The sequence below is a fragment of the Phyllobates terribilis genome, unplaced genomic scaffold, assembly GCF_046119375.1.
Source record: "Phyllobates terribilis strain yellow unplaced genomic scaffold, ASM4611937v1 Scaffold_7__3_contigs__length_470593459, whole genome shotgun sequence".
In the NCBI taxonomy this organism is placed as follows: Eukaryota; Metazoa; Chordata; class Amphibia; order Anura; family Dendrobatidae; genus Phyllobates; species Phyllobates terribilis.
This window is the reverse complement of record NW_027362767.1, coordinates 357,429,059-357,501,147: the sequence shown is the minus strand read 5'-3', so window position 1 is coordinate 357,501,147 and position 72,089 is coordinate 357,429,059. Positions and strand designations below refer to the sequence as shown.

At 44.1% G+C, this 72,089-nt stretch overlaps 1 protein-coding gene across 2 annotated transcripts; it reads left to right on the top strand.

Moving 5' to 3' along the window:
• The first annotated feature begins 25,633 nt into the window (after nucleotides 1–25,633).
• Nucleotides 25,634–67,055, top strand: LOC141154829 (integrator complex subunit 6-like). Of its 2 annotated transcripts, XR_012247483.1 has the most exons (19): nucleotides 25,634–25,978; nucleotides 26,072–26,149; nucleotides 47,373–47,522; nucleotides 48,180–48,269; nucleotides 49,805–49,988; nucleotides 50,887–51,015; nucleotides 51,420–51,583; nucleotides 52,356–52,508; nucleotides 55,388–55,520; nucleotides 55,711–55,805; nucleotides 56,345–56,455; nucleotides 58,491–58,706; nucleotides 59,869–59,992; nucleotides 60,169–60,311; nucleotides 60,835–61,072; nucleotides 61,193–61,576; nucleotides 65,123–65,216; nucleotides 66,045–66,392; nucleotides 66,743–67,055. XR_012247483.1 is itself a non-coding variant. In XM_073641299.1 (18 exons), exons 1-18 carry the CDS (start codon nucleotides 25,868–25,870, stop codon nucleotides 66,142–66,144), a joined length of 2,697 nt encoding a protein of 898 aa, XP_073497400.1. In that variant the 5' UTR covers nucleotides 25,634–25,867; the 3' UTR covers nucleotides 66,145–67,055. The 2 variants fall into 2 exon arrangements, 1 of the variants encoding a protein (XP_073497400.1); XM_073641299.1 differs by having other exon boundaries at nucleotides 66,045–67,055.
• Nucleotides 67,056–72,089: the final 5,034 nt, after the last annotated feature.

Genomic DNA, 72,089 nt, shown 5'->3' with positions numbered 1-72,089 from the left:
TTCGCAAAAGTTCATCACGTAGAACCGTGAAAAAAAAACAAAAAAACAATTTTTCCACAAAAATTATCTTTTAGCCGCAATTTTTTTTATTTTCACAAGGGTAACAGGAGAAATTGGACCCCAAAAGTTGTTGTGCAATTTCTCCTGAGTACGCTGATACCCCATAAAAGGGGGAAAGCCATTGTTTGGGTGCACGGCAGGGCTCGGAAGGGAAGGAGTGACGTTTTGGAATGCAGACTTTGATGTAATGGTCTGTGGGCGTCATGTTGTGTGTTCAGAGCCCCTGATGTGTCTAAACAGTTGAAATGCCCAACAAATGCCCCCTTTTTGGAACTGATACCTGATTTGTGAACTTTATAATGTAGCATCATACGTCAGTTGTGTAGGACAACCTGACGAACACTACACAACTGACGTATGACAACCTGACGAACACTACGTCAGTTGTGTAGTGTTCGTCAGGTTGTCATACGTCAGAAATTAATTTAGTAATCCATGGAAGTATGGTATCTTCTGAAGCATTATTTCATGCACAGGCCATGTTTGTAGGGGCAGGTGTCGCATTGATAAGTGGTGTCCTTGGGTATTCCCCTTCGGTAACAACACTCGGCACCTCTTTTGTGACTTACCTTTTTTTCTGCTTTGAGGGACCTCCCCTGAGAAATGCTGGCGTGGTACAATTTGAGGTCCTTCAGTTCCGGAAGTACTGGGGCCCGCTCCATCACCACTGCCAAATATCAGTGCCTTGATCACTTCCTCCTGGAAGTGAAGGTACAACGTAGAAGTCTGGCCTGCACATTGTGATAGAAGGAAAGCATTGTGCATTGCCATCTGTACGATGTGCAGAGCCAGCTTCCTGTACCACACTTTTGCCTTTCTCAAAGCACTGTACGGCTGGAGGACTTGATCAGAGAGATCAACTCCCTCCATGTACTTAATAATCCCCTACAACTAGAATGCACAACAGACAATAATGAAAATCAAAAAACTTTATTGAATAAAATTAGACAGACAAATATGAAATAGTACAGGATCCAACAGATGTTTGTTTATAGGGTAAAGTGCCAGAATAAATAAGTATACAAAATCCTGGGAACATGTATAGTATACTATAAATGGCAATTAATGCTGGAGACATGGAAAACCCAAGAAAATGTATTAAATTTTTTTTTTACACATGGTGGGTAAATGCAAACAAGACCACAAAATGCATGGTCTTAAATCCAATAAATAATTGAATTCAAAGGCTCAATGAGTGGAACTATGAGAGAAAAAACTCCTCAAAATTTATAATAATCAAAAAATTGAGGAATAAATAATTGTGATATTTCCCCTAGTGTTAGCAAGATAAAGTGACAATGCAAGTAAAGTGCAGATATGCAGAAATAAATAAGGAGGAAACAATTTGTAAATTAAGGTAAAATACCCACAATTAGAGCAATAAACCCCTCATATGATAAGAAGGGGAACAGATGAAGGATAAGATAAGATAAGCATGCTTACCACCAGTGTGTAGACACTGAACCCCGCGTATCCCGACGCACGTTTCGCCTTGCTGGCTTTAACGAGGGATGATAGGAACATGGGTGTGGGGTCATTAAATAGAATCCGTGGGCCAATGGAATTGAGGCAAGTGGATACGGTCCCCCGCAACAGGTGGTCATGCGGGGCCGTCCACAAGCACTGGCGCCATTTCCGTATCACGTGACGCGACCCAAAGGTCGCGGCCCAGGAGCGGAAATGACGTCAGAGTGCGTTCCACCGTGGGACGCATGTTTAAAAATAAAACGATGGAAGCGGTCAAAAATGGGAAAGCAGAAATATAAACAGGTAGTGTACCACCAGGGAGCATGTTAAAGAATATATCCCAATGAAAAACAATCGGAACTAAGTCCACAGTAATCTCTTAACCAGAAAATAGCATACATGTATAAGAAGTGACAATTATCCAGTGAAAAAAATAAAAAGATCAGGTACAGACATAATGAAAAAAGAGAATGAATGAAGTGAAAGTGAGAAATGGTGAATCAATGATTAATAATAGTAAAAAATAATAATCAATAAAAATTGCATACAATGACTTTGTCAATAAAAAATAAACTATTATTAAAATTCGGCCCAAAGAAAGGGAAAGTGCAATTGATGTGTATACTGTGAAAAGGAGATGACCATCCGTCCAGATGAATGAATTCCGGCCAAAAGAATAACAAAATGTCTCGTTGGCGAAAGAACTACAAAATAAACAAAAAATTAAAACCTAATCAAATAAAAGAGTAAAACAAATGGATAAAAACAAAAGAAAACAGAGACCATATAATAGAGACCCAAAGCTTAGAGAAAAGGTACAAAACTCACCGTTTCATTTAGACCTCTCGGAGTGAGGGTATCCAAAAGAGTAATCCATTTTACTTCCTTTTGTGCAAGAATTTTCTTCCAGTTTCCACCTCTCTGGTCCAAATAAACTCAATCAATGCCCCTGACTGATAACTTAGAACTGTCACAATTATGGTAGTATTTAAAATGCGTGGTAACGTCTTTAATTCCGATGAATCAGAACTTCCTTTAGCCGCCTCGATGTCTAACACATGTTCTCTAACACGTCTTCTGCGTTCACGTGTAGTTAGACCCACGTAATATTTATTGCAGGGACAGTTGGCTAAGTAAATGATGCCAATAGTTTTACAAGAAATAACATGAGTAATTTTGTAGTTCTTTGTCATGGATGAGTCTGTGAAGGAATCAGTTTTGGCAATATTTGGACAGGCGACGCAGGATCCACAAGGTTTACAACCCCATTTGGGCTTTCCAGTATTAAAGATTGTTTTTTGATCATCTCTTTTGATGTAACTTTGTACTAGTAAATCCTTCAAATTATGTGAACGACGGTAGGTGATTGCTGGACATCTTGTCACATAATTGACAAGAATGGGATCCAAAGTAAGTATGCTCCAATATTTTTTAAGACTCGCCCACACATCCTTATTTCCAGAATTAAATGTAGATATAAATCTAACAATGTCGTTATCCTTTCTTGGCTTGGTGTTATACAAAAGTGTGTTTCTCTTTGTGAACTTTGCACGACGGTAACCTCGTTGTATAGATTTATTGGAATAACCACGTTCCTGAAAACGTTCGATAAGGTCCTGTGATTGTTTCTCAAAATCATAGTCATTAGAGCAAATCCTGCGCATGCGTAAGAATTGACCTATCGGTATGCTGTCAATGAGTTTCCTCGGATGTGAAGAGTCTGCGCGCAATAAGGAATTAGCAGCCGTTTCTTTTCTGAAAACATCTGTCTGGATGGTGCCCAAGGTATCAATCTCCAATAGTACAGTCATGGCCAAAAGTTTTGAGAATGACACCAAAATTATATTTTCACATGATCTGCTGGCCTCTGGTTTTTATTAGTGTTTGTCTGATGTTTATATCACATACAGAAATATAATTGCAATCATATTATGAGTACCAATAGGTTATGTTGACAGTTAGAATGAGTTAATGCAGCAAGTCAATATTTGCAGTTTTGCCCCTTCTTCTTCAAGACCTCTGTAATTCTCCCTGGCATGCTCTCAATCAACTTTTGGACCAAATCCTGACTGATAGCAGTCCATTCTTGCATAATCAATGCTTGCATTTTGCCAGAATTTGTTGGTTTTTGTTTGTCCACCCATCTCTTGATGATTGACCACAAGTTCTCAATGGGATTAAGATCTGGGGAGTTTCCAGGCCATTGACCCAAAATCTCTGTTTTGTTCCATGAGCCATTTAGTTATCACCTTTGCTTTATGGCAAGGTGCTCCATCATGCTGGAAAAGGCATTGTTGGGCGCCAAACTGCTCTTGGACGGTTGGGAGAAGTTGCTCTTGGAGGACATTCTGGTACCATTCTTTATTCATGGCTGTGTTTTTAGGCAAGACTGTGAGTGAGCCGATTCCCTTGGCTGAGAAGCAACCCCACACATGAATGGTTTCAGGATGCTTTACAGTTGGCATGAGACAAGACTGGTGGTAGCGCTCACCTCTTCTTCTCCGAATAAGCTGTTTTCCAGATGTCCCAAACAATCGAAAAGGGGATTCATCAGAGAAAATGACTTTGCCCCAGTCCTCAGCAGTCCACTCCCTGTACCTTTTGCAGAATATCAGTCGGTCCCTGATGTTTTTTCTGGAGAGAAGTGGCTTCTTTGCTGCCCTACTTGAAACCAGCCCTTGCTCAAAGAGTCTCCGCCTCACAGTGCGTGCAGAAGCACTCACACCAGCCTGCTGCCATTCCTGAGCAAGCTCGGCACTGCTGGTAGTCCGATCCCGCAGCTGAAACAGTTTTAAGATACGGTCCTGGCGCTTGCTGGTCTTTCTTGGGCGCCCTGGAGCCTTTCTGACAACAATGGAAGCTCTCTCCTTGAAGTTCTTGATGATGCAATAGATTGTTGACTGAGGTGCAATCTTTGTAGCTGCGATACTCTTCCCTGTTAGGCCATTTTTGTGCAGTGCAATGATGGCTGCACGTGTTTCTTTAGAGATAACCATGGTTAACTGAAGAGAAACAATGATACCAAGAACCAGTCTCCTTTTAAAGTGTCCAGTGATGTCATTCTTACTTAATCATGACTGACTGATCGCCAGCCCTGTCCTCATCAACACCCACACCTGTGTTAATGGATCAATCACTAAAACGATGTTAGCTGCTCCTTTTAAGGCAGGACTGCAATGATGTTGAAATGTGTTTTGGGGGTTAAAGTTCATTTTCTGGGCAAATATTGACTTTGCAAGTACAGTAATTGTTGTTAAGCTGATCACTCTTTGACATTCAGGAGTATATGCAAATTGCCATTACAAAAAATGAAGCAGTAAGCTTTGGAAAAATTACTATTTGTCTCATTCTCAATACTTTTGGCCATGACTGTACATCTAAAAAATCGATATTCTTACGTCCCATCTTGTAAGTTAGTTTAATGTTTAGGGCATTATTATTCAAGGACTGCATGAAGACTGAGAGTTCCTCATCCGTGCCCTGCCACAAAAACAAAACATCATCTATGTAATGATGCCATGACAAAACCCTTTCTAAATGAGGCAGGGAATCAGATGAAAATATGTCCTTCTCCCACAGCCCCAGGAACAGGTTGGCGTAAGAGGGCGCGCAAGCTGCCCCCATGGCTGTACCCCGGAGCTGTAGGTAGAAGGATCCATCAAAAAGAAAAAAAGTATGTGTCAAGGCAAACACCAAGAGATCAAGAACAAAATTGATGAATGGAGCATCATGTCTGGACATTTCTAAGAAATCTGGCCGCTTGCAAACTATCACTGTGATGGATGTGTACAGAGATTCTACATCACAAACAACAATCACAGTATTGATGTCCACATTAGTCCATCCATCTTTTTGAGAAAATCAGAGGCATCTTTAAGATAAGAAGGCAGTGTCTCGACCAGGGGTCTGAGAGTATGGTCAATGAACCGGCAAATGGGCTCGCACATACTCTCAACTCCTGACACTATAGGTCGACCTGGAGGATGGATCGGGTCCTTGTGGACCTTGGGTAGCAAGTAAAAAACAGATACCTTCGGAGCTTTATAGAAAAGGCACTCTCTCTTTCTTTTTCAGTGATTGTTCCGATGGAAACCGCATCTTGAAGAAGAATCTGAAGTTCATCCTGGAATTTGGAAAGAGGATTGAAGGTGAGTTTCTTATATGTGGTTACATCTTTCAATTGATGTTTGACTTCATTGTTATACATAGTAGATGGCCAAAGTACCACATTACCGCCTTTATCAGATGCTTTGATTATAACATTATCCAATGCTTTTAATTCATTGAGAGCCTTCCTTTCTTCTCTACTCAAATTGTCATATGATAATGTAGTTGAAATTCATTTGAAGTCAGCACTGACCAGTTGGACAAAAAGGTCTATATTTGGGTATAGAGATGAGGGGGGAAATTTAGTAGATGTAGGAATGATATTTTTTGGTAGTCTACCTGTCTGAGAAGCAAATTGTTCCTCCAATAGGCTTTCCAAAATCCTCACCGCCTCTTGTTCTTCTATAGTAGAAAAGGTATTGTCAATTGGTTTATGAAACATCTTTTTAAACAATAATTTGCGAGCGAACAAATGTAAATCCTTAATGGCTGTGAAATAATCAAACTTAGATGTGGGGGAAAAAGAAAGACCCCTGTTGAGAACATCTAGCTGAATTTGAGTCAACTTAATATTAGAAAGGTTAATTACCTTTGAAGTTGAGCCTCCTGGATTAGCATCCGCCAGATTTTTTAGTGCATTTCGTCTGAAGTTGTATTGTCGATGTCCAGTTTTTGGTCTCCCCAGATGTGCGTCAGATGTGCCTTCAGTGTCAGTTGAAGTAGCTGATGAAAAAGAAGTGTGGCGTATATCTTGTTGTGTTATAGACAGCCACTTGTAGACGTTATCAGTACGAAAATCTTGTAGATCTCGTTGAAATTTGGTCAATTTGGTATTTTGGATATGTTTTTCCCATGAGGAAAAACTATCATCCATATCCTTATTGAAATTATCCAATTCTGTGTTGGTTGCCAATAATTTCAAATCCTCTTGTAGCTTGAGAATCTCTTTATCCAACGACAAGAGAGTGCTAGCATTTTTCTTGATGATGAGAAGAAGAAATTTTTCGGAACAGTCATCACAAATGATTCTCCATTGCTTAGTGAAATCCTCATCCTCACGGCCATAAGAAGGGAATACTTGCACTCTCAAGCCCCGGGGAATCAATTTCTCCTTCACATAGTTTTCTAAAGTGGTTTTATTCCACCAAACCTTGATTTTTTTTTGGTGGAGATGATGCTTCAGGTCCCGTTTGATATCAGATATTTTAGTTAGGTCATTGTTCTCCACCTGTGGAGTCCTGTTATTAAAAACTGTAAGTGCTTGGGAATGCCAAGCAACCTCTTTAGTACGCCAGTCCATAATAAGACTAAGAAAAGACCTCTGTGGAAACACAGGAAGATAGATTAACAAAGATATTAATCAGCAAAATTTAGCTGTGCAGACACAAGATGATAATCCCCTACAACTAGAATGCACAACAGACAATAATGAAAATCAAAAAACTTTATTGAATAAAATTAGACAGACAAATATGAAATAGTACAGGATCCAACAGATGTTTGTTTATAGGGTAAAGTGCCAGAATAAATAAGTATACAAAATCCTGGGAACATGTATAGTATACTATAAATGGCAATTAATGCTGGAGACATGGAAAACCCAAGAAAATGTATTAAATTTTTTTTTTACACATGGTGGGTAAATGCAAACAAGACCACAAAATGCATGGTCTTAAATCCAATAAATAATTGAATTCAAAGGCTCAATGAGTGGAACTATGAGAGAAAAAACTCCTCAAAATTTATAATAATCAAAAAATTGAGGAATAAATAATTGTGATATTTCCCCTAGTGTTAGCAAGATAAAGTGACAATGCAAGTAAAGTGCAGATATGCAGAAATAAATAAGGAGGAAACAATTTGTAAATTAAGGTAAAATACCCACAATTAGAGCAATAAACCCCTCATATGATAAGAAGGGGAACAGATGAAGGATAAGATAAGATAAGCATGCTTACCACCAGTGTGTAGACACTGAACCCCGCGTATCCCGACGCACATTTCGCCTTGCTGGCTTTAACGAGGGATGATAGGAACATGGGTGTGGGGTCATTAAATAGAATCCGTGGGCCAATGGAATTGAGGCAAGTGGATACGGTCCCCCGCAACAGGTGGTCATGCGGGGCCGTCCACAAGCACTGGCGCCATTTCCGTATCACGTGACGCGACCCAAAGGTCGCGGCCCAGGAGCGGAAATGACGTCAGAGTGCGTTCCACCGTGGGACGCATGTTTAAAAATAAAACGATGGAAGCGGTCAAAAATGGGAAAGCAGAAATATAAACAGGTAGTGTACCACCAGGGAGCATGTTAAAGAATATATCCCAATGAAAAACAATCGGAACTAAGTCCACAGTAATCTCTTAACCAGAAAATAGCATACATGTATAAGAAGTGACAATTATCCAGTGAAAAAATAAAAAGACCAGGTACAGACATAATGAAAAAAGAGAATGAATGACGTGAAAGTGAGAAATGGTGAATCAATGATAAATAATAGTAAAAAAATAATAATCAATAAAAATTGCATACAATGACTTTGTCAATAAAAAATAAACTATTATTAAAATTCGGCCCAAAGAAAGGGAAAGTGCAATTGATGTGTATACTGTGAAAAGGAGATGACCATCCGTCCAGATGAATGAATTCCGGCCAAAAGAATAAAAAATGTCTCGTTGGCGAAAGAACGTTTCATTTAGACACCATTCTAAAAACTGCACCCCTCAAGGTGCTCAAAACCACAGCAATTAATCGAACGTGAAAGGGAAAAAATAAACGTAACATATTTTTTCACTAAAATTTTACTTTAGGCCCCAATTTTTATTTTTTCACAAGGGTAAAGGGAGAAATTAGACCCCAAAAGTTGTTGTGCAATTTCTCCTGAGTACGCTGATACCCCATATGTGGGGTAAAGCCATTGTTTGGGCGCACGGCGGGGCTCGGAAGGGAAGGAGAACCCTTTGATGTTTTCAACGCAAAACTCGCTGGAGAGGAGGAGATCCCACAGGAGACCATCCGCAACCTCATCAGGAGCATGCCCAGGCGTTGTAGGGAGGTCATACAGGCACGTGGAGGCCACACACAATACTGAGCCTCATTTTGACTTATTTTAAGGACATTACATCAAAGTTGGATCAGCCTGTAGTGTGCTTTTCCACTTTAATTTTGGGGGTGACTCCAAATCCAGGCCTCCATTTGTTAATAAATTTGATTTCCATTGATGATTTTTGTGTGATTTTGTTGTCAGCACATTCAACTTTGTACAGAACAAAGTATTCAATGAGAATATTTCATTCATTCAGATCTAGGATGTGTTATTTGAGTGTTCCCTTTATTTTTTTGAGCAGTGTATATACCGTATGAGCCCCACACACCCTCCCCGTGTCCAGCAGGAGAGCCCCGAAGCCTCCCCGTATCCAGCAGGAGAACCCCGCAGCCTCCCCATGTCCAGTCACAGACCATGCACATGGGAGAAAAAAAAAACACCAGTCACCTCGCTTCCTTTCGCCCGGCGCTGTACCTCTGCTCCTGACTGTCTCCGGTGCGCTGATGCGATGAAATGACGGCATGGCGTCAGCAACTACCAATGCAGTCCTTCGGCTGTCTCGGTCCGCAGGCCGGACTGGGACAACCAGAGGGCCGGATGTGGCCCTGTCACGCAAGGTGTGGGAAAGACAAAGTGCAATAAGAAGGGAAGAGGGGGAGGAAGCCCAAACACTAGAGAAAAGGGGGAGTGGAGACCCCCTAGGCAGATCTAATAACACCCTACCGTCCCTATATAGGTTCCACACCTATCGCCGAGCAGGACCCTAAAGCCTGTATGTCTGTAAGGGGGAAGACCGGGGTGTAAGTGCTTTCAGAGCAAGGAATCTGGAACTGCCGGGGCCGTACCTCCTGTTGCAGGGGGGGGGGGGGGAGACAGACTGCGAGCACAGGAGTCATGTGACTGGGAAGTTGGGGGTGTGTCCAGAGACCGAGGGACTCCTGGTGTGACTGGAGAGAGGAAGAGAATAGGATGTTTTGTGCGGGAAAGCGGAGCGGAGTCCTGCGCAGGAGAACAGTGTGAGAGGGTCCAGGCTCCAGGCTCGAGTACTGGGAGCAGGAGTCGGGTGCAGTGGACCGGAGGAGTCAAGCCCGACTATAGAGACAAGGGACGCAGGGTCCGTGGAGCCGAGGCACGTGAGATGCCGTGTTATGGACTAGGGGCTCAGCGGGTAAAACCGGAGACCGCCCGCTGCAGCCAGAAGACGGAGCATTGTTTGGGCGGGGAAGCCTGAAGAAATCATCATCTGCATCCGCTGGCGACTGCCTTGTGAGGAGCCAGAGTCAGCTAAGTGTAAAAACTGACGTTTACAACCGGTTTGGCTCTGCTACATCTTGTCAGACTGTGAACTGTTAGTTATAGACTTTCACCTGCTATTTTCCTTGTTTTCCCCCCATATTTTCCTTGTTGGTCCCTGCGTGGAGATTGACCTTTTTCTTATAAACCCCCCCTGTTTATTAACCCCGTATTGGCCGCTCTGTGTTTGTGTCACTGCATCTAAAGTACCCGTGTTACATTTGGCGTAGTCAGCAGGATGCAGTCGTTAGACACAGACACTGCAGAGCAGCCCATCCTGGGTGCTCTTAAATCTAGCTTGCCCTTGGGGGCCATGCTCAGCAATCTCCCAAAGTTCACCGGGGACAATATGATGCTGTGGGACTGGGTTGAGAAAGTTAGTAGTATGTTACGTATGCATCCGATGACCCCAGCTATGCAAGCCGAAATAGCCTTACTGGCCCTGGACGGCGAGGCCCGACAATCCATGATGTACCGCCCTCCCCATGACTGGGATACTGTAGAAAAAGTAGTGCGGATACTGGAGTAGATGCATGGGGATCCCACCAATGTAGGAGAGCTGAGGATATGGTTGTTTCACCAAGTGCAGCAGGAGGGGGAGACTGTGACGCAGTATGTTAATGCCTTACAGAGGGTGCATGCCTATATCACTAGAAAAGACGACATGGGGAATTTAGGAATGGGCCCCCCTGACGTGATCTTGAGGGACCAGTTTGTGGCAGGCCTCAGGGATGTGCAGCTGAAGCAGGCCTTGCGGGAGCGCCTGCACGCTAAACCACGTATGACTTTTCTAGAAGTTGGGGCAGAGGCACGTGTGAGAGAGCAGGAGATGGGGGTGACGGCCCTGGCAGGTATGGTCCAGAGTAATGAGGTACCCACCATGCCTGCAGCTGAACCGGAATGGTCTCGGGAGATGCGGGATGAATGGTCCAGTCTCAAGAAGACCCCCTGCCCCAACACCAGAGACACCCAGATCGATTGCCCCAGTTATGGAAAGAATTGAATTCAGGCCCCCCCTGCAGGAGAGTTCCGTAGAGGAGTGGGGCAGCCCTACACAGACAGAGACACGACCTACTGGAAGTGTGGAGGCGCAGGACATTACGCCAGGGGCTGTGCTAGACGAGGGCGGCCCCTGTCGCGGCAGCCATTAAACTAGCAGGCTCCGTGTTTGGGGGACACAACCCGGAGCCTGAGGAAGAGGAAAGAAGAAAAGGAAGTCCCAAGGACCTGGTTTCCACCAACCCGACAGTCTGGGCCGAAATAAGTGGTCGGGTTGTTCACTGCCTGATTGACACGGGATCCCAGGTGACTACGAAGACAGAAGCCTATTTCCAACATCGATTCCCAGAGATAGCACGGCCTGAATGGGGACCAGTAATTAGACTCACGGCAGCTAATCAATTACCCATCCCGGTCGCACTGGTGGTGTGGATGAAGATCCGAGTATGTGGAAAAGATGTGGGGAAAAAAGGTGTCGTCTTAGTCGTAGGGGGAACCGGAAGTGGACCCCCAGTGACCCTCGGAATGAATGTGTTGAAAGAGATCGGGCAAATCCTGATTAATGAGCTGAGGGAGATTCTTCTAGACCAGTGGGACCCACGAACACCCCAAAGGAGGGTCTTTCAACAACTAATCTGAGCTGCCCAGGCTCAGGAGATGTCGAGTGAAGGGAAGGTCCTGGGAAAAATAATAGTGCCGGTGGGCTCCAAGAATCAGGCGATTCGGTGGGGAAGCAGCCAGGAAGAAGCTTTCCGTGCCCTAAAAATGGCCCTGACCAAGGCCCCAATACTTGCCTATGTGGATTTCTCCCAACCATTCATACTCCACAATGATGGGAGCCTACATCGTCTAGGAGCCGTGTTATCCCAAGCACAGAAGGGGAAAGAGCGCGTGATTGCGTACGCCAGTCGCTCCCTTCACGACTCCGAGAGGAACCCAGATAATTATAGCTCTTTCAAATTAGAGTTGCTGGCTCTGGTTTGGGCAATGACCGAGAAGTTTGCAGAGTATTTGTCCAGGTGTGAAGTACTGGTGAGAACAGATATCAACCCGCTGGTCCACCTGGAGAATGCGAAATTGGGAGCCCTGGAGCAGCGGTGGGTGGCCCGCATGGCCAGGTACCGGTATAATATCACCTACCGGCCTAAGGCAGAGAATACTCACGCAGACGCCCTCTCCAGAGTGACATATTAACGGCCTGATCATGACCGCGATGAAGATTTGGAGGCGGATGAGACCCCTAGCTTCCGAAGTTTCGTGGGACCGCTGACCGCGGCGCAGGGACAGATCGGAGAGACGTCGGAAGAACAAGTGCTAGGGCGGCCAAGAGATGACTGGATCCGACTTCAACAGACTGACAGAGAAGTTGCTCAATTACGTCAATGGGTGGCTTTGCGGCAAGTCCCCAGTCGAGAGGAGAGGAGTACCCTTTCCCCGGGAGCACTGAAAATGCTGGGACAATGGGAGAGACTGTGTTTGCTCGACGGGCTGCTGTACCGACCGGTGCAGCTACTGCGAGAGTTCAGGACCACCTGGCAAGTGGTGATCCCAGAGAAGTTGGTCGGAGTAGTGGCCAAGGAGGCTCATGAACGAGGGGCTCACTTCGGACCAGAGAAGACATTTCAGTGGTTGCAGCGGCTGGTGTATCATCCCCGACTGCGAGTAACAATAGAAGACACTTGTCAAAGATGTCGGAGCTGTGAGCTGGTTAAGCCCCCGGAGCAGCGGGTCCCCATACAAACTATTGTGACTTCTGCCCCCTTGGAGGTGCTGATGATCGACTATTTGGCTGTTGGACCAGCGCATCTCGGGTATGAACATTGCCTGGTAATGACAGACCACTTCACAAAGTTTGCGGTAGTGAAGGGAAGGGCAGGGACCAGACCGCCGAGTCAGCTGCGCAGGCCATCTGCCGAGACTTCATTCGGGTGTACGGCTGCCCAAAGAGGATCCATTCCGATCAAGGCACCTGCTTCCAAGGCCAGGTGATGGAAGAGCTGCACCGGTTGTACAAGATTGAGAAGTCACGGACTACTCCTTACCACCCTCAAGGAAATGGGGCCAGTGAACGCTTTAATCGGACACTGATCCAAATGCTCCGCACGTTGGAGGAAGATCGGAAGGTACGATGGCCTGAGTTTGTGGCCGAGCTGGTGTGGGTCTACAACAACCGAGTGAATAGTACGACGGGGTTCACTCCTTATACCTTGCTGTTCGGGCGAAAGGGGCGAGAGATCACAGAGTTAGAGCTGGACCCCGAGGAGGACTACCCACGGACGGGGATGTCTTCCTGGGTCCGGGAACATCGGCATCGACTGCAGACCCTCCCGACGGTTGGTATAACAAAAGTTTCAGGAACTCAAACATCATGAGACATTGCCTCTTCGAGGGACAGCTCTGAGGCCCGAGGAGCGGGTGTTGGTTCGGGACAGGCGGCCCCGGGGCAAATTGAGTAAGCGGTCGGAACGGACCCCGCACCGAGTGAAGTGCAGGATTGGCGCTGAAGGACCTGTGTATGAAGTTCAACCCGAGGGGACTTAAGGAGCCCCTACCAGAGTGGTTCATCGTAGTATGCTGTGGCACTGTCTGTCTAAAGATGACAAGGATGAAGAAGAATCACCTGCTTCTAGAGAAGGTCCTGTCACAGTTGCCCCAAGCCACGATGTGGACGAAGAAGAATTGTTGATTCTACCTCCGAGCTCCAGCACTCGATTACCTGCAGTCCCCAGTGCAGGCGGCGAGGGAACAACATCGGTTGAAGCCACCCGGCAGGCGGAGATTGGGAATCCGAGTAACCCTGCACCCCCCATCGGTCAAACGGCGTTACCCCGATCAGAACGGACAACAGCAGGAGTGCCTCCTCAACGTTACGAACAAGATCAATTTATATGGCACCGTATCGTCCAGGAAGTCCAAGAGTGTGAACGTTTGATGAAGGAACTCTCGCCCTTGGAATGGCGAGTTAAAGGAGAGTGGGAATGTAAGGGGGAAGACCGGGGTGTAAGTGCTTTCAGAGCAAGGGATCCGGAACTGCCGGGGCCGTACCTCCTGTTGCAGGGGGGGAGACAGACTGCAAGCACAGGAGTCATGTGACTGGGAAGTTGGGGGTGTGTCCAGAGATAGAGCTGGGAAGTCAGGTGACCGAGGGACTCCTGGTGTGACTGGAGAGAGGAAGAGACGAGGACGTTTTGCGCGGGAAAGCGGAGCTGAGTCCTGCGCAGGAGAACAGTGTGAGAGGGTCCAGGCTCCTGGCTCGAGTACTGGGAGCAGGAGTCGGGTGCAGTGGACCGGAGGAGTCAAGCCCGACTATAGAGACAAGGGACGCAGGGTCCGTGGAGCTGAGACACGTGAGGTGCCATGTTATGGACTAGGGGCTCAGTTGGTAAAACCGGAGACCGCTCGCTGCCGCCTGAAGACGGAGCATTGTTTGGGCGGGGAAGCTTGAAGAAATCATCACCTGCATCCGCTGGCGACTGCCTTGTGAGGAGCCAGAGTCAGCTAAGTGTACAAACTGACGTTTACAACCGGTTCGGCTCTGCTACATCTTGTCAGACTGTGAACTGTTAGTTATAGACTTTCACCTATTTTCCTTGTTTTCCCCCCATATTTTCCTTGTTGCACCCTGCGTGGAGATTGACCTTGTTCTTATAAACCCCCCCTGTTTATTAACCCCGTATTGGCTGCTCTATGTTTGTGTCACTGCATCTAAAGTACCCGTGTTACATGTCCCTAGAGCTTGGCCATAGATAGAGAGGGGGAGAGGTGAGCACTGCTCAGGCCCCACTACAAGCTAAAGACAACAAGGTAGACAAACACAGGGGATTAACTTAGCTTGAGCAGACACCAGAGGAGTAACGCCAACTGTCCTCCAAAGGCACCAGAGAGGAAGCCAGCCAACCGCTAGTGCTCCAAGCCGGCACAAAGGAACATAGAAGTATCACCGGCGATTGCCTGGAGCAAACTGAGGGTTTTTAACTCCCATGCAAGGGTGTGTCAATCAGCAGCAGGAGGGAGGTCACTGCTTGGTCTTACAGGAAGAAGGATTAAGAAGTGACCTTCTACAGCCAGATCCAGAGCAACTGTCTATTACCCCTGACACACCCGTGACAGGCCCGTGGGCGCTTTTTGCCCAGGTCTGTTTAAGTGCATATATCTATTATTATTAGCTCTTTATTTAAAGTGCTCTCTAAACGGAATCCGACTGAAAAAAGACATCATGTGCACATAACCAGGCCTCACCACATCATCTCAATAGGATTCAAGGCAGGGCTTCGTCTCGACCCCCTCCATAACTTTAAAACTGGTATGTGCACACGAAAAATCTGCTGAAAAACTTGTGTTGGTAGGAAAAACCCTGCGTACATACGCTCATTTATTCTGCGATTTTACTTGTTTTATTCCCATTTGTGAAGAGTATTGGAGATATAATTGCATGTCAATCATTCTAACCTATTTGGCAAGGGATTAAATAACCCCTTTCAGTGTGCAGTTGTAACAGAACAGCTAGCAGCAGGGTTGGTCAAGAGACTGAGTGACAAATATCACACCTCAAGCCAGCTCAACTCAGAACAAAGGACTAGCATGCCATGTGGTCCCAAGCCACGTGGGTTTCCTTTAGTTATACAGACAGGAATTCCATATCGAGTTATGGAAATACTATACGTCCTAGGCATACATTGAATAGATTTTTTAAATCCCGAGGACATGGTGAATGTCCGTCTGGGTCCCGACCCAGTCTAGCACATAAGGATAGGGAGATGCACAGCCATTCAGAAACCCCTAGGGCCACTGTGTTTAGTCTCCACACGTAGCAGGGGCATGGCTGGATCCGATGATACCAAACCGGCTCCCTAGGACCGTCCATTAAGGAGTTATGACCTATCTTAGTTTCTGGAGTTTCTAGCTGCTAGAAGCCAGGGATGGAGATTTAGGTCCTTAGGTCCAGCCCAGGGGACAGAGGGGGGGGGGGGTGACTCAGAGGGGTTAAAAAGCTCCTGCAGCTCTTGGCTTATCGCTTTTTCTCTCGGAGGCCATGACGACATGACACATCGTGTGGGCGAAGTCACCCAACCAAGGGAACCACAAGCCTCCCATGTGGCAGCCCCTCTCCCGCAAGCCAGGCCTTTCATCTGACTGGTAACTGACTCTTAATATTTGCATACTTTTGTACCACTACTATTGTGTTTGCATCTCTGACCATTATGTATGTACAATCTTTATGTATATAGTGTATTGTCTAGTGTGCCCTTAAGGCGATTAAATATATAATTTAACCTTGGGCTGCTCTTTTATCTCGAACGATGAATCCACACTTCTGTTGTTCGGTTCAACTCACATGCTACCGGGGTTGGTTTCTGGTCCGATATACTTCCCGTTACGGACCGGGGCTTATGTCTAATAGGAACTGGTGGCAGCTCTACCTGGCTGATAAGGTTCTATTTCACTGGGGTCAGTGAGAGGGGCCTCTCAGCCTGTCAGGGGTGTGAGCGAGTGTGGTGCCATGTCAGTCCTGGTACCTTCCTGAACCCGTGGGGACAGGGGGTGTCTATATAGAACTGTACAAATCTGACCTAGCATGACCCCGAGGGGGTGTGGAACGTCACGTTGGTGCAAAGTGCGGATCTGTATCACGTGATCCGTCTGACGTAATAATGACCTCAGGCTGGAGACGCGGTGGGATTCTGCGTGATCTCTCTGGTGCCATTCATCACACCATTCATTTGAATGAGTGAAAATGCTGCACAAATGTTGAAAGAACTGACACGCTGCAGATTTAAAAAAAAACAAAAAACATTTTGAAGGTTTGTCTGCAAGGAAAAAAATAAGTAGCACGTGCATGAGATCTCAGAAATATCATTCACTTTGCTGATACTGTGGAGCACTGCAATTTTTCCATGGCAAAAACACAACGTGTGAACAAGCCCTTATTGTGCTATTCTTTTTAGCCATTTGGAGGTGCAATTGTGTGATTTGGATCTTGTCCTACTGCATAATTCGACTGCTGTTTTGACCTCCTGTATGAGTCCATCGGCCCAGTGAAATTTTGGTCAGCCTTTAATGCCTGCGAAGGTTCACCATAGTTCCAAATTTTCTACATTTGTGAATAATGGCTCACTCTGTGATTTGCTGGAGTCTCGGAGCTTTAGCAATTGCTTTATAGACCATTCTGGACTGGCAGAGTTCTGTGACTTTGGAGGCTCCTTCACATAGCTGGATGATTTCCATTTGACGGACGCATAGATTAAATAGGTCTGACAGTAGTCATGGCTCTGTGTGGCTAGCAAAAAATTTAACCCAATTTTCAATTGAATTTGGTTAACTGGCTTATTTAGTAGCTAAGGGGTCAATTACTTTTTCACACAGGGGCAGGTAGTGTTGAACAGCATTTTCCTTCAATAAATTAATTCAGAATTTTAAGGAAGAGGACTTTTATCTCTGGTGCCACCTATTTATTGTAGCAATCCTAAATTTCAATATTGACCCTTTAACGAGCATTGCCACATAGGATATGAAGCCAAACCAGAAACTCCATTTGCAGACACGTGTTTTGGGGTGTTAGGCTGTGTGCCCACGATGCATTTTTTTAAGCGTTTCCGCAGCGGCAAAAGAGCTGCAGAAACGCATGGTAGAAGGTCTGCCATGTTCCCCAATGATAATCCGCATGTGCTGTGCACATGCTGCGGAAATTTCCACTGCGGGAAAAAACGCAGCACTACCAATTATTTTGCGGAAGCGCTGCTTTTTTGCCGCCATTGACTTGCATTGAAACGCATGGAATCCGCATCACTGCATCTGTACATGCGGAATCCAAACGTTTCAATGTGCGGAGGGTACCCGGGTTTGGAGAAGAGGAGACTCTCCTCCGGACCCGGGTACCATAGAACCTGTAAAAAAAAGAATAAAATAAAAAATAAATATGATATTTTCCTTCTGAAGGCCCCCACTGCGCTTGTCTTCACTTGCTGGCAGATCGCGTTGGACTGAAGGACCTGCACTGACGTCATAGTCATGTGACGGCAGGTCCTTCAGTGTAGTACACCGCGAGCTGCCAGCAAGCCAGGATGGAGCAAAGCAAGACTGCGGGGGCCACCAGAAGGTAAGTATATATAAGTATATATATATAATATAATTTGTTACCATTCTTTTGGTCACACAACATAAATCCATGCCTTTTGCATGGATTTATATAGTGTGACCAAGTTGACAAGCACTTTCCAAGTGATGCTAAAATCTCTTGGAAAGTGCTTGACAACCCGCATGCGGAAATGCCAGTGAAGAACGCTTCACATCCGCATGTCCCTGGCAGGAAAAACACAAGTACAATCCGCATGTACAATCCACATGCGTTTTTTCTGCCAGGGAGATGCAGAAACGCTCAGGAAAAATCCGGAGCATTTCTGCATTGTGGGCATCGTGAAAAGCAGGAGATCTGAATTGGCTAAATTACAGGCTTCTGACTGGGTGTCTAAGGGGGAATATTTCTCCTTGTGGAGAGCGCCAAGCTGGGGTAAGGAGACTTATAGGCCATGCAATGCTCCTCTAGGAATTGTTATCCTAAATCCTGTAGCAATCCTGAAAGTCAATATTGACTTGCCACATCTAATAGGTAGCACCAGAGATAAAGTTCTCTTCCTCCTGAAGAGACTATTTGCATATTTAAATTCCCTGAAGAGCATTGCGTGGCCTATAAATCTCCTTATACCAGCTCTTTCCGCATGGAGAAATGTTCCCCCTTAGAATCCTAATTAATTTTGTCTTAACTTGGGTTATCTTTATCTAATATTAAAACTAGTTGGATAATCTGAAACAGGGGGTTTATCATCAGAGAATGATGTAGATTTTTGTGTTACTAACTTTTTTTTTTTTAAATACTTGTAATTTTTTTGTTTTTTTTCATATCATGAACTTTATTAAAAAACAAAATTAGTAGTCTTGAAAGCTCTCTACTGACCACTGGGGCGATGTTATACTCATACTTCATGTTATTTCAGTTACAGTTTTCATCAGGCGCCTTATCATCAGAGGCAGGATTACAATGACAGGTAACATCTCTATACACAGCTGATAACACAGGATCCACCAATCACAATAGGTGATGTCACAGCTCACCTCCTTCTCCTGTACAATGACTGATCATACCTTTATATACAGTAGGTAACACAGGATTCACCAGTCACAGTAGGTGATGTCACAGCTGCCCCTGCTTCCCCCTTCACAATGACCTTTGCACACGCTCATTAGATGCCTCAATACAGAAGATGGGATCGGGATCTGACCATTGTGGCAAATATTCATGTGATGGTTCCAGAAACTTGAAGTTAGAGTCTATAAAAAAAAGCCTATTTTTTATTTTTAATATAGATTGTGATATGGGGAAAAAACATTGCCAACATTAAAAAAAATACATTTAACGCAAAAAAACTGAATTAAACAATGGTTCTTTTCTGATGACACATTTCCTTTAAATGTCAAAAACATGAAAAAATAGAAGTGGCTAAAAGAAAATGCAATGAAATTAGGAGAACATTCCCAAAGCTTTGAGAAAAGTGAAAGACGAGAGGCATATTATGCCAGACACATGTTTAGACTTTCTGTACTTGTCCGGGATTATTTGGCATTAATTGCAGATGCTAATTGACATTGAGCTAGGTGTATTTCTGACGAGGCTGCTGTGCATAAATGAGCCTTTCGTGCAATCAGGTGACTGGATGTCGAGAGCATTTCGGTTCTAAAACAACATTTTTTTTAATTAGTACTAGTACATTTTATTTATTCTGATTTTTATCTATTAGCCGGGGATTTACAGAAATCTTATACCAGGATTTTTAAATTGCATCTTGATTAATGTAATGAGCCGGTGGATTTACTGGAAGGATTTATTTGACTCGCTAAACCTCACATATCTCCAGAATTACAAAAACAGACAGAACCTAAACAGCAATCTTCTCCAAACCAAAATATGTGAGAATCTAATGTATCCTCTACTGAACATGTCATACAAATCACATAAGCAGATTGCAGCAGGTATTGAAGAACTGCAGTGATGTTATGTCTTGCCTGGAGAGTTTGATCGATCCTCGAAGCCCTTGGTCCAGACCAGCAGCTGGTATGCGGCACGGATAGGTGATGCTGGTGCAGCAGGATGATACAGCTGGAACTATGAAAGCAGATGTGGCAAAGAGGAAAAACACTGGAACCACGGGTGTAACAGAATTATAATCCACAAGGAAGCTGAGAAGACTCCATAATGACGAACCAGTGTAGCAGAGCTGAGTTGCACATGAGAGCGAGTGATGTAGCAGAGTCCAATATTGCAAATGCTAGGTTCACATTAATACAGTGCTCTCCGTTGAGCACGACGTCAGGGTTTCTTCCGGAATCCCTAAAAAATTGTATTTCGATTGGAACCCCAACGGAGCCATTGGCAAGCATACAGACAGCCTCCGTCCTGGCTGTATCCTTCTTTTTTAGACGAGCACAAAAATATGGCAGATCAGGTAGAAGAAGAATCCAGGAACTGCTCCTTTCTGCAATCAACTGAATAATTGATGAGTCGACACAAAGAGCTATTTTTTTTTTAAATATGATACATTTTATTCTAAAAAACAAAAATACACTAACCAATCCCCACATATCTTGTATTTGACAGCCAATCGGATACCAGTTTTCATTTTGTAAAGAAATACAGAAATCTGATCAGTTGCTGTAAGCATCACTCACATTACAAAGAACTTTTGTCTTATGCTTGAGGGTCAGTATAGGACATTACTACAAACAGGAATGCTTAGTGTATGCTCACACCCAGTTTTTGAAAAGTATATATAAACCAGATCCGCTACAAAAACTACTTCAGATATGTTTCTATACTGTCTTTTTTCATCTCTTTGTAAAACAAGAAGTGATGTGACACCGTCAAGGCAAAAGGCTGCAAAACACTAAAAAATGACCCTTTAGGGAAAACAAACAACTCAAAAAACAATAAGGCTATGTTCTCACAATGAGTTTTGGTGCCATTTTGACACTGCATATTTTTGCTGCGTCAAAAATGCAGCGTCTTGCAGTTCCAGAAAAGTGGATGGGATTTATTGCAATCTCATGCCTAATGTGCTGCTTTTTCACTCAGCGTAAACTGACCTGTGGTGCGTGTTTCCAATGCGCAGCATGTCCAGTTCTCTCGCTGATAGGCTGGGTTTTCTGTACAGATTTTCCACATAGACTTGCATTAGATGTGGAAAATACACAGGTAAAAAATGCACATGGGTTTTTAGTGTGTTTCCTCTGCAAAAATGCATGTAATCCGCACCTAAGGATATGAATAAAGTTTTGACTAAGTAAAATACCAGGAAGTATAAAAAACAAAGCAGCTTTAATTAAAGAATGACATGCCAAAAAAAGAGACAAAAAAACAGCGTCAAAATCAATAAAAACACATGTTAAAACAATGCACACAAAAAAGCAATGAAGAAAATGCAAGCAACCTAATTTTAAATAAAAAATGCGGAAATGGTGCAGCGTCAAAAAGCTCATTGTGCGAATGTAGCCTTAAGCAGCATTTCCTAAAGTGAATCCTTTAGAAAAACTTGTCTCATTTTTTCTTTCCACCTCCAAAAAACTCCCGTGTGAACACGCCCTTAAAGGCCTTTTTGGCCAAATAATGTTTTACTATATATCCACTTGATATGTTACATTGGAAAAGTCTGACTGCGGGGAACCCAGGCTATGCCTAATGCAGGGGTTCCCAATTATATATAATAATATCTGGAGGTGAATGATCATTCCCCCATCCGTTCATGAGCCCTAATTTCCTCCCTGAATTCTTACACAGGTCTTACAGTAAGTGTAACCATGATGTACGATACGAACACCCTGTAAAATAAGTGGAAGGTCTAAACACCAATCAGCCATAACATGAAAACTACTGACGGGTGAAGTGAACACTTCATCTTTTGACAATGGCGCCTGTCAAGGGCTGTGATATATTGGGCAGCCAGGGAACAGTCACTTCTTGAAGTTGATGAGTTGGAAGGGGGAAAAATGGGCAAAAAGAATCCAAGCAACTTTGACAACAGCCAAATTCTGATGATATGACTGGGTCAAACTATCCTGGAAACAGCAGGTCTAGTGGGGAGTTCCTAGTATGCAAGGGTTAATTCCTTCCAACAGTGGTCCAGGACAAGGGAACTGGTGAACCGCTGGCTATGATAGAAAGGTGTCAGAGTGCACCGTGCCATGCTGATCTCCGTCCACTGCCGAAAGTACTGTCCCATGGAGTAATAGGAAAAGATGGCCAGGTCTGACGAATGGCATCTTCTTCTCCAGCCGCTGTCCTAAATTCTCCAGATCTCAGTCTGATGGATTTTCTGTAAAAAAAAAAAAAAAGTCCAATCCATGTAGGACGACATTCTCAATGCAATCAAAATAGGACTTTCGGCATGCCGCTCGCAGGTGTGAGCTTTCCAGTACTCCTACCAAGGCTTGGATTGCTGCCTTCAGGGATGTCCATCTCGTCAAGGGAGGTGTAAGATCCAAGGCCGGACTAGTCATGCAGGGCTTCTTTCGTCCCTCATTATCGTATGTGAGGCTACAGATTAAAACTTAATTTTTAACAATAGCCACATTACCCTGTTGCTTAAAAGACTTCTTAATTAGAACAAAGGACTGGGTACGTGTACGGTTACAGCAGAGGTTATGAACGCTTGTAGGACCTAAGAGCTTTCCTTTGACCCTGATTCCAATGTTCCTCCAACATTTCAGTTTATACTGGGAGGTCGTGCGAGACACCTGACGTGACAACGCGAACCTACACTTCCCAGAGGCTCCCTGCATCGTCTCCGCTCCTTCCTGCTTTCTCCTGTTCTCTCCTCATAGAGTAGGTGATTATGGATTAAATTTCAGGGCCAGAGTCAAACATATACCATCAATCATTCTACTACAAATGTTGTCGCTAGAGGCCCCAGATCCCGGGTGGATGGTTTGACCTCAGTGCACACGGACCACCTGGAAAAGAATTACTGGCGGATGCAACTAGTTCCAGGTACAAGCATCATCGCACCATGACATGCTTATTAGTGTTTATAACAGATGGTAGATGCATTTTTGAATAATAAGTATATCATCTAGGGAAAAATTAGGGACTTATTAAAGGATCAGCTACAGCCATCCTGGTGCCAGTTACAAGACCACTTAAAAGGAGTCTGTCTGCCCAAAACTCAAACTAAACCATTCATATAGGAGACTCAACCTTTATAAAAGTCACGTGTTGAGTTCACTAATTTCATGTTGTATAAAAAACATTTTATTATGTATGTACATGCGGGGTCCTCGGTGCACCCTTGGTGTGGCCAAGAGCTAAGTACACCGCTCCACCACTGACTCACCATCCTCTTTTATGGTGACTAACCATCGTATTGGAGTGCTGCCTGGATTGTATCCCCAGGCCTGCACACACCGATAGTCGATAGCACAGTGTCGTTGATGTGCTCTCGAGCCCTCCATCTCCTGTATGTAGCGGCTGCTCACTGCACACAGGATCATGTGGTAGGGGCGGCCGATGTTGACAGGAGTGATCAGACCCCGCTTGCAGTGTCAGTGTGCGCGCGCTTGGCCCCTGCAGTGTCAGCCCCCTGACAAAGGCTCCGCCGAAACGTGTGTTGGGGTCGGACGTGTGCCCGCTCAGGGAATCCATTACCCCCTGGTCATTGTGTATCAGGTATATATCCACTTCATTCATGCTTATTATATTGAGTACTTCCTTGCTGTAAGTGGCTGATTTACATAGGCCATATGTTTCTTCTAAACCATACATTCCATTGTAGGCCGGTATGGGGAATGGTAATAGGCTTCCAATACAACACTAACATTTTTATGTTTACAATTATTTGTACTGTATAAAGATATCCTATAATGCCCTGGGTGTTGCGTGCATCCTGTCTTCATATGCATGTTAAGCTTTCCAGGCGCCAACTCAATTTACCTGAAAAATGTATATATTTTTAAAAATGCTTTAATAAAGATTATACATTTTATATGACATTTATGTTTCTGGGATTTTTTGATTATTGTTTTTGCTGGTCTTTAGCGATTATGTCCCTTTATTTCTGAGTCCACAGGTGCATATAGTCAGATGTCTAGTAATCTATATCCTCCTCTATAATGCAAATATGATGACTGAGAGATCTAATTAGTGTCAGTGTGTGAGCTTTCGGCCCCTGCAGTGTCGGCGTGTGAGCTCTGGGCCCCTGCAGTGTCGGCGTGTGAGCTCTGGGCCCCTGCAGTGTCGGCGTGTGAGCTCTGGGCCCCTGCAGTGTCGGCGTGTGAGCTCTGGGCCCCTGCAGTGTCGGCGTGTGAGCTCTGGGCCCCTGCAGTGTCGACGTGTGAGCTCTGGGCCCCTGCAGTGTCGGCGTGTGAGCTCTGGGCCCCTGCAGTGTCGACGTGTGAGCTCTGGGCCCCTGCAGTGTCGACGTGTGAGCTCTGGGCCCCTGCAGTGTCGGCGTGTGAGCTCTGGGCCCCTGCAGTGTCGACGTGTGAGCTCTCGGCCCCTGCAGTGTCGACGTGTGAGCTCTGGGCCCCTGCAGTGTCGACGTGTGAGCTCTGGGCCCCTGCAGTGTCGACGTGTGAGCTCTGGGCCCCTGCAGTGTCGACGTGTGAGCTCTGGGCCCCTGCAGTGTCGGCGTGTGAGCTCTGGGCCCCTGCAGTGTCGACGTGTGAGCTCTCGGCCCCTGCAGTGTCGGCGTGTGAGCTCTCGGCCCCTGCAGTGTCGGCGTGTGAGCTCTGGGCCCCTGCAGTGTCGACGTGTGAGCTCTGGGCCCCTGCAGTGTCGGCGTGTGAGCTCTGGGCCCCTGCAGTGTCGGCGTGTGAGCTCTGGGCCCCTGCAGTGTCGACGTGTGAGCTCTGGGCCCCTGCAGTGTCGACGTGTGAGCTCTGGGCCCCTGCAGTGTCGGCGTGTGAGCTCTGGGCCCCTGCAGTGTCGGCGTGTGAGCTCTGGGCCCCTCGTACATGATGTGATTTTTCTTCGGGCCAAGTCCCTTATGAATAAGTGATTTAATCTGGGTGGTTACAGCATTTAAAGGATTTGTAGCAGATGGTTTAAGCCAAGTACAGAAGTTGCCCGGTAGCCATTAGGACAGGGTATAACGGCTGGTCACCAGGGATGCGACTATATGGGCCCTCAGCTTATGCGCATCCGCTCCATCACTCTATGGGGGCGGTGGACAATGCCCAGCCTGTTAATGGGATAAGTGGTGTGGCCTCTCCATACTACATGTATGGCCTCAGTGTGTATAGCCCAGCACTATATCCCTGAATCCCTTATCCCCACAGCTCACTACACTTCTCCCTGCCAGGAGGCCCCTGGAGGAGCCTGGCCAGCCCTACAGCCACCACACGGCGAGACCTCCCATGCCCACTTGTTCTGACACAGCCCAAAAATGGACACCAACCTAAGTCCCGTCAAACTACAATTCCCACAAACCAACGTGGTTTCCGCAAAAAAAAGCCCACGCCCAGCTTATGAATATTCATCCATGCAAAAGACCTGCCAGCCAATGGGACGGCGTGCAACCACGTGATGCCCGGGTATGGGTTTTAGAAAGAACTGCTCATGAATATGTAAACACCAGGCAGCCAATGAGGCGCCGGGCGGTCACATGGTACGCGGCTGAGGGTTAGGAAGAGAAGTTATCTATCAGTGAACACGGTGAAGAGACTCAGAGCTCAAGTGAGCAGTAGACGGGGCGGAGGGCCGTCCGGCGGCCGGGGACCCATAACACCTCAGAGAGGGGGCAATACCCCCCTAACCCGCCCCCAAAATCACTCCCGTATAGACAGTGAGCCGGGGGGCGATAGCCGGCAGTGGCAGGCTGGCGCTCGGTGGGGTTACCGCCTAGCATGCGCTGAAAATGCCTATCCTACTGTTCCTCATAGACACGTCCGCCTCCATGAACCAGCGGACGTACTTGGGGACGACGTATTTGGATATTGCCAAAGGCGCGGTTGAGCTATTCATGAAGGTAACTGGCGGCGGGCGGAGTGGTCGCTGTGTGCTCTGTGTGCCGCTGTGTCTGTGCCATTCACTCCCCGTTGTTGTGTTTGTGTCCCCGCAGCTGCGCGCCCGGGATCCGGCCAGTAGGGGCGACAGGTACATGCTGGTTACGTATGACGAGCCTCCATACTGCATCAAGGTAAACGCACCCCCGCCTGCCCCCGCTCACGCCCGACTCCGTGGCGGATTGTTGCGGGAGGACATGTTAGGCCGCCATCCAAAACCAACTGTCCTCCTAAGGAGGGGGGGGGGGCTCTGCCCGAAGAGGCCACCGGGGAGGGCGGGGGCAGGGCCGCCCGTACAGGCTGAGAGGGGAGGGGGCGGTTTCGGCGGGAGTAGCCGGGTCGCAGCCACTGAAGATGGCGGACATCTTGCTTTTGTATGGGGCTCGAGCGTTTGAGATGGAGGTGGGGCGGAGAAAGCGCTGGAGGGGGCGGGGCGAGGTGACGTCAGCGCTGCAGCTTCCTGACTGGTGGAGGCTGGCACCCGGACCCGCCCCTTCCTGTTTAGCTGCGCTGAGCTCTGATTGGCAGCAGCTACAATAATACTCGGCCTGTGCCGTCAGCTCTGCGGCCTCCTCCTACACTGAGCTGTCATCTACCCTGCGCGGGGGATGCTGGGACCTCAGCCTGCACCCCACAAGTTCAGGCTCTCCTCTCACAGGTGGACAGCTCCACATTAACACCTCCATGACAGACAAATATTTAGATTTGAGCGTCCTCAGTGGTTGATACCTTTTAATGGCTAACTGAAAAGATGGTAACAAGTTGCAAGCTTTCTAGACTATTCGGGCCTCTTCATCAGGCTAGTATAACACAAAGTCTGATGAGTCACATATTTAGGCTATGTGCCCACGTTGCATTTATGAAGCAGAAAATTTCTGCTGCATAAATGCAAGTCCTCTCCCGGAAAAACGCATGCGGAATTCCGTACGCGTTTATCGCGCATTTTCCACATGCGGAATTGCCTTGCGTTTTTTATGCATTGGACTAAGGCAATTCCGCTTGCGGAAAAGCAAAATTAAATGACATGCTGCGGATTTTTGAACGCGGCATAAACGCTGCGGAAAAATCCGCAGCATGTGCATAGAACTTGCGGAATCCCATTGGGGACCATGGGGTGCGGATATACATGCGTTTTTCAAGCGTTTACGCTGCAGAAATTCCGCAGCATATACGCTTGAAAAATGCTACGTGGGCACACAGCCTTATACACAACAGTACACAGAAATAATGCAATAGATGAGACAGGTGACGTGAAGCAGAGCTATTACTATGGGAGAGATACACATTTCTGGCTGCAAATATTTTAGCAGTTAATAGATAAGGAGTGTGAAAGTTTTATTGTCCCGTGACTTGGTCCAGGGTTGTGATGACCCCATAGGTCACACGGCAATGACAAATATTTTTGATTATTGTACTTTTTTTTTTTTTTCACTTCAAACGCCAGAAACTTTTTTCCCCCATTGACAGCTGTACAAGGGCCTGTTCTTCTTTCCTTTTCTCTTTCAGGTCACAGTTCATTTTACCATAAAATATACTGAAAACTAAAAGGGGGAAGAGGAGTGGGGGGTCCAAATAATTTCACCATCATGTTTTTTTTTTTTTTCCTGCTTGGCATTGTGCAGTGAAAATGACCTGACGGTGTTATTCTTCATGGCGGTACCCATCTTAGTCTGTTTTATTTTTTTGAACAGCTGTCCGCCATGTTACACAGATTACACTTGCGAGGATCCCATCAGTTAGATTCGGGTGCTGGCTATGTATGCTAGCCCCCCTCACTGTATGGAGCAGGCTCGGATCCCTGGTTCCCTTATTTTCTAGGAAACCATGTGTCGGCGTGCGTTTCACACGCAGTCACTGAGGGGGAAGTGTAGTGTTTACTGTTAGGAAGATTTGCAGCACCCTGGTCCACGTGCCACGTCAGCAGTCCATGGCCACCTCCTACCTGTCAGGATCCCCAGCACTGGCCCGGGGTTACCTCTTGTGTCAGTCATATTGATGGGCCTAGAAATTAGAAGCAGCGTTGAGGTGGCTCACATAGCTATGGTCAGTGTCCACGGACTACTGACGCGGCACCTGAACTAGAGCCCTGTGAATGTTTTTGCTTCTCTATAAGTTTTACTTTAAAGGGGTTTCCAGGATTAAAAGAAATTGGCCCAACAGCATGAAAGTGACTTACAAAAAAAAAAAAACTGTTTCAGCACCCTGCTGTGGTCCTCATTGGTCTTTGTGACTTGTTCTCATTACTTTTCATCGATGAGATCATGTACATGCAAGTGACCGCTGCTGCCCTGGGCAGAGATCTCCAGTGTCAGCCCTGCTGCTATCGGGGTTAAGTCAGATGAGTATTTTTTTTTTTTTTACTAACTTTACTGTTAGCCCAATTATTTTTTATATCCCTGAAAATCCAGAGAAGTGTTCGTTCACACACAAAATGTTCTGATTCCTGCATTATTCATTGCAAAAGGGAACATTTGCCACAAAATAGAGATGCTGTACATTTAAAGAAGCACTCTCGTATATATATATTTTTTTAAGTGTGTATATGCATGTAATGTAAGTGTGAGTGTATTAATATACTCGCCTACCACTGTTCTCTCCAGGATCCAGCGCTGTTCTGCTCATTTTCTCAGTGACGTCACAGCACTTGAAATCATCCGACTCACTGTATACTCTACACATGAGCCGGAAGTCGCTGTTGTAACAAAAGCCTATGGAGCCTCGTTCTGACGCTCCTAAAACTAACATTGTAAAAGACATTTCCGGGTCTTGCAGAATGCAGTGTGACCCGGAGAGTATGCAGAGCTGTGACGTCACGGAGAAGAGGAGAACAGCGCTGGATCCTGGAGAAGGCAATGGGAGGGGAGTACGGTATATTAATACTCACATTGCATGACATGCACTTATACACATATTTACATTAAAAAAAAATATATACATGGGAGGGCTTCTTTAAAATGCACACCACAAGACAAGTTCTGATGCAGCATTTGTGTGGTCAGTATTTTCTATTAACTTCCTTCCTAGTTCAAGTCATGGGGAAAATGGCGGTGTACGGTGCTGAGCCTGCACCATGCACGGTGGGTGTTGGCTGTGTTATACAGAAGGCACCTGCCTCTTCGGCCGGTTTCACACATCCTGATATTTCGGGTACTGAAAAAACCAGTATCAGAGATATCCCTGTGTGCCGCATCAGGATCCCTCATACCGGCGCTTGGAAATCAGCTGTACTGTTAGCGCTGTTCCCAAGCTTGTTCTGAAAGTTGCCCTCAATCCTTATAGTCACCTGTCCTAAATGTTCACCTCTGTAATCCATGCGACCACTCACGCTGGGGAGAATGACGCGCTGCAGCAAGCGGGCCCCGAAGCTACGCTCAGCGAGTGGTGTCCTGTCACTCAGTGAGAGCAGCTCTGGGGTCCGCTCTCTGCAGGCGCGTCATTCTCCTCGGTGTGAGCGGTCGCATGGATTACAGCAGGGGACACTTAGGAAAGGTGAGTATAAGGATTTTTTTTTTATTATTTTTACAGTTGGAGACAGCAGGAGGAGACTACTACTCTCAACATTGCCCCTGCTCGTGCTGATCACAGCGCTGGCAGGGGACAAAAAGGGCAGCTTTCAGCACCCGGCGATTGGGAACAGCGATAACTGTACCTCTGATTCCCGGGTGTCGTGCGTGTCACACGGGTGTCGTGCGTGTCACACGGGTGTCGTGCGTGTCACACGGGTGTCATCAGTGCCGGACGTTTTGCGGCCTCTGCAGTGCGAAAAATACGGACACGTCAACGTGTTTTGCCCATGGACACACGGTCCATGGAAATGGAAACACCGTGTTTCCGCGTCTCTGGTACTTGTGGAAACTGGACGTCTGGAAATGATAAAAATAAAATATTCCATATTGCTGCTTCCGTAAAAGTCTGATCTCAAAGAACACGAGTTCATTGCCATTCTTATCCTGTGTGTGGGACTAAATTTTACTATTTTTCAATAAAGTCTCCCTTTTTAAGAAGCTGGAATCTACTTTTTTTTGCGCTTTCTGGATTACTACGTTTGGTCATAACTGAATTCTCTTCTACTCGCCCAACAACGATGAGCTGCTTTCAACAAACTTCCTTAGTATTTGCATCATTTTTACCACATAGCGAATGCCATAAAACTAAAGAAAGTGGTGGAGTTGTGCATTTGTCACCATTGTGAACAGAAAAATAAAAAGTTATGGATCTTGCAAAGGAGGGAAAAAGCCAAAGTTCAAAACCATAAATTGACTGCATTAAGGGGTTAAAAGCCCACCCGATTTGTTTCTGCTGCAATATGCTGCTGGTTTTCAACTCTGAAAATCCTAACAAAACTTCTGCAGTATGTACTCATGTGAATATACCCTAAGGATATGTTCATGCGCTGTTTTTTTTGTTTTCCCTCACTGTGGCATGGGTAAAAAAACTGTTTACAAAACAAGTCCGGTTGTTTTCGGTAGGTAGACTGCTCTATTGATATGTTGGTAGTTTTTCCCAACTGAAATGATTCCAAAACGTCTTCAGTAAGTGCCACATCCCTTATACAGCCGGTGTTATGGCGCCCGCACGTGGTATCTGACCGTAGGCCACGTACTGTCTGATGTGATCAGGTCGGCAGGTGCAGTGATGCTCCTCCCGCATACACTTTGTATCTGCACCTGTGGCGTCACTTTATACACTGCCTGTTACAGATTCTCTACTAATGGGGTCTGTGGTGACTGATTCGATTTTACAAGCGTCAGACCACACCGCTTTAACATGAGCTTCCTGCCGTCTATTAGATCATTGATGAGTAATTCTTTATTAGATGGTAATGTGGGTGAAGACATCTAAAATGATTTTGCCAGATTAGGTGGCACACAGATTTCTGTTCACCTCCGGGTCTGGAGTAAGTAAAGGACCCTCTACCACCATGCACAAGACCAATAAGGACAGACGAACTTGCGTTTGTTTTCTTCCCGATGACCATCTCAAACTGTATCAGCCATGTTGGATTTTTTTGGGTTCGAAGACACTAGTGATTATGGTCAGCCGAAAAAAATCCATCATGCCCAGTTAGTTTTTTGAACAAAAACAGTCAGTCTTAGGTCTGCCATCGCTCGAAACGAACAATCATTTGGGTCACTGAAGCAGTCAGCGATAGTGGTCGAAGTCGACCTTTGATTGTGGTCGAAGTCGACCTTTGAGTGTGCGAGTGGTAAGGCATCAGGAGTGACCGGACACTACTAAATGTTCAGCTGTTTCTGTTAATACAAAAACGCAGGACTGACTAGCAATATTGTTACTCCTAAAGAACATCCACATGCAGGAAAAGCTGCATGTTTGTGTGGATCTCACCCTAGGCATTACAAAGAGTTCCTTTGAAACTTTGCAGCAATAATTGACATGCTGCAACTTTAGAACTAAGGTTTCATTCACACGACTGTTTTTCATACTCTTTTGATCTGTGTTATTCACGGAGAGAAAGAACACATACCCATTATCTATGGAGCGGTTTACATCTGTTTACACTTTCTCCACTGACCGATTTGACTAGTTTTGTGAAAATCGGATGAGACTCACTCATTGAAGTCTGTGGGTGCACAAAAAGAAATTCTTATGCCGTACAGAACTACAGTATAACACCCAATTTATTTATTACTTTTGACCAATTTATTGCAATTCTGTAATATTGGAAACTAAATGATTAGTAAAAAAAATGGGTTGTATACGAATGTCAAGTGAGAGGGAAAAAACGTTTGGAGTTTTCTGGATGAAACTCTGTATGACGCATTGCAAAGGGTGAAACTGTAATAAAAATTCACAAAGGTGGTTTCCGAAGCTTTGGTGCGGATTCTTAAATCCAAAGGTCAATATGTTTAACCAGTAGATGAGAGTTGTAAGATTTTCCCATTCTAGGGCAGATTACTTTTTTGTGGTTAAAAAAATGGATAAGGCGATGAAGCTTTGGGCACATCTTGTTCCCCTTATGTCAGAGAATACAGCCGATGTGGGTAAAGGCGACCTTTACAGAGCATAAATGGAAGTTGTGGCAGCAGGATGATTCGATCATTTGTTTGCCAATTTTCCGTGCCTTGTTTTAGGATGTGCATCTACGCTGTGGATTTTTTTCTTTCTGCGGTGCATGGATGAGATTTTGTGACACTTCCATCCACCCTGCTGCAGGAAGGTCTGCTGCATATGCGCCCCATGGGAACACAACTTTGGTCATGGCATGGACAGCCGGCCTGTGTAGCTTCCCCAGCGTGGCACCTGTGACAGGTGTACTCTTGGTTCTGCTGTTCTGTGGTATCTGGTAGTGGATGGCGGTACTATCCTCCTGCACGTTGCAGAATGCCTTTGTGATATTGATATTTCTGGAGATCTCGCATGAACAGTTCACTGGCACATAATGACAGATAATTAGTGGGTGAGCCCGGAGACATGTCAGCTGTAATCTGCTCTTCCCTTCTATAATGTAAGCATTGTCATATAATCACATGGAGATTATTTTCTCCCTTCTTTCAGGCACCTTGTAAATGTTCCTTTTTAAGTGAAATCCAGTACAGTTCTGTCCACATAACAAAGACCAAAAGTTATGATTTTAATTGCCTTGAGAATAAAAAAAAACAAAAAAAAACCCCATAGCTGCTTTCTTCCAAGAACAGCGCCACATTTGCCCACAGGTTAGGTGTGGTATTGCAGCTCAACCCAATTCACTTTATTGGAGCTGCATACCCGACACCACTCTGTGGACAGTTTCAGGGATATTTTAGGACAAAAGAGGCCATTTCTCTTAAGGGCACATTCAAATGCTGAGGTTGGAACCACCTGTGGTTATTTGTTAAGCAGTTGTGAATTTTTAATGGTGACTAGTAATCATTCTACTTGTCTGGCCTGCAAGACCTGGAACCACATGAAAAACTCCATGTCAGTCTAAGGCTATGGGGCATAAGAGGCAGCCGCGGGCCCGCCAGTCATCCGTGTTTTCTCTACAAAGCCGCAGGGTTTGAGTAAAATCTGATTACAGTCAGCTGTTGTCTGCTGTTGCCTTTGGTTTGGCAGCAAGTCTCTCCTGATGGGTTCCCTTTAATTTATCAGATGGATCATTACTATGGCAGCATTTCCCCTATTTTTATATTTTTTAATTCCCTCTTCCTACAGCTGTAAATGTTCAGTATATAGGATTATTTTTCTCTCCCTTGCTAGTTTCAGGTTTCTATCTCATAACCTCTGTCTAAAAATTGCAGTTTTTCAAGATTGCTCTACATGTCATCTCTTCATGGAGTAGATGTGTTGTCCACGTCGTCCGGAGCGCGCCGGGAAGGTTTGGCATTGGGATGCTTTCATCTCCCTGATCACGTCTTTACGTTTTCCATGTAGTCGTGGCATCTGATGATCAATCTGTGGACAAGGGGCGGTCTCTGTAAATGCTGTTACGTATTCCTATGTGGTCTTGCACAAGTGATGTTCGGGTGCCGTACACTTTTTCACTTGGCTGTATAGACTTTCAGAACTCCTGGCATTTTTCCGGTAGGTAATGACTGCTCCTGTCTGGATAATTAATTTCTAGCTAGTAAAGCAAATAGGTGTTCAGTCTGGAGATATTGGTTGTCAGTTCAAACTGCAGCTGGTTTAATTGCATCACTTGGGTCAGGTCATATTTATATAGATATTCACTTTGGCGTCACCAGTAAGTTCCCGCAATGAGTATTTTTCTGAAGCATTTCTGCACCAGTTCTGCTGTGGTTTTTGTTTCCTCTTGCTTTGTTTTGGATACTTTCTATTATTTAGACTTGATTAGGGTCTGTGCACTCTGTTGCATGAGGAGGTGTTTTTTTTTTGTTTGTTTGTTTTTTTGCTTTACCTGCAGATTTTCCTTATCTCAGTCAAGTTCTTGGGTAAAATCTGCAAATAAAACTCCTACTCATATTTGCCTCAAGAGAAATTGACATTGTGTGGATTTTAAAATTTTATGGTGCGTTTAAAAAACAAACAAACAACTTATTGTGCAAACTTAGCCTTAAAGGGTTTTTCCAGGTATATCATGAAAGTCTCCAGTCACTCTATATGGCAGTGCACGCTGCAAGGATTCTCCGGTGGCGAGACTCAGTGGTTATGTGACCGCCAGTATGCAACATGTATACCCCCTGCCACAGTACGACTAAACGAGCACTGCCTCACTCAATTCATTTATACTGAGCAAGTCTGCACACGTCTAGTCGAGTTGTGGCCGGACGTGTGCATTTTGCATACTTGCAGTGATATGGCTGGTCTCTGCATCAGATAATCCTCACAGCACGCTCTGCCGTGTTGTGAGTGCAGACATTTGTGATACATCTGAAAAAAACCTTTAAGATTTGCAGACTTTCTGCAGCTGAATTATCCCCTCCATACATGTGATTGACATGGTTCTTTCTGCAGGAATTTGCATTTCTATCAAGCCCCCATGAATATGAATAGGACTGGAAAATGGTCAGCTTCTTGTATTAGTATTTAAACTGGTTGCCGTATAGTCCCCAGCACAGGCACACGGACGAGCCGCCGGGTAAATAATGATAGATGGATGATATTTGGTGGAAAATCCTACGATTCAATGACTTCAGTAGATTGACTCTGATCGTTTTTTGTTCTTGTTGAAAACCTGATAAAATCACTGACCGCACCCCATAGCAATAAATAGGATCAGGATGATTTTTGCTTCCAGTTTTCTATTCTGGATTCCTATTTACATAAAGGTCACTGGTTCAGACATAAAAACTAATGCAAACTGGCTTTAGTTCAGAGGAGTTGATCTGATGGCTTTGCATAAATGGAAATGGCCCGCACGGATGGTGAAGAAAGTCCGGATGTGACCTGCAAACTGCCCTGAATAGTCTGCAGGTTAATTGTAATGTCTCCTACGTGTGTACTCCGAAGCTCCTGTCCCAGGATTACCACTGTACTACAAAATACCACATCAGGACAAGTTATATGGAAGTCATAGAAGGGGGTCCCCTACCCCAGACTGCCACCAAAGGGGATAGTCGTTTAGAGAGCAGCTCCCACTATGATGGACTAATGCGTCCTGACATTTTACAGCTGCCTATTTAAATTGTACATCCACCCTCATTTAAACAAGAGGTGGTCCAGATGTGATTACATAGCTGTGAATGTCTTATCGGACAACCCTTCTTAAATATTGTATTCCCTAGTGTAAATTAAAGAAGTTGTCACCAGCAATGTCTGTGCCGGGGTTCTCGTGACATTATGTCCTGTGGGCACTGCAGCCAATGAGCCCCAGGAGACCCAGCACGGACATCGCTGGAATGGCGGCAGTGCAAGAGCGGAGGAGCAATTGTTTTTACTTTACACCGAGGTAGGTTTTTGTCTTAAGAGGTTATCCAAGTAGTGGACAGCCCCTTTAAAAATACAAGTTCATCAGTAATTGTGTGGTTCCAAAAAGGGACTTGAAAGCATGTTTTTCAAGATGGGCCTTACCCTAGGTCATGCCCACTTGGGATGTATTTGCTGCTGTGTTAACCACTGAGCCACCATCATGCTGGAGGAGATTTAATAAAATGGAAATAGAGGAATGGATTCAAGTTGGGCTTTGCCAAAATTGTCTGCGCCAGGTGAACACTTGAGCCTTCCATTGCACTTGGTCCTGTCGTTTTACATGAGGCATGTTACGCCGCAATGGAACAATGGATACAACTTTATGAAAGGTTGTTTCAGGTCACAAACTGGTGGGAGCGGTTTATAGAGGTAAAGCCTGCTGGGAGGTTCCCTGTAAGGCACATAAGATACGATATAAGCCTGCACTGCTGGGAGGTTCCCTCTACGTCTTGGCTGGTTGAACACTCCATGCGGATAAGACGTTCAGAGCTTGGTTGACTTAATGCAAATATTTTTCATGCCAGTAAATACAAAGGGGATTTTCTGCCAGAGTTTCTAGAAATAAAAAGTGAAAATGTCTATTTGCAGATCGTGCTTTTCCTTTGATATGATCTATGAACAGAGCATTGGATGTCGGCCATAATGCTGGGAGTTCATGTCCATCGCATGGGACTGTCATGGAGGACAGTGAGACCACAGGGGGATGCGGCAAATTGTAAAATCATCTTGTGTATTTGGTGGGAGGGAAAAAATCACAACAGATAAGCAGAATGTGTAGTAAAATTTATGGATAATCTTGGGCAAAAAACTTTCTAGGTGATCTCAGGGAAACGGTTTTGTTTTTATACAGTTGGAAATGTTTGTAGATTTTATTTGCAGATGTGCGCATGTAAAATCCGCAGCACATGCTAGGATAACGCTGGTCTCCTCCACATGTCTCAAACTTTTTATTTCATCATTGACTTTATTGGGAAAGTAAAAAGAATAGAAATCTGCAAGCAATGTACCGGATTTTGGTTTTTCTTCTGGGTTAAATGCAGATTGGTAGAAAAATCCTCAGGTGCTGTTTTTTAAATTGTGTGTGTGTGTGTGTGTGTGTCCCTTAGATTCTTTACCAAAATTCATAAGATCTTAGGTAGATTTAACAATACTGTCTTAATTCTTTGTGCAAAAGTAAACTAGACAGTCTATAAATGTCAGGTTTATCATAGTGCTTCATGCTATTTTGCTAAACCTGGTGAAACTTTAAAGTGAACCTGTCATGTGATTAAAGGCTATTAACTGGCAGATATGGTGTTAATATCTGAACCTGCCCGGCGCCAACACTTAGATCCCCGCTGCTGGGAGGAAATGAACTTTATTCCTCTCGGTAGCGTTGTGTTTCAGTCACCGCTCTGTGCAGGGCCGGCTCCAGGTTTTTGTGGGCCCTGGGCTAAAGAGTCTCAGTGGGCCCCTTTAACACATACCACGATTCATGATGCACAGATACCGCAGAGAAATATATATACAGTACAGACCAAAAGTTTGGACACACCTTCTCATTTAAAGATTTTTCTGTATTTTCATGACTATGAAAATTGTGCATTCACACTGAAGGAATCAAAACTATGAATTAACACATGTGGAATTATATACTTAACAAAAAAGTGTGAAACAACTGAAAATATGTCTTATATTCTAGGTTCTTCAAAGTAGCCACCTTTTGCTTTGATGACTGCTTTGCACACTCTTGGCATTCTCTTGATGAGCTTCAAGAGGTAGTCATCAGAAATGGTCTTTCAACAATCTTGAAGGAGTTCCCAGAGATGCTTAGCACTTGTTGGCCCTTTTGCCTTCACTCTGCGGTCCAGCTCACCCCAAACCATCTCGATTGGGTTCAGGTCTGGTGACTGTGGAGGCCAGGTCATCTGGCGTAGCACCCCATCACTCTCCATCTTGGTCAACTAGCCCTTACACAGCCTGGAGGTGTGTTTGGCGTCATTGTCCTGTTGAAAAATAAATGATGGTCCAACTAAACGCAAACCGGATGGAATAGCATGCCGCTGCAAGATGCTGTGGTAGCCATGCTGGTTCAGTAAGCCTTCAATTTTGAATAAATCCCCAACAGTGTCACCAGCAAAGCACCCCCACACCATCACACCTCCTCCTCCATGCTTCATCGTGGGAACCAGGCATGTGGAGTCCATCCGTTCACCTTTTCTGTGTTTCACAAAGACACGGTGTTTGGAACCAAAGATCTCCTTAGCAGTGGTTTCCTAGCAGCTATTTTACCATGAAGGCCTGCTGCACAAAGTCTCCTCTTAACAGTTGTTGTAGAGATGTGTCTGCTGCTAGAACTCTGTGTGGCATTGACCTGGTCTCAAATCTGAGCTGCTTTTAACCTGCGATTTCTGAGGCTGGTGACTCGGATAAACTTATCCTCAGAAGCAGAGGTGACTCTTGGTCTTCCTTTCCTGGGGCGGTCCTCATGTGAGCCAGTTTCTTTGTAGCGCTTGATGGTTTTTGCAACTGCACTTGGGGACACTTTCAAAGTTTTCCCAATTTTTTGGACTGACTGACCTTCATTTCTTAAAGTAATGATGGCCACTCGTTTTTCTTTACTTAGCTGCTTTTTTCTTGCCATAATACAAATTCTAACAGTCTATTCAGTAGGACTATCAGCTGTGTATCCACCAGACTTCTGCACAACACAACTGATGGTCCCAATCCCATTTATAAGGCAAGAAATCCCACTTATTAAACCTGACAGGGCACACCTGTGAAGTGAAGACCATTTCTGGTGACTACCTCTTGAAGCTCATCAAGAGAATGCCAAGAGTGTGCAAAGCAGTCATCAAAGCATAAGGTGGCTACTTTGAAGAACCTAGAATATAAGACATATTTTCAGTTGTTTCACACTTTTTTGTTAAGTATATAATTCCACATGTGTTAATTCATAGTTTTGATGCCTTCAGTGTGAATGTACAATTTTCATAGTCATAAAAATACAGAGAAATCTTTAAATGAGAAGGTGTGTCCAAACTTTTGGTCTGTACTGTATATAGTACAGTGCCGAAGATTTCACTTCTTGCATTACATGAGTGATATCTATTGTAAATTCCACAATAGCTCAGAAACCGGCGAATTCTCTCAACACACAGTGCAGTCCGGCCAGTATAGCCCTCCATGCAGTGTTATGGGCCCCATATATTGCTCCATGCAGAATACTGGTCCCCATAGAACGCTCCATGCAGAATACTGGCTACAGGCCCCCACATAATGCCCCATGCAGGATGTCACCTCTCCCCCCCCCCACCCATATAATGCCCCATGCCTCCATACATATATATATAAAAAAAAAAAATCAAATACTCACCTCACCTGCTGCCGCTGCTCTGGACCCCTCACTCACGCCAGCGTCTTCTCGATCTGCGCTGCCTGTGACTGCACTGTAGAGATCCCGGTGTAAAGACGTCACCGTGCAGCAGCCGCGGAAGAGACCGGAGCTGCTGGGGAAGCACAGGGAGAGGTAAGTATTGTGCCGGCTGCTGGGGCCCTGAGCAAGTGGGGGGGAGCGGGTGCTGACACCGGCACCGCACCGCTCATGGGTCACATAGCGCGCCGGGGTGCCTGACGGTGAGTGGGCCCCCCTCCGCCTGCTCAGGGCCCTGGGTGCTGATGCCAGCCCTGGCTCTGTGTATAGAGAGCGACAGCTGTAACCCTCCCCCGGCACTGACTGACAGCAGGATCCACATTACGGCTATCTGTCAGTCAGATCAGTATAATATAGAGACAGAGAATCGGATTCCAGCGATGTCACTTACTTGGCTGCTTGCTGTAGTTTTGATAAAATCCGTTTTATCAGCAGGAGATTATCGCTAGGGCACTACCGTAGTAAACCTGCTGCCATTTAGTCCTCCATATAAATGAGCTCTGTATAATCTCGCCCTGAGGTCATGAAAGACGGGTGTGTTTTTTTTTTTTTTTTGCCTAAGAATTATGGCGTATCAAGCAAATCAGACTTGTGTGGGAAGGAATTAGAATCTGGATTGGCATGCAAAAAGCAAGCTTTCTCAGAGCTCCATAAACAGAAAAACTTGAAATTCACGGGTCTCAGGAGATGGTGGCACCATTTTTTTTTTCTTCACTACTCTAATGAAAATAAAATATGTTTAAAGTTTTGGGGAAAAAAATTTAAAATTTGTTAATTACCGTATATAAACTACACAAGTTTATTGTACTGACCTAGAGAATCCTGTTGCCAAGTAATTTTTACCCTCAAAATCTATTTTTTAAAAATTCACTGATACAATAAAATGGATAACGTTATTCAAAACTATCTCATCCTGCAAAAGAACAAACTCTCATATGGCAAGATCGATAGAAAAATGAATGTTAGGTCTTCTTGGGAGAAGGGGAAAAAAAAAGTAAAAATTGTCCGGTCTCTAAGGGGGTTAAACAACTACCAATCAACTTTCACTGTGCTCCGCTCTATTGGCCTCAAGGACACTGTTCTCTCCTTGTTCTCCTCCTATTTCTCTGACCGCTCCTTCTCTGTGTCTTCTGCCGGCTCCTCCTCCTCTCTCCTTCCTCTTACTGTCGGGGTTCCTCAAGGATCAGTTCTAGGCCCCCTTCTTTTCTCCCTATACACCGCTCCCATTGGACAAACAATCAGCAGATTCGGTTTTCAGTACCATCTCTATGCTGACAACACCCAATTATACACCTCTGCTCCGGACATCACCGCTGCATTACTACAAAAGACCAGTGATTGTCTTTCTGCTGTGTGTAACATTATGTCCTCCCTCTACCTAAAACTGAATCAGTCAAAAACTGAACTACTCGTATTTCCTCCCTCTACTAATCTACCTGTGCCCGATATTGCCATTTCCGTTTGTGGCTCAACCATTACTCCCAAGAAACAAGCCCCCTGTCTTGGGGAAATTTTTGATTCAGATCTTTCCTTCACTCCTCACATCAAATCACTCGCTCATGTCATCTACACCTCAAAAACATCTCTAGAATCAGGACATTTCTCACCTTTGACTCAGCAAAAACTCTTATTGTCGCTCTTATTCACTCTCGTCTTGAGTGTTGCAACTCTCTACTAATCTGTCTCCCTCTTACTAAACTCTCCCCTCTCCAATCTGTCCTTAACGCAGCAGCCAGGATCATATTCCTTGCCAACCGCTACACCGGTGCCTCTTCCCTGTGCCAGTCATTGCACTGGTTTACCATCCAATATAGAGTTCAATATAAACTTATCACACTTACCTACAAAGCGCTCCATGCTTCACCATTCCCCTACATCTCCTCCCTTGTCTCAGTCTACCACCCTACCCGTGTCCTCCGTTCTGCCAATGACTTAAAACTTAAAATCCTCCATAATCTGAACTTCCCACTCCCGTCTCCAAGATTTCTCATGTGCTGTGCCAATTCTTTGGAATTCTTTGGAATGCAATACCCAGGACAGTTCGATTAATTCCCAATACCCACAGTTTCAAACAGACCCTAAAAATCCATTTCTTTAGACTAGACTGGCCTATCGCCTCAACACACGAACTGTCCCAGTTTTCCCCCATATTAAAATCATCTTCAATTTCCGGTTCATACCATCCATGCACTTAATAGCCTCGGTCAGGACTGTACACATACTGGCAGGCGACCAGTCCATGTATTATTATTTATCCTATTTAGTATATCAAGGCTGCATTACACAATATATGTACACTTTACCTTTTGTGTCTCCCCCATTTCCTCATAGATTGTAAGCTTGCGAGCAGGGCCCTCACTCCTTTCGATATGAGATATGCTTATTCTGTATTGTCTGTCCCCCCTAAAATTGTGAAGTGCTGCGGAATATGTTGGCGCTATAAAAATAAAAATTATTATTATTATTCTTTGTATTAATGGCTATGGGTCGGCCAATGTAAGAGTGTGTTCAATGTTTGGTCAGTGTCAGTTCTTGCATTCAGTGTTTTTCATCAGTTTTCCTTGTGAACAGCCCCATAGACTATAACGGGTGCGTGTCTGATCCTTGAAAAACATGAGTCTCTGGACGAGGCCTTCAGCATTCAAGATGGGGTTTTGATTTCTGCAGGCAGTGGGGTGTTAGATTTGGGTGCTGTGTAAAGATAATACAGAGGTCTTGGAACTGAAGTCCTCCACATTCTCGTCAGTCCTGATTGTCTGGGTGATTAGTTGGTGAGGTCCCTCGTATGCATTTATATACTAGGTAGTAGGATCTACGTATATACAGCCAGCTTTTGGTGCTGATGGTGGATGGCTATGGTTATGTAGCACCTGTACTGCTCATCCAAGCTGGGCACTGAGCATACAATAATGGACTCTTTTTTTATAGAGCGTATTGCTGGCAGCACTGTAGATAATGCCACCATAGATGGGCACATGATGCCTTCGCAGTTGGGTATAATGTCTTTACTGCACTCTTTACCTTTGTAGATAGAGGTTGGACCGGGTATATCTGCTTTTCCAAATTCAGGGGCAAATGGAAATGTTTTTTTTTTTCCCCTTCCCCTGCGTCTGATGGGCAATCTCCATCCGAATGGCGGTTTTTGGCTCACACGGGGACTGTTCTTTAGATTGTCTGTCTGGTTTTCTCAAGGATAGTTTGCTTACAGAGAGGAACGGCTGCCAGATTTGGTATTCATTCTTCACAGCTCTTAGTAGAGGCGGTACGGCTGCAAACTGGTGACATCACACGCTGCCCACCTTCGTAGTTACCAGTGCCACTTGTGTATCCGCCTGTAGTGTAGAAATGTACAGGGTAGGTTCTTCTGGGACAGAACAATATGTCTTCAGCATTTTGCTTTTTTTTCCTTGGCAGCAGCTTCCCTTCCCTTTTCCTAGAATTTGAGTGTAAGTAATAGGCGCTTAACAATAGACAGGACGACTTATTACTCGTGTTTGTTCCTGGCCAGCCGCTGCTCTTCATGCCTGCAAGGAAAGCAGCTTCCTGGCCAGAAAAGAGAATTATCCTGCAGTCATTGGCGGGGATTGTGTGTGGGCTCAATATGTTCATCCTAAGCTGGTTTGAAGGAGATAAAAAGCTAAAATTACCATAAAGTCTATGCTTTGGTTTGCTGTTACTCTTTTACTTCTACTAGAAACTTATGTATAGATTGCTAACTGGGTGTTACCATCAGATTGTCATAAAGGATGTGTCCCTACACAGGCTGCCACTGTCCAGGCCCTGCTATCTTGTGTAGCAACTCCCCTTTGACAAGGGTAATACCCAGTTGTCTGTTCATACATTTCTAGGTGGAGGAATGGTTCTATGACAACATGTGGCAAAAGAGAAAGCAAATAATATCAAATAGAAGATCCTATCACGGAGCCAGCGGTTCGACTAGGAATATCGATGAGGGGGCAGAGGAGGATCCAGCTGTAACAATCTTCTAAAATCGGTTGTATTTTATTAGGTCATATAGATAATTAAAACACACACTTAGGAGGACATCAGCGAACGCGTTTCAAACTATGAGTTCTTAATCATTGCAAATAGAATACAACCAATTTTAGAAGATTGTTATAGCTGGATTCACCTCTGCTTCCCTAAGACACCATGATCCAGAACTATTTAATATGTAATACAATAATTTCTAGAAGTGGACATGTCAGGATCCATTCTATAATGGAAAGCCGAATTATGTCTCCTGTGGGTATTAGCAGCTCTTGTGCAGTATGAGGTACAACCTTGCCACTGAAGGTGGCCTCATTAACTCCCCAGCGTCACAGACAGTTTTGGCCTTTATGACATACTCTTTTTTTCATACTAAGGCTATGTTCACACGTGTTTTTTTTCTGCTGCAAATCTGCTGTTAACTTTTCACTGGCAGGAAAACAGCTGCGTAAAAAAACGTGCTTATTTTGCTGCGTATTTTTGACCACCCATTACTTTCTATGGGTGAAAAAACGCAGCAAAATACGCGCGTTTTGGCTGCAGAAACGCTGAAAGAAGTGACATGCTCTATTTTCCAAATACGCAAGCAAGGCAGAAAATACGCAGCAAACAAAAAGCAACATGTGTGAACAGAAGAGAATTTTGGTTTCTCATAGACTTTGCTGGTACTTCTAGACACAGCTGAAAATTTGCATAAAAATTTGCTGCAAAATAGGCAGCAAAACACAACGTGTGTGAACATAGCCTAATTTCACTTTAAAAAAAATATATAAATAAAATAAATGGTTGCCCTATTCTGAGCGCCCTAAATTTTACAATCTCCCATCAGCAGAGTTTTATCTGAGAATTTAACTACAGTTTGTTAAACAGAAAGTATCATTGGTAACATATTGTTACATGCGGCTTTTTGACTTCTCTTTGGGAGACAATGATCATAAAAACAGTTTCTATTTTTTTAACCCCTTCACGACGCAGCCAATTTTCATTTTTGCGTTTTCAGTTTTTTCCTCCCTTTCTTTCCAGAGCCATAACGCTTTTATTTTTCTGTCCACATAGACATTTGAGGGCTTGTTTTTTCCGGGACTAATTGTACTTTTGAGTGACACCATTCATTTTACCACATGGTGTACTCGAAAATGGGGGGGGGGGGGGAATTCCAAGTGAGGTGAAATTGTGAAAAAAAAACACAATTCTGACATTGTTTTTTGGGCATTGTTTTAACAGTGTACATTTTGTGGTAAAAAATGACCATGCAATATGATTCTCCTCATCAATACGATTACGGCAATACCAAACATATCCAGTCTTTTTTTTATTATTTTAGTGGTGAAATAAAAATTAAAAGTTTGCAAAAAAAAAAAAATTGGGGTTGTCTCCATTTTCCCAGACCCATAACATTTCTATTTTTCGGCTGATGGACCTGTGTGATGGCTTATTTCTGGCGTGACGAGACTTTTTTTGGGATGGATGTGACTTTTTGATTGCTTGTTACAACATTTTTTTTGTGGAATTTCGGCGGCCAAAAAACCCCTGTAATTTTGGTGTTCTTGAACTTTTTCCGTTTACAATGTTTACCGATTGGGTTAATCGTTTTTTTAAAATATTTTGATAGATCGGACATTTCTGAACTCTGCGATACCACATGTTTTTTTTTTCCTATTTTTGTTAGCCCCCTTAGGGGACTTGAAGATGTGATCATCCGATTGCTTGTGCTATATACAGCGATATTACAGCATGCCATAGGAGAAATCACCGACTCCTTTGAAGCCCGGCTACAGGAAGGGTTTCAAAGGAACTCTGTAATTACATGACTTTTTTAATTACTTTTTTATGTATATAATATATCAGGGGTCGACAAAGTTGTTCAGAATCTAGGAGCCAGCCAAAAAATTTAGGAGCCAGAATTTTTTTTGTTGACAAACTGTACATATAGACCCCCTCACACACGGCGTCTCCCCGGGGAGCACGGCCTTTGTATGTACTTACACAGGTAGCGGGAGATGAGAACGGGCCCCCGGCCACAGCAATCCTTCCCCCCCAGGGCCGGCTCCAGGTTTTTCTGGGCCCCGGGCGAAAGAGTCTCAGTGGGCCCTTTTAACACATACACGATTCATGATGCACAGACACGGCGGAGAAATATATATATATATTACACATGGCCCAGCCTGCCCCCTCATCCTTCACATACGCAGACATATGCGCGCGCACACACGGTACGCAGACATATGCGCGCGCACACACGGTACGCAGACATATGCGCGCGCACACACGGTACGCAGACATATGCGCGCGCACACACGGTACGCAGACATATGCGCGCGCACACACGGTACGCAGACATATGCGCGCGCACACACGGTACGCAGACATATGCGCGCGCACACACGGTACGCAGACATATGCGCGCGCACACACGGTACGCAGACATATGCGCGCGCACACACGGTACGCAGACATATGCGCGCGCACACACGGTACGCAGACATGTACACATATAGATAAAACAGACAAATATATATACACAGTCATATACACTGACATTCACATACATGCACTCACACAGACCCATTACTAATATTTTTAATATGGGGATTGGGGAAGCCTCACTCACCTGTCCAGCAGCTCCTCGGGTATGGGGCAGTGCAGGGCCCCCGGCGTGTCACAGACTTCATGGCCCTGGAACATCAGAGGGGCCCACTTGCGGTCGGGTCCGGGCCCCTCCCGCCCATCTGTGCAGGACCTCCGCTCCGACGGTGTTTGATTGCCGGCACTCCCCCAGACATGGCCGCGCGCTGTGCGGCTGTGTCTGCTAGTAATGACGCGGCAGGAGCGACACACAAGCACAATTAAAGGTGCAGTGCCGTCGACCCTGCCGTGTCATTACTAGCAGACACAGCCGGACAGCGCGCGGCCATGTCTGGGGGAAGTGCCGGCAATCAAGCAGCGCCTGCGTCCCTGAACAGGTGCCGAGGAAGCGGCCAGGGCCCCGACTGTGAGTGGGCGGGTGGGTGTGTGGGCCCGGCCCCGACAGTGAGTGGGCGGGTGGGTGTGTGGGCCCGGGCCCCGACAGTGAGTGGGCGGCTGGGCCCCTCTGATTCTCCAGGGCCCCGGCACTTGCCCAGGTACGCCGGGTGCTGACGCCGGCCCTGCTTCCCCCGTAACCCAACTCTCCCTGTCCAGTCCCGGAGCATAAGGGGGGCGGAGCAAAGTGGAGAAGGCGGCCTGAGCGATACTGTCCCTGCTTCCTCCGATTGGATGACTCCGTGCAGGAGGTGGGATTGGATTGAGAGTATTTTTTTTTCTTCTCAACTCCTCAAGCACCAGGCAACATTTTCTAGGCGCCACTGGCGACCAGGCGCCTGGGTTTGTCGAGCCCTGTAATATATGTATGTATTTATACATACAGTGGGTAAAATAACATGGCTCACCAAACCTTTCAGTAGTTTAGAAATTCTTCTGTAACCAAAGCAATCAGCATGTTTCCAACAATGAGGTTGTGAAGGTCTTGAGACAGTTCACTGGTTTACCCATCATAAGATTTTTTTTGTGACACCTTTTTATAGGCCATCAGTTGAATCAGCTGATATTATTTTTCACTTAGTGGCAGGATTGCTTTTTAATCACTGATAGATTTTAGCTGGTGTCATGACTTTCCATGGCTTTTTGTGCTTCTTCATGTGTTCCAATACTTTTTCCCGGTATCATTTCTCATTTTTGCACATAACTTAACTTTTAATTTATGGACATTTATAGTTTGATTTTTTTGTGTGGATTGGATGGGCTGTTACTGACATCTGGTGAGAATTTCATGCCAGTAACACCTTTAGAAATACGTTTACTTAGAGAATTGGTGATGTATGGCATTCGCTCTACCGAATAAATTGGTTTTATAGAGGGGTTCAGTACCAAATGCAGCAATGAAAAATGCTTTGTTTTCGGAGGGATTTGATTTTCAAATAAACCATTTTTCTTTAATTAATAAAACTGATTTTTGGTGGGTGTGTATAAATAGATGTGGATATAGATAGATGGATAGATATGTTTTTACTTTTTTTTTTAATTAACATTACTAGTGCCACAAAGCTTTGATGGCATTCATAACGATTGCACTACTTGTGTGGTACAGAGTATTATATAAGCTGTTAGTGTGTGACAGGTCGCCTCCATCGACAGCGGGTAGGCTAAGATATAGGGCTGATGTGGAAACCATATATGCCTTATTTGCTGTAGCAACCATCAAACACCCACAATTGCGCAACAGGGCTGCCGAATGGGCTGTAGAGGAGCGTTTTCCTTCTGTCAAACTGTTCACATGCAGATACCATTAGCGGCATCTGAAATGTTAGTATTTGGATGGCAGCTGTGTCTGCTTGCAGCAAATGCAGCAGAAGCTTCTCTGTGTAACAGCCGGCCTTTGCTGCGGACGGCACGGGCACAACTCCTGTGCCATCGCCGAGATGTAACTGTACGGCACAATCGCATACATCTGCGGGAAGGGATTACATAAATGCTTTTTTTTGTTAATTTCTTTTTTTTTTAAGAATTTGTGTATTTTGAAATTAAATTTAAAAAATTGTGTTTTTTTTCAGGCTGGCTGGAAAGAAAATCATGCAACGTTCATGAATGAGCTGAAGAACCTCCAGGCATCAGGACTCACCACTCTTGGCCAAGCACTTAGATCTTCCTTCGATTTGCTCAATTTGAATCGTCTGGTGTCTGGAATCGATAACTATGGACAGGTATGTGTGCTGTTTCTTTTTATTGTACCATCTCGCCAAATCCTCCCTGTGCTTCGATGCTCCCAACAACCTGCTGCGGTGCAAAACTTTAGTTCTGCAGTTGCCTGTGAAGAGAGTTACCGGGATCACTGATATGCAGGGAGAAAACCAAAGGGGCCAAGGTGCTGCTCTAGGACTGAAGTCCTTAGATTCTTGAGATGGTAGGGGTCCCAGAGACTGGACCCATCCCGCACCCCAAAAACTTCTGGTTTAATCAAATCTATAAGTTATTTGCAAGAGAAGCAGGAGAGTGAAAGTGAGATGGTTCTGCCACCGTTTATCTCCAGAGGCCATTTAGGAAGATCAGCTGTGAAAATCTAGCATGGCCGTTCTAATTGCCTTCCGACAATGAATACACCTGCGTGTTTGGCATCTCCTCTGTATATGTCGGCCAGCTGATTCTGTGAAAATTAGTTTAACTGATGGCAATGGTAGAATTGCCTCCTTATAGATTTATACATTAGATGAGCATCAGACGCTGTAAAATTCAATGCGGTGCGCTACCGGGACAAAGTGGTATGGCCGGCCTTAGCTCCTATGTATTGCTCTTACACATGTCAGAGAATTCCGTTTGAAAATGTGACGTAAACTTTGAATCTGTTTGTTACTGTTTTAAAGGGAAGAAATCCGTTCTTTTTGGAACCCTCCATTTTAATTACAATCACAGATGGGAACAAACTTACCATTCCTTCAGGTGTTTTGGATGAGGTAAGCGCCCTTCATTGTGGATTTGTATTCATCTATCCGTTTGTTTGTTGTTGTTTTTTTGCAAAGTTGAAAGTGAATCCAACAAGACGTAGAAGTCATTCCCTTATATTTCCCATAGTTGTTTTTTAACCCAATAAATAAGAAAAATAAATATTTATATATAATAAATACATTTTAAAAAAAAATATATATATATATATATAATACATATACATACAGGGTGGTCCAAAACCATGAATCAGACATAGACGATAAGCTTTCCACCCAATAGATTTCAGGATTCGCACCATGAATCAGACATAGACGATAAGCTTTCCACCCAATAGATTTCAGGATTCGCATGATAGAAGCTCGTGAAATTCCCAATTCCAAAGAGGCTCTTCTCGTGGACTTTTTTGGACTCTGAACAAATGTTTCAGCAACAAGTTGTTTATTATCTTCTATACAGACTGTCGAGCAGTTTTTGGAGCATTAAGGATTGAGCCAGTGGCATTGAATTTGTCATGAATGCGGTAAATGGTTTGTCTCTTTGGGGCTTGAGTACCAAATGTTTCAACCCAATTTGCTCTAACGGTTTCAGCATTTTGAGATTTCCAATACTCTGTTAAAATCCATTTTCTTTGATCTGTATTTAAATTATTTTCCATTATGTGTTATCTGAATTATCTGAAAAGAAAACAGATTTGGGGGAGATCTATCTGTGAAAACTAGATCTGTGAAACTGGCTCAGTTGCCCTTAGCAACCAATCAGATTCCACCTTTCATTTTCCAAAGAGTCTGTGAGGAATGAAAAGTGAAATCTGATTGGTTGCTAAGGGCAACTGAGCCAGTTTCACTTTACACAATGTTTGATAAATCTCCCCCTTCATAACCTTATTACACACACACACACACACACACACACACACACACACACACACACACACACACACACACACACACACACACACACACACCATCACCTGTGATTCCAGTTTTTTTTGTTGTTTTTTTTTTAAAAGCATTTTTTGAAAAATGAAACTTCTGGAGATGATATGGAGTTTTTTTTAAAGCAATAAGCTGATGTGTACGCTCCTACTTTAACCCCAATGGATCTATTTTAAGTCACTGCAAAGACTGGAAGCATTAACTCATTCTTTAGTTATCTGACTACTAAGGCATGTGATTGGCTACAATGGTCAGGTGACTGAAAGGCCTTGTCATCAGGTGGATCACAGTCCTCAGCAATCGGACGTACAAAGAGCCGGCCACATACAATCCCAGCGCAGACCACTGTATCTGGCTGCTCAGCCTTCACAGGGGTTAGGGCGTTTAAGTATCCTTCAGTTTATTATTTTTAACCATATATATTCTCCCATTTCATATTGATTTCCTCCCCTTGTCATCTATGGGCTGTGGCAAGCCAAAGAAATCCACGTATTCGTCATTGCTTTTACAGGCACCTTACGTATAATTGTTTAGGCATTGATTGAAACTTTCTGATTTAAAATTCAGTTACTTAAACCGTTCTCTATTTATTTATCTTTTTTCTTTAGCTCCATCTTCCCCTAAACTCTCCATTGCCTGGAAGTGAGCTTACAAAAGAGCCCTTCCGGTGGGATCAGAGGCTGTTTGCACTGGTACTTCGGCTTCCAGGAGCTTTGTCTGCAGAGCCGGAGCAGGTTGGGAGTGTACCATCTGATGAGTCTTCTGTTACTCAGATGTGTGAAGTCACAGGAGGTAGGATGGTCGTTCTGCTTCTCTCAGAAAACTTACTACAAACTCTACGGGTCCCCCTTTAGAGCTGCGCGGTGGCTTCTGGCCACACAATATTACTGCCAGCGATGGTGAAAGTGGTCATGTGGCGACCAGCTCGTTACCACAGCAGAAATGCTTCACTTCTGCCCGATAGGTCGCTGTCATTAGTTGTGATTTAAGCCGTACAGCATTGCAATCCTGTGCCATACGTCCACAATCTTCATGCACCCCTAACCTAGTATTGTATGGGTGACTCGATGCAGCAGCAGTTGTTCCTGGGGGTGCACTTTAAGATGCAATAATGAAAAAAACTGCAGTCGAATTGTGTTGAAAATTGGTTATGGTACCTATGATTGGATTCACAATGCAACTGCAATTTTTCTCTGAGATTTGGGCTTAATTTACACAAGTTCTTTTTGTCTTCTGCGAAAAAGATTTTCATCATTTGTGACGTTTTCTCACACGAGGGGGGAAAAAATTACTGATGGTTTCTCTGAGCTGTAATCTATCAAAAATGGATAGCACATGGATGGCATCAATGTGCTTTCTATTTATTTATTTATTTTTCTTCAAGGGTTAATTCCTTCTAGGTAAGCAAGTTTGGTCTGTAAATTGGACCAAACTCTGTAAGGTGCACAAGTTTTTGCTAACTATTAGACCCCCAAAAAAATTCTGAGATGTGAAAGGTCTGTAGACTAAAATGGGTACATGTTCTATCCGCATGATAAAACGTGTATGTGACACTCAGAAGTGTGAATGAGGCCTAACAGCTACTCTATAGCCTCATACTAAAGGCCATAGCTCCATCTCTTTTCATTCTTGCATGAACTTTTCTTCCATTAATAGATTTATTATTGTTGGAATTGTATTGTCATTTCAGGCCGTTCATACTGCGTCAGGACACAGAGGATGCTGAACCAATGTTTGGAGTCTTTAGTCCAAAAAGTTCAGAGCGGTGTAGTGATCAACTTTGAGAAGACTGGTCCTGACCCTACGCCAAACTGTGAAGGTAAAACCGCTGTGACTTTATGGGCATCATCTATGGAAGAACGACAGAAAAGGGAAATCCTTGCTTCAGTAGTGTGACCATGTCACCCAGGGGCCACTGCCGGTCTCTACATCTGATCAGTAGGATTCGTAGCAGTAAAGCTTTTACTGTGAGCAGTGTCAGGGATGTGTGCATTGCAGGACATCTTCCAGGGTATAGCTCTGTGTAGGCAAATGGCAGTCTTTCCAAATTATCAGATAATAGAGCAGGGACCTGAAATTCCCAGCCCATCAGGAGACCGAGAAGACAACCTGCGTCTGCCAGACGCTCACTGAACCTCACTTACACATGTTTTTATCATCTGTCACTTGTTCTCCAATTTTTTTAATCCACAAAATATTCAGTTCATTGTTTTTCTTCTCTAGATGTTCTTCCGGATTCCCTCAGGCCCGTCAATTCTTTTGCTGCACTAGCATGGCACAGTTGTCATAAACTGATCTATGTGCGGCCAAATCCAAAAACTGGTGTTCCTGTTGGACACTGGCCAATTCCAGAGTCCTTCTGGCCCGATCAGAACTCCCCAACATTGGTAAGTGCACTCTTGTTATGTCACATAGTTTACATGGGAAGGAGATTTTACAGTTAAAATGAGGGTGTTCGGTTAAAGCAAGTTACCACTTATCCACCGCTGGGACCTGAACCAGTTGGCAGATCGGGGAACTTGGGAATTATTATCCTAGTTGCAAAAAGGCATAGCCAGTTCATTCTCCATGGAGCTGCCGGATGAAGCCCAGCACAACGCTTGGCAGCCCCATGTGGAATGAATAGAGCGGCAGTCGCAGATGTGCGCTGGCGCTCTATTCTTACAAGAATAAAATTTCCTGTTTCTGCAAATTTGGGCTGGTTCCAGCGTTCGGACCCCCACTGATTAATACCTTATCTCTCATCCTGCAGTTGGGTGAAAACTTTTTAACTGGACAACCCCTTTAATCACTCTATAATAAGTTCTGTAATTTTCTCTTCTACTTTTAAATCCTCTTCACATTTTGTTCCTGCAATGATTTAGCTGTACAGACCTAATGCTGGGGATTCACCACAATATTTGCTGCTACAAAGGTTGAAACCAAAACCATTCATATTTTTTGCTACCTGCTTTTCACGGTACCATGCGGGTCACAATGTGAATCCAATCAATTGTCCTTTGCAGCGATGTAGCAGTGGCATACAGAGATCTTTGGCTGTGCAAACTGTGTGGTGACCAAAGCTGCCGTGTAGCCCCAGTTATGGATTCGGCTTGTGCAGCGATTCCACCAGACTTTGATTATGGGATCTTTGCGCTCATGTAATGTCTTCCTTTTCAGCCCCCACGCACTTCCCATCCTGTGGTGAAATTCTCATGTGCGGACTGTGAGCCTATGGTCATTGATAAACTGCCTTTTGACAAGTACGAGCTGGAGCCGTCTCCGCTGACGCAGTATATTCTAGAACGAAAGTCTCCTCACACCTGCTGGCAGGTCAGTGTAACCTGGCGTCTGTGCCGCGCTGCTGGTGGGTGATAAAGGCTTTAGTGGGCAAGCTGGGGGAAATGACAGAACCACCGCTAAACTGCTAGTATTTCAGTTGTCTGTAAAATGTGGCTATTATGTAATATTTAAGTCTATTGGTGAAATTTAATTTCTTACAGTTAGTTATATTCTGTCCATGGGGTAAGGAATAACTTACAAGCTTGGTACAAATCCCATAAACATTATGGGCCTGATTCATCAAAGCTTTTACACCAAAAAGTGTCATTAAAAGCTTTGAAAAGTTTGATTCAACTCAAGAGTGGCGCCAAAACTTTGCAACTTTTTTTTTTTTTTTTTTCTTTTTAGGGGGTGGGGGCGACATGACACCACAGCTCATCAAATTCATGAAGAGCTGTGGTGTTCCCTACTCCAGAAATCTCACTCCAGTCCCTGACCTCTTGATGAATCAGGAGCGTCTGATTCCACCGCACCCAGTCTTTAAGACCGGCGAGAAAATTGCCTGCCTTGATTAATCTGAGCCAATTTCTTTATATGATTGCAGGACTCTGTATTGTGGGTGTAGGCTGTACCATTAGAAACCAATACAAATAAACAAAACAAAAAAACTTTGCTCTGCTCTCTCCTGAGACACTAGGTTAATCAGTTTTGGCCTAGTGTCGACAGGAGGTACACTACCACTCAATACATTATCCCCTATCTCATAGATTGAGGATTACTTTCAAAATTAAAAAAAAAAACCTTTTAAACACCACTCAACATTTTATATAAAGATAGTCTACACAGAAAGTTAAGTAAATAGACTTTGCTTTAAAAAAACTTATCAGTCTAAATACCTGGTTGCAATCAGGGCTTTGGAGTCAGAGTCGTGGAGTCAGTAGAAAATGGACCGACTCCAACTCCTAAAATATATAATAAAATGGGTACAGTAGTTCAATGCAGTTTGTGGGGAATATTTTATCATAAGAATTTGGGAAAGTTATGAAATGTCCTTTAAATGTCTGTCCTATTCCTGATCTAAGGGTCTAGACTTTTAGCTGAGATGAATCTGTGCTGCAGTAAATTTATCACTTAAACATGAACCATGTATGAGGGAGTCGGAGTCATGGAAATTGAGGAGTTGGAGGTTTGGCTTACCGACTCCACGGCCCTGGTTGCAATCATGCAGCCAGGATCTTGTTCACACTGCTCATTGTTTAGGCAGTATGAATCGACTGACAAATTCCTCTTTAAGTACCTGAGCGAAAGGTAATATGTCACCAACTTTATTTTACCCTTATTCTGCACAGCTGGTATTGGAGGCAGAGAAGGGTAAGGCTGGCACAACAGAGACAATGGAGTCCAAGCCAACGTGTCACAGAAGAATAAATATAGCAGGGCTGTGGAGTCAGTAAGCCAAACCTCCGACTCCTCAATTTCCAGGCCTCCGACTCCCTCATACCCAATTTATTATATATTTTAGGAGTCGGTACATTTTATACCGACTCCATCAAAATGGGCTCCGACTCCACAGCCCTGGTAATCAGACAATATGTAACACTGACTGCTTCTTCAAATGTTACAAAGACAAACTGAATATAGTGAAAAAAGTCACTAGACGCTCAGTGAGTTCTTATGCTGCTGCATTAGAGCGGGGGGTTGTATCTACGTAAACCTTGCCTGCAATGAAATGTACAGTGTACCGAACCACTTTGTGTTGTATACTCCACCTCCTAAATATTGCCTACCCCAGTATTCAAGGTCCATGAAGAATTTTTGAGTTAAAAAGCATGAAAATTGTGTCTTCATAGAAGAAGAGGACCTCTAGTGCTACCTATTGGAAGTAGCAACCCTACAAGTCAATATCAACTCTTTAACGAGCCTTGCCACTTGAAGTAGGATAAAAGCCAAACCAGAATCTTAAATTGCAGACACAGTGTTTGGGTGTATTGCCCCTCGTCAGTGCAAAGTGTGAGATCTGATTTGGCTGCATGAGAGGCTGAGAGAAAAAAGTACAAATTTTAAACTGTGAAAAGCTCAAATATGTAAATTAATAGTAACCAAAACCATGATCCGGCCCAGAAACCCACCACAAATGAACCTGACCCAGTGCAGCCATTGAGAGTAGTGATACTGATGAGTAGCCGGGGAATATGACTGAAATATTCCTCTGGTGTATATGACAATGTATACAGACACCAGGTATGAAATGTGCAAAGAAAAATGTCAGAGTAGTGCAATACCTGAAATAAATTCACAAAAAAATCAAATGTTACTATGACTGCACTCTTGTATCACTGCTTGGTGGGGGCGTATTGTGAATGCAGCTTCATGCCCCTGTTTCGCCAACACTTATTAAGCAGGTTATGGCAGTTTTTGCTGCACATATGCGCAAAAAAATTTTGCCCTCTGAAAGTTGTAAAAGTGGGTGTGGAGGACCAGATTCACAGCTAAACAGATTTATTAAGTGTTACGCCAGTAAATGTCACAAATTTTGTCTCATTTTCTAATTTTCAAGCGATCTAAAAAAAAAATTAAAAAAAAATTTGCCAAATTTATTAAGTGGCATGCACCTTTTTAATAAAGTACAGTTTTACTATATAATGTTAGTCTTGGCATATTTGGTGTACTGGGTGTCACTTCTGTACACTGCCTTTAGATTAGGTTCACTGTAGGCTTAGGGTTTGGCGTATTGATGAGCTGCAATTATGAGACGACAGTCAGCGATGATTAATGCAGACAAATTCAGGACCTGTATAAAATATCAGGATCCATTTTAAGTCTGGGGCTTCTTGTGCTGATTGTGATGTATGTGAAGTTGCCGTTCTTTGGAACTTTCTATTTACTTCCAGATACCCCCCCCCCCCCCCCCTTCCTTGTTCCTGTTCCAGGTGTTTGTGAGCAGTAGTGGGAAATACAGTGAAATTGGACAGCCGTTCGGGTATCTGAAAGCGAGCACCACTCTGACCTGTGTGAACCTGTTTGTCATGCCATACAACTATCCTGCGTTACTTCCCTTGCTTGGTGAGTCTGCACAGCCCGGGCTCCGCCATCGCTCACCAGTTATATATACTGCTTATTACTTTCCCCGACATTGACACTACTCTGTTTAAAAAATATTGGTGATGTTATTATTTTCCCCAGCAATATTTCACTCTCCTTTTAGATCGGCGATCTTCCATTTTCAGGCATTAATTTCACTTCCTTTTTACAGACGACTTGTTCAAGCTGCACAAACTAAAGCCAACACTGAAATGGCGACAGTCCTTTGATAACTACTTGAAAACCATGCCACCCTATTTCTTATTGGTAAGCTGTAGCCTTTTTGATACTATAATGTTGTCGGTTCTCTTTTAGTTTTAAAAACAAACAAACTGATATTCCTTTAATGCATACAATTATGAAATGCTATAAGATAAGTAATGCAGGTGCAATTGCAAGTCCTGGCTTGAACTTAAGGGTTATCCTAAGGATATATGATGCTGTTAGTTCAGGGTATAAAACCAGCAGTCCTATACTGCTCCTGTTAGAATATATTATCGCATTGCAGACATTTCTGTCTCTGAAAAGCCATTCTATACAGGGTTGTTTCTGCAGCATGTGTATGCTTTGTTTTCCTATTGAAATCTTTAAAGCTGTTGCAGAAAATGTTACTACAAATCCTTTATGGCTATTTTGACATTGGCGTTACTGACAATACTTGTAGTGGAGAATATTTTCCATAAAACAACACTGTATGGAGCATGTACACCAGTACAATGAGTATGTGATTGGTATACATAAGAGTTAGTTTTATTTATGCATATTTTTTTTTACAATGTTAGTTTTTTCTTTTTCCTCCCTTTTAGCCATTAAAGAAAGCCTTGAGAATGATGGGAGCACCAACCCTAATATCCGACAACTTGGACTGTGGTCTTAGTTATAGTGTCATTTCGTATCTAAAGAAGCTTAGCCAACAGGTAACCATTCACCTGTCCATATTGCACAGTTATAGTTCTATTCCTCTCCTCATTGTATAGTCCGTTTGCTATATATGTGCATCTTGTATTGTGTGGTGGGTCTTTAAAGGAGTATTCCCATCTTAAAGATCCTATCCCAATATGTAGTAAATGTAATAATAGCAAATACCTCAAATTTATAAATGTAGTATGGTTCTTTTAACTTGCTATGTCGCTTACCCCTGCTACAGGGCATTGCAGAAACTTGGGTATCCATGGTTACCACCACTAACCACTAATTGTCAATATTTGAGTGGTTGTAACCATGGATACCTAAGGTAATGCAATGCCCTACACATGAAGTAAGTAACATGGCAAATCAGGAGAACTATACTACATTTCTAAATTTAAGGTATTTGATGAGATTTATTACACCTACTACATATTGGGATAGGATCTTGGAGACTGGAATACCCCTTTTAATGGTGAGGCACCTACTGAGGCAGGAGAAGAAGCCCGAGGATCCATGCGGGAAAGTGTTCTGATCCCGGAGACATATAAAAAAAGCGTTCTCCTTGAAGATCTGTCAGCTATCTCGGACATGTCTCTGTTAGTAATTTATTATTTTTACCATAAAATAACACCGTTTTGGCCATTTTTCTTACAGCTCCGTGATGTACTGTTCCTCTGCTGAAATGAATAAATTGACAAGTGGGTGTTACCAGTTGGGTATGTGTCCCTGCAGTCTGACATTGTCCAATCAGTGCTGACAGTATTTGGGCACACTCCTTTTGGAAGGGCAATGGTAACACCGATAAATTTGTAGGAGAAGCAACTGAGGAACGGCATGACGTAGCGTTAACAAGATGCTCCAAAATTGATTCATGAGGAATAAGAGCATTTACTAAACAGATGTGCCGGGAGTCGTGACAGATCCATTTTGAAGGCTTTTTTTTCACCCAGAAATTATTTACTATCATTACACAGGATCACTAGAATCAGGTCTTGAATCCAGGGCTGTGGAGTCAGTAAGCCGAACCTCCGACTCCTCAATTTCCATGACTCAGACTCCCTCATACATGGCTCATGTTTAAGTGATAAATTTACTGTAGCACAGATTCATCTCCGCTAAAAGTCTAGACCCTTAGATCAGGAATAGGACAGACATTTATAGGAGATTTCATAACTTTCCTAAATTCTTATGAAAAAATATTCCCCACAGACTGCATTGAACTTCTGTACCCAATTTATTATATATTTTAGGAGTTGGAGTCGGTCCATTTTATACAGATTCCGACTCCACCAAAATGGGCTCTGACTCCACAGCCCTGCTTGAATCTCCAGGTTCTACTTTTTTTGCACAATGCAGTGAGGAGCGATACATATAAAACGGCAGTTACATTCACCCTCTTTTTATAGGCGTCTGCTCTTTCCAAAGTTGTTCTCACTGTAAACATGCAGTTGGGATAACAAGGGTTTGGGACCCCCATTCTGGTTTGAGTACCAGCAGTGAGGCCCCAGGGATCAGACATTTCCCACCTAACTTGTTAATAGGCAATAAATGTCATTTGTGAGAATACACTTATGAATGTCACCAATACAAATAATTAAAGGTCATTAAATCGCAAAAATGAACTGAGGTCATTGCAATAATTAAATCTTCACACTCCCAGAGCATCCTTTATTAAAGGGGCTCTCCCCATGTTGGTCCCCGACTGCAGTCTCCACCGCTGCTCCCTGTGTCTGTTATTGTCTGCAGCGCTAATGTCCCGAGGACAGCACATCAGCCAATAACTGAGCAGCTGTTCTGTGTTTTGGAGACACTCCTGGTTTTGGCATACAAATACTGATGCAAAAATACTGCCGTGTGAATTTTAGTTAGTGTATATAATGTGTTACGCCAGTCTTCTGACGCCTTCACTCTGTGGTACATGAGCCTTGTGCCCTATGATTGATGCCGACATTGTCTGTACTTCATTCATCTCTGCTTGTTCGTGCCGTTGTAATTGTCTTTCCTCCCTGCGTCCTCTCGCTCACAATTCTTTGTACGTTCTAGACTAAAATGGAGTCAGAAAGAATAATTACATCTGTTGGAAAGAAGGTCCCGCAGGAGACCGGGATTAAAGTGAAAAATAACTCCACAAGACTGTCTTTAGTTCACAATCGACACTTCAAACAGCTGCTGCAGGGAATCTCTGGAGAAACCCCTATACGACTGCTGGAGACTAATGTCAAGGAGTTCCCGGGTTTTCAGATTGGCCTGTTAAATAAGGTAATAAGCCGGATTTGTTCTGTTCTGTATCGCAAGCATGGTCTAATGCCATGTAGTTTACGTGTCTGCCAGAATATGAGGGTTTACACTAGTCTTCAATGTGTTTAATCTGAAACGACCTTTGCTGAATTAATCTGCAATGTTTCTGGTCCCATATTTGTATCTTTAAGGCTGTGTGCCCACAATGCGTTTTTTAAGCGTTTCCGCAGCGGCAATTCCGCTGCTTAAACGCTTGGTAGAAGGTCTGCAATGTTCCTCAATGATAATCCGTATGTGCTGTGCACATGCTGCGGAAATTTACGCTGCGGATTATCATTGCGAAAAAAACGCAGCGCTAGCAATTATTTTGCGGATGTGCTGCGTTTTCGCCGCCATTGACTTGCATTGGAACGCATGGATTACACATCACTGCATCTGTACATGCGGAATCCATGCGTTTCAATGTACGGATGGTACCCAGGTCTGGAGAAGGAGACTCTCCTCCGGACCTGGGTACCATAGAAACTGTAAAAAAAAAAAAAGAATAAAATAAATATTATATTTACTTTCTGATGGCCCGCGGTGTGCTTGTCTTCGCTTGCCGGCAGATCGCTTTGGACTGAAGGACCTGCGCTGACGTCATTTAGTCATGTGACAGCAGGTCCTTCAGTGTACCGCGAGCTGCCGGCAAGCCAGGACGGATCAAATAAAGACTCCGTTGGCCATCAGAAGGTAAGTATAATATGTATTTTTTATTTTTTACCATTCTTTACTGTCACACTATATATGTCCTTGCTGTTTGCATGGATTTATATAGTGTGACCAAGTTGTCAAGCACTTTCCAAGTGATGCTAAAATCGCTTGGAAAGCGCTTGACAACCCGCATGCGGAAATACATGTGAAGAACGCTTCACATCCGCATGTCCCTGGCAGGAAAACGCATGTACAATCCGCATGTACAATCCGCATGTGTTTTTTCTGCCAGGGAGATGCAGAAACGCTCAGGGAAAAATCCAGAGCATTTCTGCATCGTGGGCACATAGCCTTAAATAGATTAATTGATTTGCTCATTGGAGGGGCTGCAATAATTCATGTTTAACATTGAAATTGTACATTTTTAAATGCTCTAACTTTTTCTATTTTTTTTTATTATTATTATTATTATTATTATTCCTGTCATTAGGATCTGAAGCCACAGACATACAGAAATGCCTATGACATTCCACGTAGGAATCTTTTAGATCAGTTGACGAGAATGAGGACCAATTTACTGAAAACTCATAAACTGATCGTTGGTCAGGATGAAGGTACGGTATTGTCGTCATTCTGTCCTTATTGCTCTTTCGTCATGGTAGAAAATATTTGTAATTCTTCAAAAATAAAAGCTAGAATTTTTTTTTTCCCGGCAATTATTACATGAAGAAAATGTGTGCAAAATAAGTTGTCAGATGATTAAATTTGTGTCCGTTATCCGGGTTTGCAGATTGTTTGCACAGTGTTCCAGTGGCTCAGATGGGCAACTACCAAGAATACTTGAAACTTATGCCTTCCCCTCTGCGAGAGATTGATCCAGATCAACCGAAGAGGCTTCACACATTTGGAAATCCATTTAAACAGGATAAAAAGGTAATGTGACCATACCGAAAGTGTGATTGTGAGAGGGGCGCAATTGTATCTGCTGTGTTAGGCGACGTTCAGTATTTGGTCAGTATTTTACATCAGTATTTGTAAGCCAAAATGAGGAGTGGGTGAAAAATACAGACTTGGGGACGTGTTTCTATTATACTTTTTCCAGTGATTGTTCCACTACTGATTTTGACTGACCTCATACTGAACATGTGAATGTGGCCTTAGGGAATTGCTTTTATGAGCCTCATCTCCCAGGGAAACTATTGTGACATCCTTCCCTGTGGCTTCCCAGCCAACACTATTGCGCCCCTCCAATCCATCCTTCACTCTGCTGAGCTAATCCTCATCCTCCTGTTACCCCGCTTCCTTTGCCAATCCCGTCACTGAAAAAAAACAACCCGTAACTTTAACATTAATGTACACCTAGAATAAATAAGGGGATGGCTACAGCCAGTACGTCACATAGCATTTTTCTCATGCTTGATATTTTATTTTATTTTTTTCTCCCTTTTTACCATAGGGTATGATGATTGATGAAGCTGACGAATTTGTTGCTGGACCCCAAAATAAAGTTAAACGTCCTGGAGAGGCCAACACTCCAGCCTCCCTGAAGAGAAGGCGTAGTATGTCTCCATTGCTGCTAAGAAGACCTCAGACTCCTCCTATAATAACCAATCATGTAGGAGGGAAGGGGTCCCCTGCGGTGCCTGGGAGCCCCGCTCCACACAACCTGATAAAGCCAATTCCTGTACACAAAGGTAAGTTTCATGCAGTGGGGGGGCTTCGTTGAGATATGCATATTACTCCATATCTGATGTCAGATGGGGTAGGGAGGGTAAGCCTGGACAATCCCTTTATTTTTTTGTGTTTTCATGCAGATGGTAATGGCACTGTAAGTACAGAAGGAAATGGCGAAAGGACGGACAATGGCCAGGCTGTGGAAGGGCAAATGGAAGGACTGTCTCCATTAATTGTTCCTGCTGCTTTGGGGGATGAGGATATGCTGCCTAATAACTATGATTCTGTTACTGATGAACTTAATTGCTTGAACGAGGACAGTCTGGACCACAAGCCGATTAATAACGTTCTTATAAAGGCGCCTCTAGAAAACTATGTGCCTATGGAAGATTGTCTTCTGACTCGGGAATGTACTTCACGTACGACGCTGCCAAACTCGCTGAAGGAAATGCAGAGCATCATCAACGGGACGAACGCAGATATCAAGATCAGAGTCATGAAAGAAGTGCGAAAGCCGGGAAGAAGTAAGTGGGAGCAGGAAAACCACAGAATTGGAGGTGTTGTGCTGATTTGATTATAGTGCAGGTCTGGACGTGATAACATCTGTGCAGTGGTATTATATAGGCCACCTCTACAACAACTTGCTATTTGGGCCCCATTCACACATCTGTTTCACTATTTACATCCATCAAAAATGCACAGTTTTTCTCTGTGTTACGAGTTTTTCTTTGTTTCACACCCTTATTCTGTTGTTTTTTTTTTCCCACTTTTTTTAATAACTGAATGAGGTCGACTACATTGACCAGCACCTCCTAACAGAATGAAGCAAGTGTGAACAGGTGCCGGTTACTGGGACCGCACATTTCTAGAAATGGGCACAACTGTACATTCAGATTGCATGTACAGTCACATCCCAGGGATGGCCCAGCACTTAAACCCCTCAGATGTAGTTGTCAGTAGTGACAGCAGCATGTGAGGAGTTGGGCAAAGGGAGATCATCGTTCCCTTTGTCAGCCCATCGGCACCCCCGCAGTGCTATCACAGGGTGCCGACCAGTTGCTATGGCAACCAGAGGCCTGACATTGGCTTCAGTGTCTACCAGATCACCCAATCCGATCCTGCTGGGGATGGGGCCTGATGCGCTAATGCTCAGTGAAACTTTGGTTAGATAACACACTGCAACATTGGTTGTACAGTCTAAAATCAATGTGATCAAACTATTGCATGGCCTAGCCCTCTTGTGGGATGAATAACTTGTGTTTAAAAAAAACCAAAAAACTATAAAGTTGTTACAGAACACCTTCCTCTCCAAAAAAATAAATAATAATTTTCAAGAAAAAAAAGGGTAAAACAGAAGTATAAATGGGGTATCAATATGAACATATGGACCCGCATAAGTTAACATGTCAATTTCACTGCACGGTAAACTGTGTGTTACATGGAAGAAAAAAAAAAAAAGAATTCCAGATTTAAGAGAACCTGTCAGCATGATGTTATACCCCAAGCTGATGACATGTGTATAAAGGTGATTGAATTCTGAGTAAATCCTTACCTCTCTTTCCATAGTTGACCTTGTATGCTAGTGAGTTGTAAGTGCAATGGGCGGGGCCTGCACTTACAGCGTTTTTGCTTCTCTCTATTCACACGCCCGCCTCCTGTCTTTGACAGGTCACTGACACCATTCATTCCTGTCCATTACTAAGCACACATATGCTAAGTCCAATTAACAAACTTGTATGTCTTTAGATTGTGGGAGGGAAAGGCAGGGCCTAGAGAGCAGGGCTGAGGAGTCTGTAAGCCAAACCACCGACTCTTCAATTTCCCTGACTCCCGGCTCCTGACTCCACAGCCCTGCCTCACTACTGAGCGTGTACATAAAGTGCAGCCCTGCCTCACTGCTGAGCGTGTACATAAAGTGCAGCACTGCCTCACTGCTGAGCGTGTACATAAAGTGCAGCACTGCCTCACTGCTGAGCGTGTACATAAAGTGCAGCACGGCCTCACTACTGAGCGTGTACATAAAGTGTAGCACTGCCTCACTACTGAGCGTGTACATAAAGTGCAGCACTGCCTCACTGCTGAGCGTGTACATAAAGTGCAGCCCTGCCTCACTACTGAGCGTGTACATAAAGTGCAGCCCGGCCTCACTACTGAGGGTGTATATAAAGTGCAGCCCTGCCTCACTACTGAGCGTGTACATAAAGTGCAGCACTGCCTCACTGCTGAGCGTGTACATAAAGTGCAGCACTGCCTCACTACTGAGCGTGTACATAAAGTGCAGCACTGCCTCACTACTGAGCGTGTCCATAAAGTGCAGCACTGCCTCACTACTGAGCGTGTATATAAAGTGCAGCACTGCCTCACTACTGAGCGTGTCCATAAAGTGCAGCCCTGCCTCACTACTGAGCGTGTCCATAAAGTGCAGCGTGGCCTCACTACTGAGCGTGTCCATAAAGTGCAGCCCTGCCTCACTACTGAGCGTGTACATAAAGTGCAGCACTGCCTCACTACTGAGCGTGTCCATAAAGTGCAGCACAGATTCATCTCAACTAAAAGCTGAGATCATCAGATCAGGAACAGAACAGACATTTATAGGACATTTCATAACTTTCCCAAATTCTTATGAAAACATTTACAGCACATCCTGCATTGTACTAATGAACCCAATTTATTATATATTTTAGGAGTCGGTCCATTTTATATCAACTCCGACTTCATCAACAACCCGCCTAGGGAGGCATGAAACTGTGAAGGACCTATGTAAGGGCTCACTGTCACTTGCAATGCAATCGGATTAGTGCAATCCGATAAAAAATGTTACCCTATAGGGCAGCGCACATCTGCGATTATTTTCGCATGCCTAATCTGCATGTGAAAACAATCGCAGCATGCTGCGATTGCATCCTCAAATCGGCTTGCACGCACCCATATAAGCCTGATATCACCCAATTGCAGTGCAATTCCCACCAATGCCAGCAACAGAGGAGATGGAGAAATTGATTTCTCAGTCCCCTCTGCAGCTGTGCTGCCATCCTCTGCGAGAGGATCAGAGCACTGACATTCGGCTCACACACGCAGCAGAGCAGGAGCCGAATGTCATTAGCATATCGCATCCGATGCCATACGCTAGTGGAACCTCAGCCTAACGCTTACAGTCTAATAAAGTGAATGCAGCCTTTAGCTGCCTTTTATCCCTTAGGGTAGAAATGCTACTTGGCTGTGATCCTTTAAAAAAAATTGCAAATCGATCCTCAAAACAATAACCAACTGGATTGGATGAAAAGTGTAAACTGTGTCCTGGTTCTCATGGTTTATGATGGTCTGTACAAGATAAACCATTGTTTATTATTGTGTTTAAGATCCCCAAATGAATGACATTGCTGGATAAGATTGTAAAAGACAAATTCTGCTTTTCTGGCTGCAGATGGATATTACATTGCTGATTTAAAAATAAATCTTTTGAAATTATATAAAAGAGGCAACAAGTCACTGAGGGCTGGCCCATTCCAAGTAAGAGTCCGCCCCCTGTGCACCAGATTGAAAGATGAAAGTTGCATTTCTCAGCGATGGACTTTGTGGACAGGAAAGCATGTTTGAGCTGCTCTACTACCCAGCAGTGCAAATTGTTTCATTTTTTTTGCGTGTGGAACATTGTAATCAGCCCCATGTACTATACTAGGTGGGGGTTCTGTCAGCCAAAAACAGAATTCCTACTTGAAAAACGGTTGTCTGACCAGCATGAGGCCTGTGACCGCATGAACGAGTAACCAATACTCGCCAGCTGCTGCAGTGGTGCCCGCCAGTCTTGACCTGCAGCAATGTCTCGTTGCATAGATCCATGTGATCGCTGTCTGCTGTCACTTTCTTCTGTAAATGTGCGCACAGAGGCCAGTTATGGGCGACACCTGAGAGTACATAACCGATTGGCACCACTGGTGCGGAGTAGGGCTGAACACGTCAATATTGTTGTTAACTTTCCCCACTCTCCCTATAGGTCTAGCTAATCACAGAGCAGGTTCCAGAGAATGCTGAGTTTTTGATATTCATTATTTTATTATTTTAATCTCCAGATTATGAAAAAATCTTCACTCTCCTTGGAGAAGTGCAAGGACCATCCGAAATACAGAAAACTTTTATAGAGTTTACAATAAAGGAAGCTTCACGGTAAGTACTAATGCAAATTTAAAGGGACACTCGCGGTGCCTTCACACAGGTACTGGTGCATATTTAAAGGGACACTCGCGGTGCCTTCACACAGGTACTGGTGCATATTTAAAGGGACACTCGCGGTGCCTTCACACAGGTACTGGTGCATATTTAAAGGGACACTCCCGGTGCCTTCACACAGGTACTGGTGCAGATTTAAAGAGACACTCGCAGTGTCTTCACACAGGACTGTTTTCATGCACTTTTAAGGAAATATGTGTTTGGCTTTTTTTTTTTTTTGAGCTGGTGATTTTTTTTTTTTGCTGGTGATTTAAAAAAACAAACAAACAAAAAAACAAACCTCTAAGCCATGCCTTTAAGATCATCTCCTACCTGTATTGTAATGAGAACACTAATAAGTATATAAAGACTTCTTGTACGTGTGTACCATGATGTGTTCCCCCCACCCTTTTTCTTACAACCCTCAGATCTGTCTCTGGCTGAAGGCAGCTGGCTGCGGCAGGAGCCCTCCTCCACTTCTTTGCCTTCAATAGGAGACCTCTAACAGAGCACTTGGCCATTTTAGAAAAAAAGTGCGCAATTCTGATGGGCGATTCTGAATTCACTTGTGAAGTGAATTCCGATAGGTGAATCCAGTCTTAAATCATGCATTGAAAAAAAATAAAATATTTCAATATATTCTTGAGACGAGCAGCCATCTCTTCAGAAGATGCTGGTGGCATCCTTCGTATAAGCTATATCCTTAATTACTCACTAATTGAAGCGTTACTTTTGGAATTACCCATATTTAAACCTACATCTATATTGTGTATTTTTGCTGATCAGGTTTAAAAAGAGAGTGTTAATACAGCACTTGGAAAGATATCTATCTGAATTGGATTCCAACGGTGTCCCAAACATTGTGAATCATGTCAACAGCAGATAGCAGTCTGTTCGGAAGACTAAGGACCAGGGATGAGCCTGCTGTCGCAGAAGAATGGAAGAGGACATGGTGACCTTCTTCGACACCTTGCATCTCGGGACACTTTCTGGCCAGAGACAGAGGACAAGCGGCGGAGTGACAAGCTGATGTAGGCACCAGGACTTGCAATGAACTGTGAGGCTTTTTCTGTATGGAGGGTGCTGCCCGGTGAGCAGGCTGGAGATGATAACCACTGGTGGCCCTCCCAACAGGTGATGAATGTACTCATTTGACAGTGATCACATCATTCTCACGATGTAGAAAGCACTTGAGGGAGTGAGAGGCAAAACAATGCTCTGGCACAGACCATTACTTTGATCAAAAGCGAGCAACTGGTGGTGGGTTATGGGCTGCGGTGTAACTGGGAACCAGCAGTTGCCTGGCTGTGGTCTCAGGAATGCTCTCTGCTTGGCGCATTAATGAGTACATGAGGTAGCTTGTCCCATTTTCAGAATAGGCTGCCGTTTTCTATTGAGGGACATTTAAAGACAGCCCTGTGACTGTATACATCCTATGAGTCACTAAACAAACTACCTCAGACTCTCTTCTGTTTTGTCTGCAGACGTTAAGAAAGTGCACCTGAGACTCCCCAGGTCCCCGACTTCTTTCATCCTGTGAGCAGGACGGAGACTCGTCAGGTGGCCTTGCACTCGCTGTGCTTTGGAAGCACTAGAAAAGGAGAACTCCTTGGTTTTTTTTCCCCATTTTTTTTTTTTTTTATTGTCTAATTTTAATGTTCATACAGAAAAAAAAATATTTTGGACAGTATTGTTATTAGCTCTGTAATTTGTGATATTTTAACTGTACATAGAGGTTTTTGCTCTTGTATATAAAATTATATACATAAATATATATAATAAATTTTTTTTATTAAATTGTAATTGTGCTTTAATATGAATCATAACCCTATGAGTGGAATAGGTTAAAGGGGTTATCTCGTGAAAAAAAGATGTGCTGTTTAATCGATAAGATATTGGAAAATCAAGCACTTTCCACAATTGGATGTGTTTAAAAAAATGTTGCTGTGCAGAGAAACAGAAATGTCTAATGGTGGCCGTGCTGTGTACTGTGTAACCGACTGCACCTCACCATGTAGAGTCGCTGTAGCTGCTGTAGTCTCTCCTCTCTGCCTGTTTTTTTTCATCTGCGCAGCGATTGTATGCACTATTACAGAGGACCTTTAAATCCCTGTAAATCACACTACTACTGTACAAGGAGCTCAGTGGCCAGATATATACTTTTTTTTTTTTTTTGTGCGTTTTCAGTTTATACAGTTGCATCTCACTAAATTAGAATATCATCAAAAAGTTAATTTATTTCAGTTCTTTAATGCAAAAAGTGAAACTCAAATATTATATAGTCATTACAAACAGAGTGATCTATTTCAAGTGTTTATTTCTGTTAATGTTGATGATTATGGCTTACAGCCAATGAAAACACAAAAGTCATTATCTCAGTAAATTAGAATAGTTTATAACAACAGCTTGAAAAATGTTTTTAAAATCCAAAATGTTGGCCTACTGAAATGTATGTTCAGTAAATGCACTCAATACTTGGTCGGGCTCCTTTTGCATCAATTACTGCATCAATGCGGTGTGGCATGGAGGCGATCAGCCTGTGGCACTGCTGAGGTGTTATGGAGGCCAGGTTGGTTTGGTTGCAGCCTTCAGCTCATCTGCATTGTTGGATCTGGTGTCTCTCATCTTCCTCCTGACAATACCCCATACCCCTCTATGGGGTTAAGGTCAGGCGAGTTTGCTGCCAATCAAGCACAGTGATACTGTTGTTTGTAAACCAGGTATTGGTACTTTTGGCAGGTATTGGTACTTTTGGCAGTGTGGACAGGTGCCAAGTCCTGCTGGAGAATGACATTTCCATCTCCTAAAAGCTTGTTGTCAGAGGGAAGCATGAAGTGCTCTAAAATTTCCTGGTAGACGGCTGCGCTGACTTTGGTCTTGATAAAACACAGTGGACCTGCACCAGCAGATGACATGGCTCCCCAAACCATCACTGATTGTGGAAACTTCACACTAGACCTCCAGCAGCTTGGATTGTGGCCTCTCCACTCTTCCTCCAGACTCTGGGACCTTGATTTCCAAATGGAAATTGGAACTCTGGGACCTTGTGGAGTGTGTCAATGACTGCCTTCTGGGCATCTGTCAAGTCAGTTGTCTTCCCCATGATTGTGGAGCCTACTGAAACAGACTAAGGGACCTTTTAAATGCTTAGGAAGCCTTTGCAGGTGTTTTTTGTTAATTATTTTAATTTACTGAGATGACTTTTTTGTTTTCATTGGCTGTAAGCCATAATCATCAACATTAACAGAAATAAGCACTTGAAATAGATCACTCTGTTTGTAACGACTCTATATAATATGATTTTTTTTTTCTTTTTGTGTTGAACTGAAATTAAGTTTTTGATGATATTCTAATTTAGTGAGATGCACCTGTATTTCCGGCCAGTGAGCTCCTTGATTGAGATGAGCTTAGAAGTCTTCTGCTATAATGCACACAATCACTTCTTGGACAAAAAGGAACAGATATAGAGGAGTAAAGTCGTACATATCAGTAACATGGGATGGCTTCCGTCAACGGCATCAGTAGAGATTTACTTATCCTTCCTCCCCTTAAAGACTTTTGTGGGATCAATACAAGCAGCATATGCAATCAGCAGCTACAGCGCCTCTACATGGTCGGGCACAGACAGTTACACTGGATATTGCGGGGCAACATTATAAGTTTCTCTGCACAGCAACATTTTTTTTAACATCTCTAATTGTTGAAGTGTTTTGTTTTTCTATTATCTATCGATTTTTAAACCTCACTTTTGTTTGTGAGGCAGCCCCCTTTAAGGCTACATACAAAACAAGTTATTTTTAATATGGCATTAATGTAACCAGATCGGTGTCGGATTATCCTACATTTGGAATACTGAATAGGTAGAGACAAGGTAAATATAAATGTAATTTAATACGTGTAGTCAAGAAGCCTCAGTACACGAACTAGAAAAGTCTCCTGATCTAATCTCAAGACTATAGTTTTATGCCAGGAGCATGAGTTATACCTTGTGACACACTTTCCTCCAAAGTTCAGCTGTTTATACGATATATTTCTTCCAATTGTCTGACATTAATTATTGACTGTCATGTTACAGATACACTGATGTTGCAGCTCAGTCATGGTCATTAACTCTACAAACCTGTTTCCTCATTTAACAGTTGACACTCCTTCCCCAAACATCTACCCTGGTCATAGGCTCCTAATGTTTTGCTTGAATCCCTGCAGAGGCTGCAGTAATCACAGGATGTTATTAACTAGTGAACAGCTGATAACCCACCCTTTTTTTTTTTTGTTAAAAAACCTTTTTCTTAATTCTAGACCACAAATTTGTATTTACACTAAAGTGCATATCCTAAAAGATTGCAGATATGCTATTAAATTAGCTATAATAATTAGTTATTTACATCACCCATTAAATGATGGTGCGCACTTTTGTTTGTTTTTTTATATTAAAAGAAAAAAATTTATTTGGGACCCTTTTAGTACAATGACTTTCTAGCCCTATACACACTCTTGACACAGGCGTTGTCCGCTATTCTCTTAAACTCCGTAGTGGTACGCCTACAGAATTAAAAAAGAATCTTTACCTGCCACTGGAATCTGCCCCAGCGGTCTCCACGAGAGATGAAATCCCGACCTCTGAGACAGGGGCGTACTTAGAAATCATGGGGCCCCTTAGCAGAATTTCTAATCTCCCCCCCCCCCCCCCCTACCCCCACCCCCACGCCCTACCCAAAAACAAAAATTAAATATTTGTTGGGGGTCACAGAAGAGTATATCTCACAACTTTCCAGCCTTTACATAGTAATTTTTCTCCTGCAGTGAATTCCTCCACATTAGCCTCCACATGCACAGTATAATGACCCTACTGTACCCCAACTCAACTCCTGATGCAAAATATGGTGACCCCAACACAGTATGATCCCCCAACTGTGACCTCCACACAGCCCTCCATGCAGTATAATGGGCCCACATACAGTATAATGGCCCGCACTAGCCCTCCAAACAGTAAGATGGACCCCAGACAAACCTTTACGCTGTATAATTGCTTGCACTCAGTAAAATGGCTCCACATAACCCAAATATTGTAATGGCCCCACATAACATTCCAAATATTATAATGGGCCCACATAGCCCTCCAAATATTATAATGGCCCCACATAGCCCTCCAAATATTATAATGGCCCCACATAGCCCTCCAAATATTATAATGGCCCCACATCACCTTCCAAATATTATAATGGCCCCACATAACATTCCAAATATTATAATGGCCCCACATAGCCCTCCAAATATTATAATGGCCCCACATAGCCCTCCAAATATTATAATGGCCCCACATCACCTTCCAAATATTATAATGGCCCCACATAACATTCCAAATATTATAATGGCCCCACATAGCCCTCCAAATATTATAATGGCCCCACATAGCCTTCCAAATATTATAATGGCCCCACATAGCCCTCCAAATATTATAATGGCCCCACATAGCCCTCCAAATATTATAATGGCCCCACATAGCCCTCCAAATATTATAATGGCCCCACATAGCCCTCCAAATATTATAATGGCCCCACATAGCCTTCCAAATATTATAATGGCCCCACATAGCCTTCCAAATATTATAATGGCCCCACATAGCCTTCCAAATATTATAATGGGCCCACATCGCCTTCCAAATATTATAATGGCCCCACATAACCTTCCAAATATTATAATGGCCCCACATAGCCCTCCAAATGTTATAATGGCCCCACATCACCTTTCAAATATTATAATGGCCCCACATAGCCCTCCAAATATTATAATGGCCCCACATAGCCTTCCAAATATTATAATGGCCCCAAATCACCATCCAAATATTATAATGGCTCCACATAACCTTCCAAATATTATAATGGCCCCACATAGCCCTCCAAATATTATAATCGCCCCACATCACCTTCCAAATATTATAATGGCCCCTCATAGCCCTCCAAATATTATAATGGCCCCACATAGCCTTCCATATAGTATAATGCGCCCCACCATGATCCTCCACGCAATATAATGCACCCCCCATGGTCCTCTACGCAATATAATGCCCCCCCCCCCCCCATGGTCCTCCACGCAATATAATGCCCCCCATGGTCCTCCACACAATATAATGCAGCCCCCCATGGTCCTCCACGCAATATAATGCAGCCCCCCATGGTCATCTGCCGATACAGTTGGTTGCGAGGGGGGGTCACTGGCTGTGCGGGGGGGCCCGATGCGGGCGCTAACACTGGGCCCCCCGGCTCATGGGCCGCATATGCTGCCATTGGCAGTATGCCATTGCTCTGAGGCCCTTGGTTGGCTGGGATGTTCATATCTCCTGCTCCACGGTGGCCGGGATGGTCCGCTCTCCTGCTCCATGGTGGCCGGGATGGTCCGCTCTCCTGCTCCACGGTGGCCGGGATGGTCCGCTCTCCTGCTCCACGGTGGCCGGGATGGTCCGCTCTCCTGCTCCACGGTGGCCGGGATGGTCCGCTCTCCTGCTCCACGGTGGCCGGGATGGTCCGCTCTCCTGCTCCACGGTGGCCGGGATGGTCCGCTCTCCTGCTCCAGCATGACGGAGCGGATTCCGGAGAGGATTATGTGGGACGTGTGTGTGTTTTCATAATTGTGGCTGTCCACTGAAACTTCAAAGTGCAGAAAATCCCTTTTTTATGTGTTTTTTTTTTTTTTTTTTTCTTCAACGTTCAGATTTGCCTTGAGCCAGTGCCATTTCTGCCTACTGGTAAGACTGCTTGATAATCTATCCTTGCCTCTATAGTCTTAATACTATAGTTGACAAAGTATACAGTCTGGATGGCTGAACTGCCA

Coding starts and splice junctions, on each gene's coding strand:
- LOC141154829 (XM_073641299.1), top strand. CDS start 25,868: ATGCCTATCCTACTGTTCCTCATAGACACGTCCGCCTCCATGAACCAG. Junction 25,979..26,071: donor CGGTTGAGCTATTCATGAAG/GTAACTGGCGGC, acceptor GTGTCCCCGCAG/CTGCGCGCCCGGGATCCGGC. Junction 55,521..55,710: donor TGCGTTACTTCCCTTGCTTG/GTGAGTCTGCAC, acceptor TCCTTTTTACAG/ACGACTTGTTCAAGCTGCAC.